Source organism: Hesperophylax consimilis, chromosome 28 (genome assembly GCF_061612785.1).
Source record: "Hesperophylax consimilis isolate HC1 chromosome 28, BYU_Hcon_1.0, whole genome shotgun sequence".
Taxonomy (NCBI): Eukaryota; Metazoa; Arthropoda; class Insecta; order Trichoptera; family Limnephilidae; genus Hesperophylax; species Hesperophylax consimilis.
Genome location: NC_142863.1, coordinates 8242275 through 8314363, shown reverse-complemented (window position 1 = coordinate 8314363; position 72089 = coordinate 8242275).

Below are 72089 nucleotides of genomic sequence, written 5' to 3'. Positions count from 1 at the left end.
TGTGAAATTTTTGTAGGTAACGATTTGTTTTTTTTTAAGAGGATTTGGTTCCCGCTTTAAGGTTATGATTACCTGAGTTATCTGTCTTTGACAAGTTTATGAGTTTGCATATTTTGCGCTCTATTTTAACTTTACAATGGGTCATGTTATGATTTAACAACAATTTTATGAGCTTATAGCTTTTTTCCCCTTATACATAATAGCTTATCAGCTTTTAATAGATATATTTCTGTGATAGCTTACCAGCTCATAATAGGTATGTTTTCAGTATGTTGAAGGAAATTTTTTATTTCTAGGAAGATGTTGTTATTATAACGCTCCTTTTGGGAGTTGTTTTGTTGTGTCTGACATAGTGGCTTTTGCTACTTAGCACATGATAGCCTTCATCAGGCTTATAATACAGATATTTTTTGTTGGCAAGTCATTATTGATTTCATAGGGATATGGTGTTTGTTTTGGTTTTGGGTTGTATGTTTTACATATATTAATGTAGTGCATGTTTTAATATTTATTCTTTGGAATTTGATTCCTTCCCTAGTTTTCTTTTCTTGAATAAAGTGTTTTTGTTAATTTTTCAACGGTCTCCCTTGGTCTTATACTTGTTCGCTCTGGTGACGGAGGAATACGCGTGGAAAAAAAAATTAGATTGGTTTAAATATACTTATTCAATATTGATTATCAAGATGATTCAATTATTATTTAATTGCTATGTTACTGCCATTTGTTGTCAGGATGAGCTTACTTCTTACATACCGATTCTCATTTTGGTTTGATTATTGGTTATTTTCAATCGTTGTTTGGAAGTCCTTCTGTCATTCTTGGTGAAGATTAAAGTGTAGTATTTGGTTATTAAAAAGTTCGGGTAAGTTCGGGTTTTACCGAACTTAACCGAACGCGACCTACCGTCACCTGTTATATTGTCGTGTTTGCCAAGAGAGTACCATTCATTCGCTTGACGGCCTTTGGGCAACATCTTACTTGCATTGTTATAGTATTATATTCCAAATAAACCAGCTTCCGTGTACCAAGTACTTACGTGTATTCAGTGTTTATACCTGATTCTTTCCTCATAGAATACTGGATATAAAGGGCCCAGTAATCTACTCGTGAGAAAATATCGTACAATAACGATACGTTACAGTGGCGCAGTCATAAGGAGTATACGGAAACAGTTTTTTCGGATTTCCGGCAAGTCGGTCTAATTCACACCAGTGATCGTGACATGCGGAAATCTCCGGGATTTTATTATCAAGGTGACAAAAAATCGTAAAAGGAGATTCACAAGGCATAATAATGACAATTGGAAGAAGAAATAATTACGTGGCTCCGGGTAACAAAGCCCAGACCAGTAATCCAGTGGAGAAATAAATAATTACATGGCTCTGGGTAACAAAGACCAGACCAGTAACACAGAAGAGAAGACTTGGAATTCCTGGAAGCGTCTGGGCGCTGGACTGCATCGGCGCCAGTTCCTGGAGTCAGGTTTTCTTGTTTCTTGTTTGTTTCTGGTAGGTGTTATTGTTGCCGGGTGTGTTTTTTTTTGTTTTTTGTTCATGGAGACGGGCGGAATTTCCAGGTTCTCTCACGTTAATGGAGATTGGAATCTTTTTCGCTTGAGGTTAGAACAGTTCCTTTTAATTCTCGATGACACGAAAACGACTAAGTTAGATGCTTCACAGAAACGCGCATATTTGCTGAATCTTCTAGAAGCGGAGACATTAACTCTTTTGATTAACTTATGTTTCCCTGCTAAAGTTACATACGTGGCATTCGATCAGTTAATAGAATTTATTGAGAAACATTGTTCCAGACCGCGATCGGTGTTCAAGGAACGAGAAAAATTCTATCAAGCCAAGCAATCGCATGGGGAATCGGTCAGAGATTTCGCAGTACGTTTAAGCGATTTATCTTCTTTTTGCGAATTTGGAACGCGCTTACCAGAAAGCTTAGCTGATGTCTTCGCTATTGGTATTTTGCCAGGCTGGGCTAAGGAGAAAATTTTTCTCGAGGGAACTAAATTATCATTTAACAAGATGGAAGAATTGGCAATAATGGTTTCAGCTTTAGACAATCTGGTTCCGGAAATTGAATATGAATTTTCCGCAGGGAGTTTGGATTTGAACTCCATTTTGAAACGTTCAAATTCGCCGGGAGACATTCGTCGCTTTCGGGAGAAACTCAAGGTTTTTCAAGGTTATCTCGTTCAAAGAGCCCCGAACCGAGGGCATTGTCAGGTAATAAAAAATGTAAGATTTGCGGTGAATGTTATTTAGAAAAATATTGTAAATTTAAGAACGCAAAATGTTTTAGTTGTCACAAGGTTTTGAATAAATTACGTGTATTCAGTATTTATACCAGATCCTTTCCTCATAGAATACTGGAGATAAAGGGCCCAGTATTCTAATCGTAAGAAGATATCGTACAATAACGATGAGTTACAGTGGCTTACGTGTATTCACGTGTATTCAGTGTTTATACCTGATCCTTTCCTCATAGAATACTGGAGATAAACGGCTCAGTACTACTCGTAAGAAGATATCTTACAGTAACGATACATTACATAAATTTTTTAATACTTTAATATTTGAAACTGTTATTTCGTGGTGGAATTACAATGGCAATGGTTCACGCAACTTACCAAAGACAACTTAAAAAACTAACATATTGGACAGAAAAACAAGTCAAATTAACACCTACGGAAAAGACAGTAAATTCACCCACCCTTTTATTTTACGATAAGGTAGTAAATACAACCGATGTAGAATTTAATGATACCGAAATTAAAATGCTTGAAAAAGGTTTAAAATACTGCCCAAACTTACCAATTCACTTAAAAGATCCCGAGAATCTCGCTATAGACACAGATATAGCAACGTCAGATTATGGAAATAAATACCTATGCGCTAAAATAATTAAAAAAGCAACGACTGAGGGTAAATTTTCTAGCGAAGCACACACAGTAAAATCATTAAAAAGTAAAATCAAACAAAACAACTTTATTATCTCAAAAGCAGATAAAGGGAATAGTACAGTAATCTTAAACAAATCAGATTACATAGAAAAAGTCCAAGATGTGCTGGACACTAGTAAAGTTACCCTATTGAAAAAGGACCCCACATCGAAATTCGCATCAGATGTAAACGCAATCCTAAACTCTAGCAAAGTCCTTATTAAGAATAAATTCCATAAAGATAGTCTATCTGTTATGAACCCCCAATGCCCACGCCTTTATGGACAACCTAAATTACATAAAAATAACATGCCAGTAAGACCAGTAGTATCATACAATTCAGCTACTGCCTATAAACAAGCAAAATTTGGAAATAAAATCATCAAAAACACTCTCAATTTTAAATCAAAATACGGCATAATTAATTCCCTACAACTTTGGAAAGCAAAACAAAAAGCTAAAGAAACAAAATTCGAATTTTTGTGGTTTAAAGCCAATAAATTACTTGTTCGTAAGGGTCCGGGGGAAAAAATCATTCAAATCAAACATGAAAGTGACATTAAAAAAATGGTATTGTAGATTTTTAATCCTAGAGAAAACCCTTATTGTAATAGATATTATTAAAAATGGACTGTATTACCAATTATAGGACGTCAAATCCTAAATTCTGTAAAAATGTACTACAAACACACTCATCCTCTCTTCAAATCTTACAGCAAAATATTAGATCAATTTCCAAGAATTTTGACGAATTCTTGCTACAACTTGTTAATATTGGAACCTCTTTTCATATAATTATTCTTACTGAATGCTGGATACCAAAAAATTATGCTCCTAAAATTTTGAAAGGGGATGATCACTACAGCACTTGAATACATACTAAACAAAATGATGGAGTTGTTGTCTATACCAGAACTGACCTGATTGGTTTATCTGTCAAGAAAATCCAAGTCAGCGGTGCAAACTGTTTGCAAATAACTCTCAATAATGACACATGTATCTTAGCAATATACCGTTCTCCATCCTATTATAATATTTCACCATTCCTAAAATCAATCAATAACTGTTTAACTGAATTATTTAATATTAAAAATTGAATTACTGCTGGTGACCTCAACATAAATATTCTGCCCACAAACGAACATTCTCAGTGCCAAGAATACTTAAATACGCTCACATACCATGGATTCCAAAGCACCATAAACACTCCCATTACACTCCCATGCTACATTAGACTCCATTTCATGCATTGACCACATCATAGTCAAATCCAACTGCCCAGTTATATCTTTTGTATGTAAATCTACACTTACCGACCACTACCCCACTATTCTTTCCATACAAACATGCAAAAAAAAAGACAAACATAAAAACACAACAAATAAGAAAAAAATCATTCAAATCAATTATGATTGTGTTCGTCAATCTCTGATGAGTAAATCGTGGTCAGAATTACTTAACATCATAAATCCAGAAGACGCCGGGACGTACTTTATCAATTACTTACAGACTACCACTAACCAACATACAAACATAATTATAAAACATATACCAAATAATATTTTACCAATTAAGCCATGGATTAACCACACTATTATTAAATCTATCCGTAAACGTAACAAACTCCACAAAAACGTTATTAACAATCCTTATGATATACAACTTCGAAATTTTTATGAAAGATATAGAAACATTTGTACCCAAATAATAAGAAAGGCTAAAGAGATATATTACAAACAGAAAATAGAAAACTGTAACAACGATCCTAAAACTTTGGAAAACACTTAAAAAAGCCACCCACTCTCAACCTAATCCTACGAATGACTTAAAACAACTAAAAGTAAATGATAAAATATTTAGTTTTTCTAGTAATCCCGACATTATTGTTAATTATGCAAATAAATACTTACTACGCAAAAAATATCGATGTAAACCATACCAACTCCAGTTCACTAAGCTGTAATTCAAATTTGCCCAACAACTTGCATTTTATTCTAAAACAAATTTCAAATGAAGATACTAGATTGATCATAAACTTATTAAAAAACTCGTCTTCAACTGGCTTGGACGATATATCAAATATTATATTGCCTTATAAAAACTTGTATCAGAAATAACCACTCCCTTAGCAAATCTTATTAACCTAAGCATCCTAAAAGGCCGATTCCCCGACAAACTAAAACACGGAATCATAAACCCAATACATAAAGGAGGCCCTAGAGCGGACATAACTAACAATCGTCCAATTACATTACTAAATTCACTATCTAAGTTTTTGAAAAACTATTAATAATCAACTAATTAAATACCTTGAACAAAATAACATACTATCACTCAACCAGTTTGGATTCAGGAAAAATAAAGGCACCTCCGAAGCCCTGGCAACAGTTACCGATTTTCTAAATGAAAACTTAGACAAGGGATCAAAATGCATATTAAATACTATCTCTCACTCTAAACTTTTACAAAAACTATCTAATATTGGTATAAATGTTGATGAACTTACTATTATTAGCGATTACCTGTCAAACCGAAAGCAAAGTGTGAACATCAATAACTGCAATAGCAATCAATTACCAATTAGCTACGGCGTGCCTCAAGGAAGTGTTTTAGGTCCTACCCTGTTCTTCATATACATAAATGAATTATGTAATCTTCAAATAGATGCCAAAAATTGTAAGTTTCGCTGATGGTACGATTTTCCTCTTCAAATTAAGCAATTGGAATGATGTATACATAAAAGCTAACAGGGGCATAACTGTGGTTAAAAGATGGTTTAACAATAATACACTAATAATGAATGTGACCAAAACTAGATACATTGAATTAAGTATTAATCCTTCCTTAAGAAACCCAGAAAATCAAATTAAAATATGTGCTTGCAACCTGACAAATACGATAATATGTGATTGCCCTTATTTAGAACAGGTAACTAAAATTAAATACTAAGGTATTATTTTTGACAGCAATTTGAAGTGGAAACAACATATAACCACTAAAGCAAACAAACTTAGAAAATTCATTTAATTTTTTTGACAAACTCGCAACTTTCTCAACCTAAGCCAGCTCAAAACAATCTACTATGCACTTTGTCAATCTTTAATAGAGTATGGTATCATAACATGGGGAGGAGCAAACGCTGCCGCCATTGATCCAATATCTAAAGCTTAGAAACTTATAATAAAGATTATCCTCAAACTACCAATCACAAGCAGTTCGGATGAAATCTTTAGGAAAATCTGTGTTATGGACATAAGGCAACTTTATGCCAAAAACATACTAACATACCTCTTCAAACACAAAACTACTTTTGACAATATCCAAACTGCTCGTGATACTAGAACCAAAGGACATAATTTCTTACAAATCCCTTTCGCTAAAACAACTTTTGGCCAGAGAAATTTTAGATATTTTGCAACAAGGCTATATAATGCTCTCCCACTAGCCATTAGACTGAACGAATTTTTTTTGAAATATAAAACAGACATCAAGTCTTGGATCATCAGCCAAGACAGATCCATGATCAAAAATTTTATGAAAATCCCTACATAAGTATGTACTCCAACTAGATGCTGATTAACAAATTTATCATTTATTATTATTATTTATTATATTTTATCTTTTTCACAATGTCATTTAATGTAATGAAATATTTTATGTATCAAAAAATTTGTAAACATTAATTCATGTATCAAATACGTCTGTCTCGACACAGGTTTATCCTAGTAAGACAGACATCGAAAAAAATAAATTAAAAAAAGACCTCATCAAAGACATAAACATACCTAACAATGCCACTCTGGTTTCGTTTGATGTTGTCAGCCTATTCTCTAACATACCGACAAACGAATTAAAGATAATTTTTAACAACTACATGGAAAAACGAAATACTAATTTGATAGAACGGAAAGAAATAGCTGAAATACTAAATACATGTATAGAACAAAACTCTTTTAGATTAAATGATAATTTTTATATTCAATCTAATGGACTAGCCATGGGCAGCCCGATATCACCGGTGCTGGTCGAATTTTTCATGGATCACATGGAAGAACATATACAAAAATTAAAATCATTTAAAAATGTTACCTTCTATCGTAGATACGTAGATGACATTTTAATTATCTGGACGGGAACTCGCAGACAGTTAGATAATTTTCTAAAATAAATTAATAAAATCAACAAAGCCATCCAATTTACAATGGAAATGGAGGGAAGTAAAATTATTTTTTTAGACATAGTTATCGAAATAATTAATAAAAAATTAGAATTTACAATTTACAGAAAACCAACATACAGCGACAACATTATACATAACACATCTAGACAACACATTTCTCACAAGTTAACAGTATTTAACTCACTATCTTACATATACCCCTGAATTGTATAAATTATAATAATGAACTCAATGTTATTAAAACCATAGCAAATAATAATGGATATAGTAGTGAATTTATTGATAGATTATTAAAGAAAAAGGATAAAAAACTCACACTGGCAATCATATCACAAGGTCTTACAATCAACATTGAAAATGATGTCACAAAAAAAAACAATGGGTTAAAATACCTTATATTGGTGATATATCCACAAAAATATCTAGGATAACCAATAAAGACAATTGTAAAACAGCATTCTATAATGTAAATTCATTACGTAAAATTCTAATAAATAATAAAGATAAAAGGGATAAAATGGAAAACTCAGGAGTTTACCAAATCAACTGTGCCAATTGCCCGTCTTACTATATAGGCCAAACAGGTAGATCATTCAAAACCCGCATAAAAGAACATTTTTCAAGCTGGGTTAATGACGAAGGCGAAATGTCGAATGTTGCTGCACACTTACTTGAGAATAAACACTCGTTTGACAAGGATAGAGACCTAAAATTTTTACATACCTGCGACAAAGGTCATAAATTAGATAGGCTAGAGTCATTAGAGATAACCCGCCTAACTAAAAAAGTAAACTCCAACAATGTTATGAACACAAAATTAGAATCAGTTGCTAAATCTCCGCTGCTATATCCATTATAATCAGTATGTCACCTATCCTAAATATGTATTTGAATTATATAAAATCCATTAAAATATTTTTATCTAACCACACAATAGATTCCTAATAGGCATAATTATCATAGTCCTATAGATAAATTCATTTGATTTTAATAGTTAACAATTAGCTGATAACCTTATGTTGGGTAAATCCTTAAATTGATAGTACAATACTTATTTGGGAAATATCATATTTCACAAAAACCCCCTCATAATTCAAACCAAACTATTATGTTAACCCCTCCCCTCAATGTAATTTGCCTATGTATATGAACCCTAGTTTAAGACAAAAATTCTACTAGTCTGAAGATGGCCCTAACAGGCTGAAACCGGTCACGGTCAAATAAAAACAAGTGGAAAAATTTTAAAATTGTTTTCTTTATATATTTTGTCAATATTTTTCCTTTAGAGAAATTCTAAATTCATTCTATCTGTCATTGTCATCATGACGTTTCATTATTATGTGGTTTTGACTTGTTATTTATTTTTACAACATTGTTTACATTGTCAAAGTACAACTGTCAAAACGTATTACAACATGGTTGCTAAAGTTCTTTAAACATGTTTTCAAATTGAATATCATTTAATCATTTAGTAAACAGAACATAGTTTCGTTTGCTTTTAATGTGTGTACATTCTTTTCTTTAAAAATAGGGCCTGCTAATTTTTCTTGTTAAATTTGAGTTTCTATCAATGGTGACCAGCTTGGTTAGGCTTAGGCATCTGCCTACATCAAGAAATTTCTTCTGCTCTCACTAGACTTCCTGCATGCTGCGTTCAACTGAAGTCAATTGGATCGCATTCTTCCTTCTTCATCTTCATGCTGTTACACTGAAGACTACTGAACACTCAAATATCGTCTTCATGTGCTGAACCCTCTCAGTGCTGGGTACAAAGTTTCTATATTAAGATGGACTTCGGGATTACATCTACATCTTGAAGCCTGAGGTGCTGCATCTTACGGACTGCGAAGATTCATGCCTGCTATTCTGAAGCCTCTTGCTATCCACCATTACTCCACTACAAGTTACTGCTGTTGCAGGGATTCCAAGACAATTTGTCATTTGGTCAAGTCTTTTGGCTCAGGGGGCATTGTAGCAGTTCAATTTTGCCCTGCCACTATTTATCAAACATCTGACAAGACCTCTGAGTATCTATGTGACGTTTGCTCTATGGTCCGTTCTAGAAGGGACCTCGGGACATAATTTTGAGAAGCGTGGACTGTAAGTACCAATCGGGCAGCCAGCCGGGGTGACGCGACTTCAGAGAAGATACGAGCGAGCGCTCCAGTCGACAGACTTCGCCCAATTGAACAACGCTTTCCTAAGTGTTATTTGGCGCCCTAATCACGTTTAACAGGTTTGATATTCAATGTCATTACACAATGTCACACTCAAACTTTTGCTACCAATATAAATTCCGTCCGTGCGTTCAAATACTTCGTATTGTCGCTCACCCCTGAGATGTAATCTAATTTTGTTATAAGTAGAGATCTCTTGCTCTATGTGATGTTGAAATAAATGTAATATTAAAATTATTTTCTCTTTTATTTCATAATCGTAGCAAACCCGATGATGGTTCTTTTCCATACATGTTACAACTGCTGGTTGAGATTGTACTTTGTGCGTTATTTTTATTATTATCTAATAGAACCTGTTATACCTGTTATATCAAGTCGGAATGTGTTGGGGCAGCACGGGACCTGCCTCTACCTGGAAAGGTGTGTACGGTTAGCGAAGGTGTCACCGGGTAATAATATCCGGATTTCAAACTGGCGCCTGCTCGCGGCGAGAGACTGCTAAAGCCCAACATGCTGACAAACTGATTCAATAATTATCGAATTCAGTTATCCGCCTGTGCTTAACGCAACAGCTGTTTAAAGCTCTGCGGTACCCGTGGATATTCTGTTATTCAAGAATTAGCGAATATCGTTATCGTCTTTGCATCGCAATAGCTCTGCGGCACACGCGGCCGTTTTTAAAACGGTACGAAATCTTTTTTTAATGAGAGATCAATCACATATAACGTTACGAAGCTCACTTCGGAACATTCGAAGAAAAAGGGTGCCATTCAAGTAACGGGTAAACTTATTTTTTATAACGTTACGAAATCTGTCTTTTTTTAATGAGGGGTCAATCACATATCTATACTCCAGGAACAAGTAAGACTGACCTGAAATTGAGTTCAGAACAATCCAGTGCCATTCGAGCAATAGGTTAACTTAATTCTGTTTAAGGACGGAACGAAATCTGTTTTTTGTTTCAATGAAGGATCAATCACATATCTTTACTCCAGGAAAAAGTGTTGTCTGAACTGAAAATCAGCTTAGAAGAATCCAGCGTCATTCGAGTAATGGGTAAACTTACTATTTTTAATGACGTTACGAAATCTGTTTTTTTTAATGATGGGTCAATCACATATATATATACTCCAGGAACAAGTTTGCCTGGACAGAAGTTCAGTTCAGATATATCCAGTGCCATTCGAGTAAAAGGTAAATATACTTTTTTTTTTTTTGTTATTTGTTTTTGGGGTATTATGCCGTGTTGCGCTAACTCCTTCTTTAGCCAACGTTTCGAGCACCAGGAAAGAGGATTGGTCTAAGCTTTTTGTAAAAGCCTCTAGAACTCCTGCCCTGTACGGTCTCCCAAAAATACATAAAAAGGAAATCCCAATGAGACCGATTGTCAGCGCTATTGGCGCTCCTACATACAAACTTTCCCAATACCTCTCGAGATTACTGCAGATGCAAACTGGTAAAACTGAATCGTGGATTAAGGATTCAACAGATCTGATAAGTAAGCTCAAGAAAGTTAAGACTGAGGAAGGAGATATTCTGGTCAGCTTTGACGTCGTGTCACTTTTCACAAATGTGCCTCTAAAAGACTCCATGACAATGCTCAGGGAGATATATGAGGATGACATTTGCAAACTTTTTGAACACTGCCTCAAAACGGGATATTTTGCGTTTCAGGGTGAACTATTTGAGCAATTGGAGGGAGTTGCGATGGGCAGTCCGTTATCGCCAGTACTAGCCAACTTTTTTATGGAGAAGTTTGAAGAAGTGGCACTCGACACAGCTTCGGCTGTCCCTAAAGTGGCGCTACGTCGACGATGTCTTCGCCATTTGGCCTTATGGAACGGAGAAACTAAACGAATTCCTGGACCATCTTAAAACTCTCCACAGCAAAATTAAATTCACAATGGAACTGGAAAACGAAGATAAAATCCTGCCCTTTCTAGTTGTGGAGGTGATGCGGAAACACGATGGTAGCCTAGGGCATACTGTATATAGGAAACCAACCCATACGAATCGGTACTTACACGCTGATTCGTACCACCACCCAGCGCAGAAGAGAGGACTTATCCATACATTGGTGACCCGAGTGACCAGAATATGCGAAGAACATAAAATCGGAATGGAACTTACGAAGCTGACCGATGCACTGGAGCGTAACGGCTACCCAGCAAGTCAGACAAGGCAAATCAAAAGAGCCAAATCTGCACCAAACGAAGACAGAGTTGAACAAGAGTCGAAAGGTTGTGCCTTCCTGCCTTATGTGCACAATGTGACAGACAAAATTGCCAGGCTTTTGAGAAAGGAAAATATCAAGACTGTCTTCGGAACAACAACAAAGATACAGGACTTACTGAGGTCTGCAAAGACTAAGTTTCCTCTGGAAACAGATGGAGTGTATAAACTCAGCTGTTACGGATGTGACAAGGTCTATGTAGGCCAGACAGAGCGGACTATCTCCAAAAGAATTTCAGAACACTTCAGAGCTTGTAAACTCGGCCGACCTGACAAATTGGCAATTGCCGAGCATTTGATTGACACCGGGCATTACTTTGGATTTGTTCCTGAAATCCTGGGGAGACCGAAAACTTATAGAGCACGGCTGATTACGGAGGCCATTGAAATTCATAAAAATCCCGTAAACATTAATAGAGACGATGGAGCTAAGCTTAATAGTTCTTGGTATCCGGTAATTGACGGATACACCAGAGCTTAACGAAGAAAACCACTTAATAAAAAATGATACGTTAATGTTAGCTCAGAGGGTTGGAACTGGCAACACGGTATCACAACCTCATACATAAGCTCACATTTTGACACAACCTCTAATAACAGAAAAGGACAAAGGAAAAGGACAAAAGATAGAAGATCGTTTTTGTGGTTTGTGACACAACCACACAAGCGTTTTTGTCTGGCTTGTGTACTCAGCCAGGCCCCGCTACTTTTGCCGGCCGGAGGAATCCCGCCGGCCCCCTGAGCAGGCGCTCGCGCCCCCAACTGCCTTTCTTAAGGCAAAGCTTTTTTAGCGCAAGCACTCAATACTACGCAGATTCACGCTGGCTCCCACAAACCGCCCGCAAGCACCCGAGACGTGCTCCCTTTTCAAGAGGAGTCACCGTTCGACACAGATGACCATGTTCCCGACCCGGATGCTCCCCGCTGACCACGAGGACTCCCCGGTCGTGGTACCGCCCGGCGCTCACCAAATTACGCATCGCACCAAGACCGGGACCGTGCGCCTTACGATCCCCGCACCACAGCCCCGCCCCGAGGACCCAAGGACCCGGAGACCATCCACCACCACGGCTTCCACGACGCCCGACGCCACCGAGATGACGGAGCCCGCAGCAGGCCCCTCTTGGGCAACAGGACCCAGTCCTGCCCCCACGCGCCCCCCGATAGGCCCAGCGTCGGCCTACGTAGCGCCCCCGAGACCGCAGCAGCCGATGGAGACGGCTGCCCCCCAGGATGGAGGCTGGACGAGGCCGTCCAACCCCGTGAAGAGGCCCATGTCCCCACGGGGACCACAACCGCTCCAATGTGGCAACCGGTTTGAAGAGTTGCCCGAGGTAAGCGAAGGCGCCGGCGCGCCGCGTATCAAGCGTGCCAACACTAATTTATCTTTCTCTCCCGCAGGTACCGGCAGGAGAGACCGCGTTCCCCCGGTTGTGATGACCCTGGGGAACATGACACACGCGCAGATCACAGCTGCGGTGCAAGGACATCTGGGGGCTGGTAGGCTCTTTACCTTTAAATATAACAGGGGCGGCACGGCTAACATCTTCGTGCGCACGATGGAGGACCACCGCGCCCTTACCAACGGGCTGCGAGCGGAGGCTCTCGGCTTCCACACGTTCACGGCCGAAGCGGAAAAAATGAAAAAGGCCGTCATCAAGGGCCTGCCGCTCGTTGAAGTGGAAGAAATCAAGGCAGATCTGGAATCACAAGGATTCCCAGCAGTGAAGGTGGTCAAGATGACCGCCTCAATTGAGTATCCCCTATACTTAGCACACTTCAATAAGGAAGTCAACATGGGACAGCTGCGTGCGGCCGTCAAATATCTGTGCCACTGCCGCATTCGCCTCCAGAAGCACAGGAGCAACCACTTACAGCACGGCACCCAGTGCTACAGGTGCCAAGACTTCGGGCATGGGTCCCGAAACTGCTCGCACACAGCAAGGTGCGTAAAATGCCCACTGGAGCATGCTTCGGCAGAATGCCCCAAGAAGACAAGAGATGAGCCCGCCGCATGCTGCAACTGCTCAGGCCCGCATCCCGCCAACTACAGAGGCTGCCCCAAGCGGGTAGCGTACGTTGCCTCCATACAGCAGCGACCTGCCAGAAGGGCCTAACGCCCACCGGCAGAACAGAACCCGAGCAGGCCACCTCCTCAGCCGAGGACGGATGGACGCACATGGGCCAACGTAGCCAGAGGCACCGCCCCCGCCCAACAGCAGCGCGAGTCCGTGCCGCCCCCACAGCCCCGCCCCCAGCCCCGCACACAGCAGGAGCACGTGCGCGCGCCCGACTCCTCAGAGGACAACCTGGATTTGATGGCCCTGCTCCAAGGACTCCTGAGGATGCGATCACAGCTCGCCCGCTGCACAACAAGAGCAGACAAGCTCGTCATCCTGATTGAGCTCCTAGACACCCTCGATGCCTAATACCGAGACGGTGAAAGTCCTCGTATGGAACGCATTTAGCGTGCGCAACAAGACAGACGAACTGCTCGCAAGTTCAGTTCTCGCCTCCGTGTGAGAACGCAGCGAAATTTTTGCTCCGCAACAAGTCTCTACAAACCGGTTACGGAACAAAGTTTTCAAACCTCAAATAGTGCCAGTCGGTGCCATTTTTTACGGGCTATCCGCCTGTATTGTTTTTTTGTGTTTAAAAGTGTTAACCCATTCCATTATAAAACAAATTGGTGTTTTTTACGTTTAATTGCCATCTTGGCTGTGCTAAAGAAAAATCCCTGTATCTACTATTGATACAGGGCGTAGTTTGTGGTTCCGCACCCTTAGTGCGAATTTTCAGTTTGATTGACTCTTTCTATGAGCATAAAACTGAGAGTTTAAGTTTTTGCTGTGCGGTGTTACCCGAGGATCGCCCCAATTCTGAGTGATCCATAGTGTTAGTGATAACAAAACCTAGACCACTCGACGCAGAAATTTTTTCTGCGTCTAGTGTCCGTTTTACTTTTTCTGTGGGTGTAATACTTTTCTAGTTATTAGTGTTCAAGTGCTCGCCACGTGCGTAATAATTCTAGAACATTCCACGTCGATTTCTTGTAAAGTGACGAAAGAACTTTTAGGAGGACGTGTCCACTCCTTGAGAACACAGTTATTTTGATACCCTTTTTGGAATTTTTTAAATTCAGTGGTAAATTGACCAACTTTCTTATTATTCACTTTTTTGGACTTTTGATCGAAGTTTAGGTATAAAATTTTCCCCATTTTTTCCCCATTTTTGGGGAAAATCTGGGGTAAATTTTTGCATTTTCCCCACTTTTTCGAAAAAAATGCCGCTCGACTCAGAATTGTCGGGCGAGTCGCGTGGTCCCACTGGCAACCCAGTGGAACCACCAGGGGACGCGGAAAAAATTGTTAAGCAGATCCAAGACCTCTTGAGCCCCACTGCTTCCACCTCTGCACTGTCGCAGACTAAAAAAAGGCTGAAACCAAAGACACAAAGGGAACCACAGTCGGTTGACTCCGACAGCGACTCATCCGCGTGTGAGATGCCCTCGATTGCTCCATCTACCACCCCGAATGCGGAAAACAAAAAACGGGTCCGCTATAGCGACTCGCCGACCAACCAGGAGTGGAAGGCAATTCCAGCCTTGATTAAATGTCAGAAAATCCGGTCTGTTTGTATGGATGGCCTTAACAAACTAAACAAAGCCGATAAAAGCCTGATAAACACCACACTTGATGATCTAATGTCAGACATCACTAGGATGATGTTGGAACTAAACACCCTGTCTACGAGAAGCACGACGATTGACGAGATGCTGTCCGCCCAATCAGCTCTGTCCACCAAACTCGACCAAGCCATCAAAACGCGTCCTGCTTCTTCGAGTACTGCTCCCACCAGAGAGTCTATGTCCTACGCTAATGCGGCGGCAAACCTGCCTGCCTCCAAGAAGATCTTGATTAACGGCTTTGAACGCCCGATCCCCAAGAAGCCTCTGACCGTACTGGTCTACCCAGATGCCCCTGAAGGCAAAACTTCGGAGCAAACACTGAAGGCCCTGGGGAAAATCCTGAATCCCAGGAAGGATGACTTCCAGATCGTCCGATCCAGAAAGATTAAAGGGGCTGGTATGGCTTTCCAAGCCAAGGACGTGAAGGGTTTGGACAACATTAAGAAGGCAGAAGCGAGGCTCGCAGCAGGTGGTTTAAAGATGATCAACCCCTTGGGCCGCCTTCCCAAAATAGTTATATACAATGTGCCAAAGAATGAACAATCCGCTGACCCAGAATTATTTACTGAGATCTATTCAAACAACCTTGCAGGCCAGACAACACTGTCTTTGGAAGATCATCTTCGTACCATGCGGCGAGTCTCCCTTTTTGGCAAGCGCGACATCCCCACCATGAACATGGTGGTGACATGTCATCCTGCCGCTCGCAAAGTCCTTCTAGATAGCGGAATGTGCTTCCTTGGGTGGAACGCCTGCCGCACCCGGGATTATACTGGAGCTACTAGATGCTTCAAGTGTCAACAGTACGGACACATTAGTAAATCCTGCTCTCAGGAAAAGGAAACATGTCGCCACTGCGCCGCTGTGGGTCATTCTCATGAGGATTGCCCCAAGAAGGCACTTCCCGCTGTCTGTGCTACTTGTACCCGTTTCAGGAAGTCAGCTGACCACCCCACTGGGGATAGGGATTGCCCTGCCCAACTGGCCGCTATTAACGCCCAAGTCAGAATGACTGACTATGGCTCCTGTTAATCTTCTCTCCTTAGGTCAGATCAATCTGCAGCGATCCCGGTTGGCCACACTGGATGTGCAGCGGGTCATGTCTGACCTGAATATTGACATAATGCTTATACAGGAGCAATACACCTGGGAAGGTAAAACACCAATTGAATTTCCGGGAGCGGTACTCGAAGTCGGCTCATCGCCGGGGGCGGGTGTTCTGGTCAATACATCATTGATCAGCCCCCTCCTTCTGGCAGGGCTGTCTAATGAGTACCAAACCTGTGTATGTATTAAATTTGCTGATACTGAGATCTATCTGATCTCAGTCTATTTTAAATGGGGGAATCCGGTAGGACCACATATCCTGAGTCTGACGCGCGCCCTAAACGCGCTTAAAGGTCGTAACGTAGTTATCGGAGGGGACTTTAACGCTCGCTCTCCTCTTTGGTTTGACAATAATAAAAACCATTCAGTACGATCACGGACTGACGCCGTTGAAGACCTTATTGCTGCGCAAGGCCTTTGTATCGTTAACGAACAGAGTTCGTTCTTTACCTTTTCAAACACAATGGGAGAGAGCAACATTGATCTAACTCTTTGCTCTGGATCAGTTGCGGCCAGGATATCTAAATGGAGGGTCCATGAATGCGCAATAGTTTCGGATCATAGATTAATCACATTTACAATAGGTGTTAAGAAAACTGAAACTCCGAGATCCTCCTGGAATTTCAACACCTCTAGGGCGAATTGGGATAACTTTGGGGAGGCGCTACGAGATACATTAAGGGATTTTCACCACGTAGCAGCTAGTGATCCGGACAATTTGGGGAACTTTTTCAATTCTGCCGTTGTATCTGCGGCTGACTCCTCTCTGGGCAGATCAAACCCAAAGACGAAAATTAGAACGCCGTGGTGGTCACCTGAGCTGACTTCGCTGAAGGGGGCCTATAAAGGAGCCTACAGGGCCTTGGGACTGCCCAGGAGGGGATGCTGTACGGAGGAGGAGACAGCTACCCTTCAGGCAGCTCTCAGGAGGTCCAGGGCAACTTTCAAACAGGCGGTTCTCCTTGCGAAACGAGCTGCTTGGCATGACTGGGTTAATAATGTGGGAAACGCCAACCCGTGGGAAATCCACAGCGCAATTGAAAAATCCGGAAAAGGATCGGATCGGTTTTTGTCTAGTCTCATTGGGATCACAGAAGGTAGGAACGCTGAGACGATAGATGTGGCCTCTACTCTCAATACACTTTTGGGCAAGTTAGTTCCTGTAGAATCAGTAATTGGGGAAAGTGACCACCATAAACAGGTTAGACTCCTGGCACGGCTTCCACCTAGAGACCTCGCCCAAGAGGATAGAGTCATTTCAGTCACTAGAGCAGAAATCGACCTAATAATTAAGGGTTTGGGTCCTAAGAAGGCACCAGGGCATGACAGACTTAATGGCGTGATAGCGAAGCAAGTCTGGATCCACGCTAGGGAGGAGCTCTTCCAAGTGATGGAAACGTGTTTGAGAAGAGGAATTTTCCCTTCTGAATGGAAGAGAGGCGTGCTCAGGGTCATACCAAAGGGGAACGGTAAGCCACTAACTGATGTCAAGGCCTATCGGCCCATCACCTTACTTCCAGTGCTTGGCAAGATCCTGGAAAAACTTATCCGGCATAGGCTAGAACAATCACTCTCCCCGTCTAGTGATCTCCAATTTGGCTTCGTCTCCGGTAGATCCACCGTGCACGCCATTTCGTTTGCGCTTAACTGGGTGAAGGTTTGTACAAAGAAGTATGTAGTTGCAATCTTCCTCGATATAACTGGTGCCTTCGACTTCGCATGGTGGGACATGATACGTATCAAGGTTAAAAATAGGAACTGCCCAAAAACCCTATTTAAGTCAGTAGACAACTATTTATCGGGCCGAACTGTTATCATTTCTCATGGTGACACTGTTATTGAACGCGAAACCGATATGGGGTGTCCTCAAGGCTCCGCACTAGGTCCTAAATTTTGGAACATAACCTTCGATGACTCCTCTAGGTTACCCTTACCTGAAGGATGTATCATGATCGACTATGCGGATGATAAAATGTATCTTGTCTCTGGGGACAGTAGAAGAGAAGTCGAACGTAAGGCTGGTGAAGGTTTGGACACCCTCCTTAAATGGGGGGAGAGGAATAAAATGACCTTCGCTCCCCAGAAGACTATGGGCCTCCTGATGAAGGGTTCTTTCAATAAGACAAGAAACCCTACCATCCGTATGGGAGACACTAATATCAAATTTGTGGATAACGTTAAATATTTAGGTGTCACTCTAGATCGATCGTCCTCCTTTCTGGCTCATGTCAAAGATGTATCCTGCAGGGCTCAGTCGCTGTTTCTGAAGCTTCGAAGAATCTCCACGGCAGAGTGGGGACTTCGCAGACCGGCTTTGCACGCTCTCTACAAGGGGGTATATGTTGCGCAAGTCGCATATGCCGCCTCTGTTTGGGAGCATCGCCTGGATAACTGCTTAATACTTCTTGCTCTCACTGGGGGTCAGCGCACTCCCCTGCTGGCACTATCTGGGGCATATCGAACCGTTGCTTCGGACGCTTTGCCAATTTTGGCTGGTATATTACCAATCGATCTAGAAATTAGGGAGGTGTTAGCGAAGCAGCGATTAATCCGTGGATCCCCGGCCAACCACCTTGGTGTCGTCCTGACACCGGGTGGACCAGGAACTCTCCCAGAACTGCTCCGAACGATGAGGGACCTGTCGCTCAAAGAGTGGCAGGTCCGTTGGGATAGGTCGAGCAAGGGAAGATGGACCTTCTCCTTCTTCCCTTCAGTTAAACTCAGAATGGAAGGGGCCTTCCTCAAACTGGACCATCACGTTACGCAGCTCCTTTCAGGACATGGGGAATTCAGGGGAAGGCTTCACAGCTTTGCCCTGTCCACCCACCCCAATTGCGCTTGTGGCAATAATTACCAGTCGGCCGAGCACATTCTGTGGCACTGTGAGATTTTGAAGGATGCCAGAGACGAAATGATAGAAGGTCTGAATGTCCCCATTAGACCGGTGTGGAACACCGATCTTGTTTCTAACAGTGTGAATTTCGAATGTTTGAGGAAGTTTACTAGGATCTGGGTTGAGAGATGGCCTGTGCTTAGAGTCGTTGACTAGTGTAATAATTGGGAACTCCCGGTGTACTGCTCCTGCGCCATGACTTATTCTTTTGCAACTCTTTCATTATTGTATATGCTATTCTGTTTTTCTTATTTTATTATTCTTATCTTATTTCTTTTTCTTACTGTACCAGCTGTTGCAGATGATTTCCATTCGTTTATATTTTGTTTTTTTAATTAACTTGTCTTGTACTTTTTAATTCTTATTTTCTGTTTTCTCTTCATATGTTTATTTTTCCCTGTCAAGGTTAACACACTGTTTTTCTTTTTACAGACACTGTAAGCACTCTTATATATTTGTGTTTACTAATTATCTCTCTTACTTTACTTTGTTATCTTATTCAATACTTACTGTCCTCTTTACAGACCATGCAGATCTTATTTTTACACTTTTACTTTTGTTTTTACTTATTTACCGTTGCCCTTATGTGGCACTTTTTGGATTGATTATTGTTTTTCATTTTTCCTCTTATTTTCTCTTCTTTTTACATGTATTTTTTCCGGTTTTCTTTTCTTTTTTTTTTAGTAACAGCAACGAGTTTACAGGCGAGAACTGAACTCCGTTGTCTGTTTTGTTTTGTTTATTTTTCCCATTAGGGGTTGGATAACGGGCCTCGTCCCCGCATGCACGACTGGAGCTTCTTATTATTCTTTCTTACCGGGGGACTCCGCCAATCACCTGCGCCACCCCTGATGAGCGTTGGTGGTCAGAGGGGTGACTGTGCGGGCTGGGGTAACCTCCACCCTACCTCCGACCTCCTGACGCTTCTTTTCCCTAGGTTCTTTAGGGTTTTATCCCTCTTTTTCCAATACTTATCTTCAGGGCACCACCGGGTGGTCGGCTAAGGGGTGTGGAAGTCCTGACCTGCACCAGTCGCCCCAACCACCACCAATTTCTCAACAGGACTGCCAGTCGTGGTTCGGCGAAACTCCCCCGTCACTCTATTGTTTACTTTACTTTTATGTGTTTACAGGTACTGGAGTGTGGGTCCCCTCCACCAACTATCTGCCTGACACTTGAACTTGATTGTTTTGTTGTTTATTTTTCTGTGTTGTCCTTAGTTTAGTACTTGTAAGCGCTTGCATACCGCTTCATAACACCGTATGCGGGGACTTTGAAGGCCTAGCTTCATTTATATAAATTGTAGAGCTAAAATTAGATTCATGCGAGAGCTCCGAAGGGGTGACCATAAGTCACCTATACCGGGGTGGGACAGGGTGGGTGTACCTTCAAAAATGCTCGCTTTGGCAAACGAATTACACACCGACATTATTCTCCTATCAGAATCTCACTTGAATCCAAGCGTACCGCTGAGAGTGCAAGGTTTCGAGATTTATCGTGACGACCGACAAGGAAGATCAGGCGGAGGAACCGCAATATTCGTTCGGCAATCTATGACGTCCACAAGAATACCTACTCCGAAGTTGAAGCACGCTGAAGCCACGATTATCGAAGTCACCATAGAGGGTAGAGCGCATACCATCATCTCCGTATACTGCACCCAAAGTAACCTAGTGAGAGAAGATCTCAATAAATTGCTCAATCTGGGACCAATTGTTGTGATGGGAGGCGATTTGAACGCCAAACACAACTACTGGAATAACTACAGAGGTAATGCGAACGGAAATACGCTCTTTACACACATGCAGACAAATACCTATTCGATAATGGCGCCCGACAGACCTACGTACTACTCGCGACTATCTAGATATCCGAGTACATTGGATATAGTACTCGAGAAAAATGTTAAGACAATATCTCCACTGCGCACATTAGACGAACTGTCTTCGGACCACCTGCCCGTGAGCTTTACTATAGGCGGCACAACTTCAAGGACCCCCAGAAAACAGCGCAATTACAAGGATGCGAACTGGGAAGGATTCAAAAAAGAAGTCAACGAACGAATTCATCTCACTTCGGGAACTCTGCGCTCGCCACAAGAGATCGACGCAGCTACAAGCACTCTCACAGAGATTCTTCAAACAGCACAAGATACACACATTCCTCTAAAAGAAATACACCCATACACGATCAAGCTTCCCGAGTACGTTCTATCGCTCATCAAGGAGAAAAATCGCCTGCGACGCATGTTTCACCGCACACGCGACGAATATTTCAAGACAGCGTATAACTGCCTGCAGAGGGAAATCAAGACCGAAATCGCAGAACTCAAGCGCGAACTTTGGGACAAAAAAGTCGCATCACTCACGCCGAAGGATAATTCCCTATGGAAAATGGCCAGCGCGCTTAAACATAAAGATTTCACAATCCCCCCGCTACAGAAATTGAACGGCCCCGGGACGGCGCTTTCGCTACAAGAAAAAGCTGAAACACTCGCCGACGGGTTCGAGAGAGCCTACGCCGCTACAGACGGCCTTTCCGACCCGGCTACGGACCGGATCGTAGCTGACTCTCTACGAGACTTGAGGGAAGCAGAGCAGACAAACGCTGAAGATATTCACTTTGCTACGCCAAGCGAGATTGCTGTCACAATCAGGCGATTGAGAACAAACAAGGCGCCGGGAAGCGATCAAATTCACAACATTTTACTCAAACATCTCCCTCAAAAAGCCATCATCTACACAACAAAATTGTTCAATGCCTGCCTCATGACCGGGCATTTCCCCCAGATTTGGAAATCGGCGACCGTGCTGCCTTTCGCAAAGCCGAATAAAGATAGAACGCAGCCGATAAGTTACCGGCCGATTAGCCTATTATCTACGCTGAGCAAGGTATTTGAACAAATTATACTCAACAGGCTTGTACCACACCACGACGACAACAAAACGTTGCCAGACGAGCAGTTCGGCTTCAGAAAGAGGCACTCCACGACCCATCAGCTCACCAGAGTAGCGGAATACATCGCAAGAAAATTTAACGAACATCGCTTCACCGCCGCTGCGCTCATCGACCTAGAGAAGGCATTCGACACCGTATGGATAGACGGGCTCGTGCATAAACTGCACCGCACTAACACGCCCATATACCTAACGAGACTGATACAGGAATACCTAAAGAATAGATCGTTCAGAGTGTTCATAAGGAACGTGCTATCTTCAATGCGTGAGATTCCAAAAGGCGTGCCGCAAGGAAGTTTACTGGGACCATTTCTCTTCATTCTGTTTACCTACGACATCCCCCGAGACGAGAGATGCAATCTGTCTATCTACGCAGATGACGTCAAACTATACGTTTCTTCGCTGAAAGCGAACATGGCCGCGATTTACCTACAGAGGGCGCTCGACGCGCTCGTAGAGTATTACAAGAAATGGCGCCTGAAACTGAACGAGGTGAAAACTGAAGCCATCATGTTCACGAGAAAACGTGTAAATAGAACTCCTGACTTTAACATCGAAATGGGAGGACACAGCATTGAATGGAAAGATGAAGTGACATATCTCGGCCTGACCATGGACTCCCGCCTCAACTGGAAATCTCACCAAGCGAAGATACACACGCGCACGCGAAAAGCGATCGGCATGATGAAGCCAATTTTCAATAGACGGAGTCCGCTTCTTCCCAAAACCAAACTCCTCGTCTACTACTCGCTCATTCGTCCAGTACTCTCTTATGCGATTCCCGTATGGAGCAGCATCTCACACACAGACCACAAGAATCTACAGACACTTCAAAATCTCTGCATTAAAATCACATACAACACGAGACTCAGAACAAACTTGAAGAGATTACACGAACGAGAAAAAATTCCAACTCTATACGAATTCACACACAGACTGACTGAACGCTTTTACAAATCACTCACACTTAGTAAAAATCAACTAATACGAGACATAGGACAATACAATGCTCCGAGCGACCTGACATTCAGATACACACATAGACTACCTAAACACATCCTCATGGACCATGACCACATATGGCACATACCAGAATTAGACGCGGATGAATAGCGAGCAGTAGGTATTTCCTAAACTCCCGACCCTCTTCCCAAATATATAATGTTTATATATCTATTTATATATTTATATAATATTTTATAATTTGTATGTATATGTATGTTTACTTTCTATCTTCCCATAAGTATATATTAACATAAAAACAGACACACACACACACACATCTCAAAAATGCAGGACATCATATACCGATGTTACTGAAGGCCGTAAACGTTTCAAGTTGACGTTCGGCCGCTCCTTCCTGGGTAAGGTTTTCTGCGATTTTCCTTACTCCCAACGGCAAATGCGGAAGGACTCCAACAAAAGGGCGCAGCCGAAAATTCCTCCCCCCATTCCCAACACAACACAAACAGACACGTATGTAGTATATGGCCGCTGTAGGTCGCCGCTGGTGCTGATGCTGGATGATGATATATGCAATTTTAGTAGGGTTTTTAGGTAACAAATTTTTTCCCTACCGAGAAAATACAAGGCCTCTAAGTCTATAAAAGCCAGGTAATATTTGAATAAACCCATATGAGGTAAAAATTGTGAGGCGAATATGACGCCGTTCTATTTGTATAAAGAACATTAACTTTAAATTCAGTAAATTTAAATGATTCACCACTTCATGGAATATAAGAATCTAGAAAAAAAAAAAAAAATAAAAAAAAAATAACCTCTAATAACACATCTGCCCTGATGATGGACACTGCAATGCTGTCCGAAACGTTGGCTAAAGAAAGAGTTAGCGCAACACGGCATAATACCCCAAAAACAAATAACAAAAATACTTTTGGCCGTGAAAATCTTAAATCATATTTGAGGTAAACATACTTTTTTAATGACGGAACAAAATCTTTTTTTTTCAATGAAGGATCAATCACACATCTATACTCCAGGAAAAAGTTTGACTGAACTGAAAATCAGTTCAGAACAATCCAGTGCCATTCGAGTAATAGGTTAACTTAATTTTGTTTAATGACGGAACGAAATCTGTTTTTTGTTTCAATGAAGGATCAATCACATATCTATACTCCTGGAAAAAGTGTTGTCTGAACTGAAGTTCAGTTGAGAAGAATCCAGCGTCATTCGAGTAATAGGTAAACTTACTATTTTTAATGACGTTACGAAATCTGTTTCTTTTTAATGATGGATCAATCACATATTCCAGGAACAAGTTTGCCTGGACAGAAGTTCAATTCAGAAATATCCAGTGCCATTCGAGTAATAGGTAAACATACTTTTTTTAATGACGGAACAAAATCTTTTTTTTTTCAATGAAGGATCAATCACATATCTATACTCTAGGAAAAAGTTTTATTGAACAGAAGCTCACTTCGGAACATTCTAAGAATAAGGGTGCTATTCAAGTAACAGGTAAACTTATATATTATAACGGTACGAAATCTGTCTGTTTTTAATGAGGGGTCAATCACATATCTATCCTCCAGGATCATGTTTGACTGAACTGAAGTTCAGTTCAGAACAATCCAGTGCCATTCGAGTAATAGGTAAACATACTTTTTTTAATGACGGAACAAAAAATTTTTTTTGCACTGAAGGATCAATCACATATCTTTACTCTAGGAAAAAGTTTGATTGAACAGAAACTGACTTCGTAACATTCGAAGAATAAGGGTGCCATTCAAATAACAGGAAAACTTATTTTTTATAATGTTTCGATATCAGTATTTTTTTAATGAGGGGTCAATCACATATCTATACTCCAGGAAAAAGTTTGACTGAACTGAAGTTCAGTTCAGAACAATCCAGTGCCATTCGAGTAATAGGTAAACATACTTTTTTTAATGACGGAAAGAAATCTGTTTTTTTTTTCAATGAAGGATCAATCACAAATCTATACTCTAGGAAAAAGTGTGATTGAATAGAAGCTCACTTCGGAACATTCGAAGAATAAGGGTCCCATTCAAGTAACAGGTAAACTTAAATATTATGACGGTACAAAATCTGTTTTTAATGAGAGGTTAATCACATATCTATACTCCAGGAAAAAGTTTAAGTGTTTAAAAGTTTACTCCAGAAGTTCAGTTCAGAACAATCCAGTGCCATTTGAGTAATAGGTTAACTTAATTTTGTAATCACATATCTACACTCCAGAAACAAGTTAGACTGACCTGAAATTCAGTTCAGAACAATCCAGTGCCATTCGAGTAATAGGTTAACTTAATTTTGTTTAATGACGGAACGAAATCTGTTTTTTGTTTCAATGAAGGATCAATCATATATCTATACTTCAGGAAAAAGTGTTGTCTGAACTGAAGTTCAGTTTAGAAGAATCCAGTGTCATTCGAGTAATAGGTCAACTTACTATTTTTAATGACGTTACGAAATCTGTTTTTTTTTAATGATGGATCAATCACATATATATACTCCAGGAACAAGTTTGCCTGGACTGAAGTTCAGTTCAAAACAATCCAGTGCCATTCGAGTAATAGGTAAACATACAAACATTTTTTTAATGACTGTACAATATCTGCTCTTTACATAGGGAAAACAATCAGGAATGTAAAGGTAATAGAAAAAGAACATCTCCGATGTTTAAATAGTAATGCATTTTCAGAATTCGCGAACCATTTAATAGAAACTAATCACTCGTTTGATAAAAATTCTGGAGCTAAAATATTACATAAAAATGGAATCAGAATTAGGTTAGACAATTTAGAGCCCCTCGAAATTAAAAAAAAAACGTTAATAATAATTCAAAGATAATTATTAATCAAATAAATTTAACGAATAGTCCCATTTTGAACTTATTCCGTTAACCTCCGCTGAAACTGTTTGCTCTCACCCCCTACCTAGCCTTCCTATTATATTTTGTCTCCCTCTATTCCATCCTCTCTAATATTCTTGTTTCTCTATATTCTATTTCTATGTCTTTCTGTAACTAATAATGTGCCTTCTTTTCTATTTGTATCTCTTTCACTCATTATTTTATTTTTTTACTCGTATATATATATATGTCTCTGTATGTAATTATCTTAACTTAATATAATAAGCCCTGACGAAGCTTGAGATATGCGAAACCCGGTTGACAGTCATTATTAATTCTAATAAATAGTGTTGTATTAAAAAGTTTGTTTTTTCATTTAATATTGTAGCAGTTCTTACTCCTGGGCGGCGAGTACCTACCCGTTTGGAAATAATCAGTTGGTTAATTTTCTCCTGTTGGCGCTCCTGTTTTCGAGATCACGGTGCCGAGCGTATTTCGTCTGGTTTAGTTGGTGGCTGGACTCGTGAGCTTGCGCTGTGTTTTCGTGCGACGTTGAACATGAGGGACTTTCTTGCAATTCACGAAAGGTCTTTTCTTTTAACTTATATTTTAAAATATTTAATTTAACTTTCCGATAGGGATTACTGTATTAACTTCTTGCATAGTTAATAAATACTATGCTGGCGCCCACTCAAACATTTATTTACAAGATTCTTAGAGTTTTTAAATATCATGTTATCGGCTTATCAGTCATATTTTATCAAGATGGCGTTTATCGTACGTGCATTCTTGACACGCCCGGAGATAAAATTTATTAGAGTCTCATGTTTGTTTTATTGATCAAATATATAACAATTGTTGTTTCAATAAATTAGCTTTTTGTAATAATTAAACCTTCTTTTATTTAGAACTTCCTTCACAGATTACATTTGCTACCCACATACATTTATTGTCAGTGCGCGTGGTTGAGATGACTTGATTAGTGTAATGGTATTATCAAATTAATGTCACAATCTTAGGATTCATCATTAATTATTCATAATAATCATTTCATCACCCATCATTTGGCAAAGAATGTTACAACCATTAAAATATCATACAATTACCGAAATTTCCATGAAACCATAATTATAATTGTAAAAGTAATATATACCTACTTGACAACTGTAAATACTTCAAATAAGGTAATCCCCAAACAAATATTAATTTGCCAAGCAAAAAAATCAAGGTACTTTATAAATTTATTGAATATGTAGTAATAATACAGTACGAGTAAGACTTGTTAAATTATGCTCAAAACGTTAAGAAATTTAATAAATAATTTCAAATCAGTATTCACAAACAAACACACTAGATGAAGTGCAATGGTAATGAATCCAAGGGCTCATGCACTTATAAGATAATTTTCTTCTTTCTTCCTCGTCTTTTATAAATGCCCCAACGACAATACTCGCCAAAAAACGAGATCACCTCTTCAAACAATATACTAAATTCTCTCCATAACATAGCGTCAAAAATTCTCTGGAAGTTAACTTACGTTTACAGATGACCATTAATTCTTTGCACCCATGGTCATATAAATTAACCGCTTATCACTCAATGATACATAGACTTACTAACATCCCGCTTGACAATAAACATTCGAAAAAGTACAATTTTATCCATTGCAAAAAATAACGGCTTCAAGGATAAAGATAGAGACCGACATCAAATAAAGTTGCTAAAGTTCTCAAAAATTGTGGCTTAGACATAAAAAACAATTTCATCTTACCGACATTTCAACAGCCTGCACGAAAAAAATCGCTCCACAAAACCCATTTTAATCCACAGTTAATTTACATTATAATCGATCAATCCTTCGGTTGGTGCTTACCTGTCGATCAGTGAAGTGAATTTATTAAATCCAAGCAAATATAAACGGCCTTATAATAAATTTATGTGATTAAATATCTGTGAACTGACAGCGATTGTTACCACCTATTCTAACTATTTATTACAATACGTAAAATCGTAGATTTGCCAGACAATTAATATTACAATTATTTTGCAGTGTGTCACAGGTGACCCGTAGTATAGTGGTGACAACGTCCGCCAAATGGCGCGCCGTAGATATTCGGAGCAACCGAGTTCGAAACCCACCTTAATCTAAAACTTTATTTTTTTCCACATAATTTTAAACAAATACACAAACTAAAAGTGCTTAGACTATTAATATAATAACTATTTCACGGAAGAACAGAAGCGGCTTTTCGCCTTGTGGTGAACGCGCCCATTTTATCTACACCACGGTTCTAAGAACCTCAGTTCAAACCCGGCTCAACTCGAAAAAAAAAAGTGTTTTACTTTTATTTATTTATTTTTCTAAATATAAAAGTGAATACGGTTAATTTCTTCAACCTTCATTACTATGTAATGCACCAATTTCACCAAAGTAGCACTAAATCAGGTACTATGTATTTATATTCATAGTTTATGTTTCATAGTTTATATTTCTATCTATATATATAGTTATTGTTTTTACATTTTAGCAGTAGTTCAAGAAATGAGCGCGGTATATATTCGTATTGCCGTATAATATAATTTGTTCTGAATTCATGTTTTAATTCAGTGAAAACAATCATGCACATAATTTATTACACATTCTAGTTACAACGCTTACCTCATACTCTGTAAATTTTAATATTTTATGTTACCAGGTTAATTCGGTAAATCCGATTATAATATATGCTACCAGATTAATTTTTTCTACTTCTCACAAAACAATGTATGTGTACTTATATTTATTATATACATTTTCTTTATTACACAACTTAGTTTCAGAGAAAAATGAAACTTTTTTTTGGTTTTTGTTATGTAATTATGTACATTTCAGTAATAATATGAACTAAACATGTCAATTTGTCTGTCCTAGAACGGGAAACTTTCCTAGTTGGACAGGCAAAGCATCCAATATGTAATATGTACTTTCTTTTGATAAATAAATAAATAAATAAAATAAATAAATAAATAAATATTCTACTATACGTTCCCAATATACATTAAATTGGCCACTAATCGCCAAACAAGATCAAACCCTTCCGCGGGAGACTCATCCAGCTCCGTAATGGAACAACTTATGAAGATCAGCAACCAGCTGGCCGCGTTCTCCTATTTGCCGGCCGCCGTCAAAGAACTGTGGGATGAGGTCAGCGAGGTAAAACTCTCCATCGACTTCAGTGGAAAAGTAGTTGAGGACATCAGCAAAAAGTGAACAAGATGAAGCTGGTCGACCTACTGAAAAGTGAAGTTGATTTCTTGAAGGTCTGTATCGCCAATATTCAAGATGACATGGAACAGCGCGACCAGTGGGCGCGCCACTCCAATATTGAACTGGTCGGCATTCCGGAAAAAAGGGTGAGAATTTAATTTCGATTTTATCTAATCTAGCCAAAAAAAACAGGTTTCGATATCGATCAGAAAAAAGATATAGATTTTGTCACTCGAGTGGCACCAAAGGAAACCAAGAAAGGGCAATGTAAACCTATAATCATTAAGATGCAAGCACGATATAGAAAAGATTATTTCTTGGAATCAATACGAGGAAAACGGGATTTAATCAGCAGCGACATCGGTTGCGGCGGAGAATCCCGCATTTACGCCAACGACAACCTGACGAGCGCTTCTAAACGGCTGCTGCACCAGACGAAGGAAGCGGCAAAGCTAAACCACTATCGATTCGTCTGTGTCCGAAACTGCAGAATCCTTGTTAGGAAATCAGAGGGTTCACAAATCAAAGCAATCCTCAAAACAGAAGATTTAAAAAAAATTATATAAAACTTCCACTTAAATGCGCCACCAAAATATTACCATTTCTATCGTTTACATTTTATCGTCTCATGTATGTAATTTTACTGTATAATTGCTTCTTAATTCCAAATGCAAGGTACGGGTATTATAAAAACTTCATATCACTCACTCAACAACAGTAAACTAAACCAGTCACTAATTATTTCTGTCCAAAAAATATTTAAAATAAAACTTGACACACTATTCCTGTGCCATTGTGTGCCAGTGTAAAAGTTGTGAATCTGTTTATTTCTTTGGTCCTCAACAATAAAATAAAAGCCCGAGGTTTTAATAACAAATAATAAAAACTTTACTTAAATTCAATATTTAATATTATTGCTACGCCAAAGGCAGGTAACCTGCATTTCCGCACGCCTTGTGACCGTAGTAGGTACTGATACCTACTCATTACTACTTGTAAGTGAACTTGATTCCAGACAGTAATCAGGGGAGTTCAACCTACTTTTATTTTTTAAATTTTTATTAACCTAAATCCGAACTCATCATGGATGCGCAGACATACATATCCCTTGCACAAGATGCCATCAATGCACTAACAAATATTGTGATGGATCCCAATAACAAATTTACCGAGAGGCATATTGCCAAAATAATGCCCAAAACTAATAATATCCTAGGGTCCATAGGCCAAATGGCTGCAAAAATGGCTACCCTAGAAGGCGAATTATCAGTGTACAAAAATATTCCTTCTGCTGTTACCACTACTAATTTGCAAACAAATAACATCTGCGATATTATTGCTGAGATGAATGATCAAAATTTAAGGGAAAAAAAATATAATATGTAACTTCCCCGAAAGCAAAGCAATAACCCCGACTGATATTTGAAAGACGACACTACCAGCATAAAAATAATCATTTTCGACCTGTACAACTCTACCAATTCTCTTGACCTGAAAGTTTACAGAATCAGGAAAAGGGATACTAATAAACCGAGGGGTGTAAAAGTCGAGTTCCCTGAGTCTAAATGGCCGAAAATCTTACTCGGCAAAAAAAACTCGCTGAAGAATAACATCCGCATGTACCCTGATCAATCAGTTGCTCATAGGAACTATCTAAATAATTTGCGAATCGAACTAAAAAATAGGCAATCATCGGGTGAGCAAGACATTACAATCAAGTACATTAATAATCACCCAACAATTGTAAAATTAAATCCAAAAAACTGACCCACAAACTAATAATATATTATCAAAATGTAAGAGGACTGAGAACGAAACTTCAAGAACTAAAATGTACAATACCAACGATGAATTACGAAATTTATGTTCTTACTGAAACATGGCTAAATGCTGGCATAAACGATCAAGAACTGGGGTTTTGAGATCATTTCATTTACAGAAACGACAGATGTCAAAGTTCCAACAATAAAACAAGAGGTGGCGGCGTACTATTGTCAGTATCAACCAAACTGAATTCGAAGAAACTGAAATGCCTTCACAAACATCTTGAACAAGTGTTTGTTATTGTTTCCTTAAAAAATGAAACACTTATAATCGTTTGCTCATATATACCACCATCCTCCAGCCTGCAAACATATAAGGAGCACCACCTTGAAGTTAAAACTATGCGAAGAAAATTTCCTGAAGCTAAATTTATTCTGATGGGTGACTACAACCTCCCAAATATTGTATGGGACATTGAGAACATCGCGTCCTCGAGTCCGGACAACATCAATCATGGCTCCCATGAAATTAGAGAAATGTCGAACTTTTTAAATCTGCATCAGAAAAACTATGTGAACAACATCAATTCTCGTCTTCTCGATCTTGTCTTTACAAATTCTTCTAATGTTAATGTGTATGCCTCTGATGAAATGATTCTTCCATTCGATAAATACCACCCCCCTCTAATAATCAATTACCTCAATACTTATGTTAAGGTAATTGACCCCACGATTGTCAAGCGTAATTTTGAAAAAGCAGATTACCCAAAGATTATAAAATTTTTATCTACTTATAATTGGGCTTATGATCTCACTTGTAAAAGCTCAAGTTTAAATGAGGCCTTAGAATACTTTTACAATGTTATTTATCAAGCAATCGATAGATTTGTACCCCTACAAAAATATTACACTTCTAAATTCCCTAAATGGTTCGATTCTGAACTAATTAATCTAACGTACGATAAAAAAATTGCCCACAAACGTTATAAAATAAATAGAACGCTAGATAATTATATCGCATTCTCCATTCTGCGTAAAGATTGTACTAGGAAATCGAAAGTATGTTTCAAAAAATACACCAACAATGTTGAAAATTCTATTTTAACAAATATTAATAAATTTTGGAATTACGCTAACTCCTTTCGTAAAAATAACTCTAACTTTCCCCGTACAATGTTTTATGGGAAAAAAGTGGGTCATGACAAAAACGATATTGTAAATTTATTTGCAGATTTCTTCAAGAGTGTATATGTTGAAGACAATGACAACATATTATCTGATAAACCTCAATTTACCGAAAGCTCACTCAACTTGCATAACATCAATGTGGTAGTAGATGATGTTGTGACTTTTATCAAACAGTTGGATACCAGGTCGAATTCGGGGCCAGATATGATTCCCTCAATATTACTTAAAAACTGTATTCATGTTCTAGCTATTCCTATTACTATAATTTTAAATTTATCCTTATCTACAGGTTGTTTTCCTGAAATTTGGAAAAGTAGCTATATAACACCTATTTTTAAAAAAGGAGATAAATGTCAAATTGAAAATTATAGACCCATATGTATTATGTCATCACTACCTAAACTTTTAGAAAAGATTATATTAAGTAAAATCATGCATCAAATTAAACCAATTATATCAACATTTCAACATGGTTTTATGCCAGACAAATCTACGTCATCTAACTTATTGCTTTACGAAAATTTTATTTCTAATGCACTATCCAAGGGTTTTCAAGTTGATACAGTTTATACTGACTTTAGCAAAGCCTTTGATACTGTTTCTCATCGCATTTTAATGGAAAAATTAGAACACTTGGGAATAAGCGGCAACTTTCTCGAATGGCTTAGAAGTTACTTATCATACAGAAAATTATTTGTAAAAATTACCTCCACAACTTCTTACACTTTTTTTGCCTTAAGTGGGGTCCCCCAAGGTTTCCACCTAGGACCAATTCTTTTCCTACTATTTATTAATGACGTTTCACTAATTTTCGATAATATTCACATTCTTCTATTCGCCGATGATCTAAAGATGTTTAATAAAATAAAATACTTTTTTGTTTTAAAACCACGATATTTATTAATTTAAGAACCGACCGGTTTCGCTTTACTTAAGAATCATCAGGGTACAAATTAATACTAGTATTAATTTGTATTAATTTGTACCCTGATGATGCTTAAGTAAAGCGAAACCGGTCGGTTCTTAAATTAATAAATATCGTGGTTTTAAAACAAAAAAGTATTTTATTTTATTAAATATTTCAAACCACAAAGTGATTGCTTTCTACAATAATATTAAAGATGTTTAAATCGATCGGTAATTCTTCTGATTGTTTAACTCTACAAATGAACTTAAATAAACTTTATGAATGGTGCATCGTAAACATTTTACATCTTAATATCAAACGATCAGTTTCCATAGATCTAAAACCCATTTATTATTCGACTACTCAATTAACAATGCCAATCTAAAAAGAGTTTTTGAATTCAATGACCTTGGAGTTATCTTTGACTCCAAATTACGCTTCTTGAATCACATTAATAGCATTACCAGTAAGGGATTACAAATGCTTGGATTTATTCTCAGAATCGCTAAAGACTTTAATTACATAAAAACTATAAAATTACTGTACACGTCTCTGGTAAGAAGTCAGCTTGAATACAATGCAACCACTTGGTGTCCTCATTTCAACTCTCATTGTTTACAAATTGAAAAAATTCAAAATAAATTTTTACGTTTTATTAATTTCAAAATTGGTATTCCTATTCTTGAAATCAATTATGTCAATTTACGCAGTAAACTTAACTTATTGAAATTATTTGAAAAGCGAAAAATATTTGATCTTCTATTATTATATAAAATTGTTCATTCAAGGTTAGACTGCCCTGACACTATAAACTTGCTATCTTTACATATACCTCCAAAATATACTAGACGGAATATTTTATTCTACAACAATAACGCTACGAATTCTGTGTTAGAAAGAATATATAGGTTGGGCAATGAACTAAGTGATGTCGCTGACATATTCAATTTAAACTTCAATAAATTTAAAGCCAAATTAGTCCACCACTTTTTAAATGTAAATAATGTTTAAGAAATCATTATATTTTATTTTGATTTTCTATTGTTTGTTTTATACTGTTGCTAAAAATGAAATTGTAATTTTTATGTACCTCAAAGCCCAATAGGGCGTCAATAAATAAATAAATTATTTTTGTGGATAATTTTGAATCTTATGTTTTTAATTCGTAATTGCTTCACTATTCTAAGTACAAGTTACAGGTATTATAATAACTTCATAATTCTAGGTTCAAGTTACGGGTATTATAACAACAGCATGGTATTAATTATATTGACAATTTTTTGTCTTAAGTATGTGCTCTTAATATCTGTATCTATGTTTGACCTATATGTTATATACAAATGCATATTATCGGTGATTTTAATATTTATTATCAAAATGTAAGAGGTCTCCGAACGAAATCCCATGTCTTCCTTTCCGGTATTTTGAATGCCAATTATGACGTGATATGCCTGACTGAGACTTGGCTCTTGCCAAGTATATTTGACTCAGAATTATTTGATGAAAGATATGTAGTGTACCGTTGTGATCGTGACTATGAGCTGTTGGACCAGGCATTCGGCAGCGGTTCACTTATAGCAGTGCGCCGCGAACTACCAGTGTGCCCCTCACCCTCCCTCCCATCCATTAAGCATGCAGAGACAGTCACAGCTACTCTTGCACTAGGTTCTGGAGAACGTGCTTCTAAAATATATTCTGCTCATATTTCGTTCAAGGCACGGAGCAGATTAAATCATTAGGTGACTTTTTTGAATTTATATCTACGTTGCATACCATATTCCCCAATGATGAATTCCTTCTATTATGAGATTTCAACATACGACATGCCCCGTGGCTTTTTCGCTTGAACGCGTACGGTTCCCTGGTACTTAATCGATCCTCAATTGACGCACTGACTTCAACACTTTCTGATTTTTTAGACTATACCGGCTTCCGTCAATTCAACAACCAGTTTAATGTAAACGAGCGTGTGCTGGACCTGGTTATATCGAGCTGCACGTGCACTGTAATTGAGTGTGACATACCACATACCAGTACCGGAGGATGCACACCACCGCTCGCTGGAAGTGTCGGTGCGCATTTCCTATGAACCGTCCCTCCAAACGCCACGTTTGCGCACGGTCCACTCCTACTATAGCGCTGACTACGGGCAGATTAATAGCGCCTTAGAAAACGACTCTAAATAGCAGCAATGTAGACTCAATTACGGCGCGTTTCTATTCAGAGTTAAACAAGGTAATTGTCACGCATGTACCGTCTAAATCAATTAAAATAGACTCCAGGTATCCCCCATGCCCCGCATCAAAAAAAGTAATTAAAGAAAAACTTAAATTTCACAAAAACTACAAAATTTATAACTGTAACTATGACTATCCAACTTTCTCTCTTCTCCGAGAACGACAAAAGTGTATGGAGAAAGTGTGCTATGACAATTTCATTAATTTGCCTGAAATTAATATTAATACCAATCCCAAACACTTTTGGACCTTCGTTAAATCTAAGCAAAAAAACTATGAAATTCCTAACAATATGTTTCTTAGTTCTCAGCATGTATTTCTATTCTCAGCATCAACGTGCATTTCCAATCTTCCTTCGAATCCCCCGCCCCGTGCACCTTGTCAACAACTCGAACATATAATCCAAACTCCTCCGTTCTCAACCTTAATAATGTTAATATAGACGCTGAAGTAGTTTGTAAATATCTTAAATCATTAGACCCTACCAAAGGCAGTGGGCCTGATGGTACACCCTATGCTTTTAAAGAATTGCGCTAGTGTTCTATGTTATCCACTAAGTCAAATATTCAAAACTTCATTATCTTCTGGCATTTTCCCACAGGAATGGAAAAGTTTATATATTTTGCCTATATTTAAAAATGGAGACAAGCACAATATTGAAAATTACAGACCAATCTCTGTTAAATGTAATAGTTAAACTTTGTGAAAAAATAGTTTTTGATATCATTTTTCCTTGTATACGACCACACATAATTTCGAATCAACACGGCTTTGTCACCAAAAAATCAACAGAAACTAATCTATGTGAGTTTGTTAACACAGTCCTTGTTGCTATGGATAACGGATATCAAGTTTATGTAGTCTACACAGACTACTCCAAAGCCTTTGATAAAATTCCACACAGCATCTTTATTGATAAAGTCGAAACAATGGGTTTTCACGGTGACCTGCTACGTTGGTTAGCCTCTTATCTCGACAATCGTACTCAAGCTTTAACGGTACAAGGATTCTGCTCTAGTTTCGTCCCCGTAACCTCAGGAGTTCCCCAAGGTTCACATCTTGGTCCCCTTTTATTTAATATTTTTTATAAATGATGTCAACAAAACTATCCATAACTCTCAGCTGTTTCTATTATATTTCTTATTTGGTAGGCGGGAATGGATACCGCCGCCCTGGGAACCATTTATTGGAAGACCAACACTTCTACCACAGGTCACCCCAAGTGGTTCGCTACGTTTGGTGACTTAGCAGGGGTGCCCGGGTTCATGGGTTAAGGTTTGCCCTAGTCTTGGTGGCGGGTGCGTCGGCCCACCTTCTGCGTGGCGGGCCGGTTGGGAGATGCTGGTTGAGGGAGACCCTTTACAACCAGTTACCGCTGTCCGGGCCGCTCGATAGTACAGGGGCCAGACCCTCAGGCTCACAAATAAGGGTGGACTACCCCATCAGCGAGTGAAAAAACCCCGCCACTGCTGTTGTGCCGGTTCGTGACCGGAGGGGACCCAGCAGCAGCGTTTGGGGCGCATTGGATGCCCTCTCCAGCCGGAATCTCTCAGCCTATCGCCTAGCACTGCAGTGGGTGGGCTGGAACCAAACGCCCATCACTCCTGGACAGCCTGAACCCCAGATTCCAACCCACCCCTCATACCTTTCCTTTCCAGACCTTCCTTTCACCTCATACCCTTACAAAAAAAAAACTTAAAATCATGAACACACAACAAAACAAATTAAATATCGTTACAGCGGCGAGTAGCAGGCGTCCCCGGTGCGGGCCAAAACTGTTGGTAAATTTTGCCAACATTCGCGGTCTGCACACAAATTTAAATTCCGTTCATCACCATCTTTGGGCTTTACCCTTGCAAGCAAGTTCCGACTTAAAGGAGGAGTCTGCCTCTATAGTCGAGCTGACGTCAACTGTGTACGACTATTGAGTCTGAAAAACTCCAGATTCGACGTAATGTGGGTGCGCGTTAATCTTGCCAGTACGGCAAGATTCTACGCATGTCTATACCGCTCACCAAACCATAGCGAATCAGACACTTCCGAACTCTTCAATCATTTGAGGGATACTATTGATGATCTCTTGCCCCGCTACCCTTTGGCCGAGTTTATTGTTCTGGGGGACTTCAATGTTCATAACGAATCATGGTTGAAGTTCTCAGGCCCAACGGACTCGGCTGGCCGACAGGCGGAATCCTTTGCCATTTGCTACGGATTAGAGCAACTGGTTCAGGAGCCTACAAGGGTTCCTGATGTCCAGACTCACCGCTCCAATCTGTTAGACCTATTCTTAACTACTGTGCCACACGGCTATAAGATTGACGTCACAGCGCCTCTGGGATCATCCGACCACTACTTAGTGATGACATCAATCCCCGTTAGCCTCAGACCAACCAATGAGAGGCTGTACCTACTTGACAGAAAACTAATCCCACAATCATGAGTTTAAGATCTCTGCTCTGCCGTATTAATCCCTCTACTTGATCATGAATATCTCACCATTACTTCGGAGTATAACCTTTACATTGGCGCACAACGTGTAAAATAAATCATTTTCGGTTCCGTATTTTTCTGTCATGTCAGGTTGGATTTTCAGTAATATTAGAGTTGATAATTAGAGTTAAATCGGTGTGTGTATGTGTGTACTTACATTTGGATATATATCTATTTTGTTGATAAAATACATTAATATCCTAATATCTATCTATTATTGATTGCTTTGCTCGATAATATTTAAATTGTAACATTAAAACCTTCCTTTATGTTTCATAACCTACTACTATCTTACTGTGTTCATGTATTCTCAAACATTACCTATAATCATTATCGTTATTTGCATTTTCAAAATGTCACTGTTTTTACATGGAAATTTTCATTATTTTGAGCACAGACAATTTATTACTGTTCAAGATAGAAGTTTACGAAAGTTAAATAGTAAATAAATTATTATTTTTTTAAATATAATATCGATTGTCTATGACTATATTTATTGATCTATGAACAACATTGGTTTTCAAAATTTTAAGGTTAAACGTCAAGTCATGTATACTTACTTGTCATACAAATTAAAAACAACAGAATTTAAAAGTGATTATAGAAATAACATTATTAAGCAACTGTATTTAAATGAAATACCAATATTATCTTTATATTTAAAAAAAGATTGAGTACAAATTAATGGAAATATTTCATTATTATTTGCTACAAAATGTAGTTCTCATATTAAAATAAACGGTAATATTATACATACTACTTACATATTATGTAGTGTTTGTTTACCTAGAAACGTTAACACAATTTAAATTTCTTTTTAATAGTTTCGAAATACTTTGTAATAAGTCAAAGGTAAATAAATCATAATTATTGGAAGTAATGTCAAAATAGTTGTTATGAAAATAGTTAATTTAAATATAACAATTGTAATCAGGTACTGATTATCACTTCAATTATTGTCTATGGGTTTTTTTTTGACGGCCACATATCAGCGCAACATAGGAGGAAAGGAATTATTCTTGCGGGTTTTGGCACTTACCCACAGGGCCCAGTTGGGCTCGGACTCTGTGGGAATGTCAAAGTGCCAAGTTGATAACGATTGTGAATTTTAAAAGTCGAGCGGAGCAAATGCTCGAATAATTTGATCCAGGCATCCGATCTTGAAACGCGGATTATTGCGTTCATGTGCAACATCGCGAGTAAATACGATTAATGCGCGATTTAAATCTGAACCCGGGACAGTGAAACGCGGTCAATGGACACCGGGGTGCGAGATTCCGTTTCGAGAGTAATCCTCAAAAAAGGGCGGCAATCCTCACTCGCTTCGCGCGTAATACCTGACAGGAGCAGGCAGCAATTGACAATTTATCGGATGGGTATCATATTTGAGAGCGGAATCGCCTATTTCCCGCCTTACCACACACGCCTTGCGGTCTTCACGAATACTCGGACGGATGATAACCGGAGGCCATTGCAGAAGAACTGATAGTCCCTGGGCTGGGACTGAACAAGAGAAACTATTCTTAACTACTGTGCCACACGGTTATAAGATTGACGTCACAGCGCCTCTGGGATCATCTGACCACTGCCTAGTGACGACATCAATCCCCGTTAGCCTCAGACCAACCAATGAGAGGCTGAGGAGAAAAGTGTGGCACTATAGGTCAGCAGATTGGTTCGGTATGCGGGCCCATTTCAATGCTTTTCCGTGGTCAGCTGTTTGTTTTCGGACTTCGGACCCTTCAAGATGTGCCCAGGAGATTAGTGAAGTCATCAATTCGGCGATGGATGGCTTCATACAATCGACTACTAAAGAAACTGGTGTGGGCTCAAAGCCGTGGTTCAGTCGACAATGCTCCGAAGCAGTTCGACGAAAAAACGCGGCTTACCGAGCCTACAACACATCTCGAACGCCCGAAAGCAGATCAGCATACAACAAATCGGCAAAGGAATGCAAGAGAATCATCAATAGGTCAAAATTCGAACACGACCTGCAGATCAGCAAAAAGCTGGCTGCCTGCCCGCATGGCAGCAGAGCATTCTGGTCGCTTGCGGGCTCAATAGGTCGAAATTTTTGCAAACCCAGTTTGCCACCTCTTACCAGACCTGACGGCTCACTAGCAAACACCGCCACCGAAAAGGCAAACCTTTTAGGGAAAATGTTTGCGGAAAACTCGACCCTCGACGACGGGGGTGCTGTTCCGCCGTCGGTTCCTCACTGCGGCTTCTATATGAAAAAGCTGAGGATCCGGCATCGGGATGTACTCCACGTCATACGGGGGCTCGATGTTAACAAAGCTAGTGGACCTGATGGAATACCTGCCCTGGTATTGCAGAGGTGTGCTGCGGAAATAGTTCCAGTTTTGACAAAGCTCTTCAAAATGTCCCTGAAGTGTGGCACTGTGCCCTCTGGTTGGAAAAAAGCGGTAATTCACCCTATTCCCAAGAAAGGTGACCGCTCCAACCCGGCCAACTACCGCCCCATAGCGATCACATCAGTGCTGTCCAAAGTGATGGAACGTGTGATCAACGACAAACTGCTCACATACCTCGAGAAGAACAAAATTATCAACGACCGTCAATACGGATTCCGGCAGAACCGCTCGTGCGGTGATCTTCTCGCGTATGTGACGCATGTTTGGGGGCGGTGCCTGGAACGTCACGGTGAGACCCAAACGGTCGCACTAGACATATCCAAGGCCTTTGACCGGGTCTGGCACCGAGGACTTGTCAACAAATTGCATTCTTACGGACTTCCCGCATCCCTGTGTACGTGGATTGCTGACTTTTTAAGGGATAGGTCGATTCAGGCGGTTGCTGACGGTTTCACCTCTTCCTCGCACTCTATAAATGCTGGCGTCCCACAGGGATCGGTTCTGTCTCCGACTTTGTTTTTGTTGCACATCAATGACCTTTTGACATGTGCACCGATTCATTGTTACGCGGATGACAGTACAGTTCATGATAGCTTTTTGTTTGACAAGCCCCCAAAGGGCACACAAACTCCAACGGCTCGGAGGGCTTTGAAGCAGAGAATGGACGGTTATCTCGAGAGTATTTCCTCCTGGGGTAAAAATAATCTCGTCGAATTTAATGTTTCAAAGACCCAATCCTGTCTGATTACGTCTAAAAGGGATCCAAATGATAATCTAGTCTCCTTCAACGGAAGCAATCTTCCGAACAGGCCTTCCATTGATATGCTTGGTGTAACTATAAGTGACCAGCTCAGGTACGGGGGCTCCATCGAAGCTAGAGTAAAGTTGGCCTCTCAGAAGCTGGGCGTACTGTACAGGGCCCGCAGATACTTTAATAGTACACAACTGCTCACCCTGTACAAATCGCAAGTGCGCCCTACTGTCGAATTTGGCAGCCATCTCTGGTCTGGAGCCCCAAAATACCTGAAAAAAACCCTTGACTCTGTGCAGAAACGGGCGGTCCGTTTGATAGATTCCCCAATCTTAACAAACGGACTGTCAAACGGTATGCTGTCCTTGTTCTATCGGTATTACAATGGAAGATGCTCTGAGGAACTAGCGTCATTGATCCCTTCGGCACCGGTGCGTAGTCGGGATACACGCCAAACGCGCGCCCAACATTTGTACACAGTTGACACTTGTCACATGAGAACGGGTCGCTTCTATGATTCGTTCTTAAGTTCAACAGCTCGGCTGTGGAACGAACTGCCGGCCTCTGTATTTCCTCCCTCCTACAACATGGGACTCTTCAAGACCCATGTTCACTCCTTCCTCTCCACAAAAAGACCCTCCACACAGCATCCCCAAAGATGACATAGGCCCTGAGGGAAATTATTTTCTTCAGGGCCTCCTGTGTGGAGTAAATATAAAAAAAAAAAAAAAAAAAAAAAAGAGACGGAGCAGGCGGGCTGGTCGCCCGCGCTGAAGCAGTCGCGGACCCTTGAAGGAAGGCGTCTCCATCCATCTACAGCATAGCTAGTTAGATAGGGTTTTGGTATACGGTCTGTGATGGGGGGTAAGTTTTATATAATATCTTTTCTGTAAAAACCACTTATGAATGAAATAGAGGTTATTGGTCCTATTTAAGAAATTGGCTTTCATTAATACTCATCAGATCTGCTTGCGAATAAGCACCCTATGCCCATTCCTGAGGGAGGGTTTCATGTGTCTACCACAGCGCTCGGCATACTTTGTCACTCAAAGTTTGGCGTCCTAAGTTTCCTACGGAAACAAAGCTGACCACTGTGTTGGTTGTAAATCACTATGTAAGTACCCACGTATCAGATGGCGCACCAATGGTTTGGTCTCGTAATAACTTATTCACAGGTAGATCTGCTTGTTACAAAATATTATGTTAAAATTCCATGTGCTAGCACCCATCAACTTCATAATACTACAAGTGTCACCATCACTTTGCTGTTGTGATGTCCATAACCTCAATTTATTGTTGACATTATAAATAATGCTCAGAAAATACATAACAGTCGTAGACAGTGTATTAGGTACTGATTTATTTGAAACTAATCAACAGCGATTACTGTTTAGCTAGCAAATTATCTATGATAATTATCTCGTTCAAGTTTATCTTTGATAAAATTCAAGTGTTGTGTCTTAACTGTCAAATATTTTACACATGATAATTATGTGCTTAAAATACCTACACAAGGTTAATAATAATTTAATTTCTTTATAATTTGAACATCATCAAAACAAACAATTTGTTTCTGGTTCAAATAAGTATCTACAACATTGCCTTAACCGCTTGTCAAACTGTACGTTTTTATCTGACGTGTTGAAATCAATTCATGCAAGTAAACTTGATTATTAAGTGATTACAAATGACTGTTTGTATTAAATGATCATTCTTATGATGCATTATCATTTCGTACTTTTAAATACTTACGTGACACGAAATGTATTTAAATAACAGCTGACAGCTGTCACAAACATTTATTATGTACTACGTACATATTATTGGAAGTAATGTCAATATAGTGTCAACTATAATATTATGTACTACGTACATCTGTCAAAAATGTTCAAGAAATTTAATTTCTCTTTTTAAACAAATATTGTATTAAAGTATAATTATCTAGAAAGATCGATCATTCAAAACTGTTACGAGACTTTTCATGGTTAATTTTCAATGACAGCGCAAATCTGTCAATATTCAATATGTTGTTGTTGTTGATGTCATCTGAAATTAGATACTATTAAATACTACATTGTTTACAAACAAATAAATTATGACAACTGTCAATGTCTTCACAAGACATCGTTAATATTTTTTGCTGTATATTTAAACGAAAATAACAACGTGTTATTTCTAATCAAGGGCATCATCATCATCTTCATCAATTATTATAACAATTCGGACAATTGTTTTTGATTAAAGTACAATAAAGTAAATGTCAAGGGTGACACAAAGAATAATTCGATATTTATTATCAATTTTTGCATGTCAAAGGACAATTTACACGCAACGTGTAAGACTTGGAGAATTTATAAAAAAAATCTTTTTTTTATGTATGGACGATGACGCAATGTTATCATTGGATGGAGTTGATGGAGGTATATTCGGTTTAATCAACTGGGTCCTGGTATCAACTCGCCATCCCTTAGGTTCATGGGTTCCGAATGGTGAGGATGGGTTTGTACCCCAACCGCAACGTATCGATCCGGAGTCGATCACGTTCACCAGACATGACAGACAGAGGGTCAGAGAAGCTTGCTGTCTGATCATTATACTTGGGCTGCTGGTTCAAGTATGGAACACTGTATGGCATCATCAGTTGGAAGGCGGGGGATTCGTTGCCTGTGGACGGTTTTTCCTGCAGGAGGCGAAAGGCCTGTTGTCCTCTGATCTATGTACGTACGTTAGTATTTCGTAGTGAGTTATGTGTTGAGTGGTTCGGGTTGTTCTTGGAGGTTGATGATCAACCCTAACACAACACTTAACACATTAAAATTCATAAACTCTATTTGAAATCGAGTTGTATGTTCTCTTTCACACGATACTATTTGTAGTGATTTATGGAAAATAACGCTATTATTCTCAAATATAACAAGTCTCAATTATAAACATGCACGCCTTTATATTGTCGTACGTTATGCTCTAGAAAAGAGCCACTCATAAACAAAGTCAAGTCCATTCATTATATAAAAAAAACTCATGTATTAAAAACCGTGAATCAAAATCAGAACGAGTCATGTACTTAAAGTTCAATTTTTATGTGTCAAACAAAAATTAATATCAAGTCTCTATACAATCAAATTTTGTAACTAAACAATTGTAACTATTCAAAGTTCATTATATGTTCTGGTCTCATGATTTGGAGTTTGGTACCTCCAAATCTTGTGCTCAGTACGGACACTTAAATCTAGTTTATTGCCGATAAACTGTTTATTTACCCTCGGTAAACTGTAACGTGATCCTTGTGGTCACTGGCGCCCAAATTATGTTAGTTAAGTCTTTCTTTCCTTCGTTACTATGTTTTTCGTGTTAATAATAATATACACTAGTTTCGAGATTTTGGTATTATTAAATGTATGAATATTTTGGTATTAATATACTTATTCACATACGTACACACACATTGATTTATTACTTTGTTCCGTCTGTATAACGGATTATGTTGAAATGCTATTATTTTTTAAGTTTATGCCTTCTTTCTTGAGTCCACTGGAGGCCCTTTTATTAGCCCATGGAACCTCCAGGGAACTTGGGAATGAATATCTTGGAATTTTGTGTTTCAGAAACTTGAGCTACTTTCTGATGCACAAAAGTTCTGTTAGTTCTATTATTGATAATTTATATTTCATAAGTTTAAGTATGGTATAGCTTTCCTAAAAGTTCTTTATTTAAATTTAGTTCATAAGAAAGTTGTTTTGTCTCTAACAAAGGAAGTACTGCTTTGGCGTGGTTTACTAGTAATTAATTCCTTTGGAATTATCACTTTGCCTCTAATACAGGAAAGTGTGTATCTGTATAGTTTTTTAATTCTAAATGTTATAAACATCATCCCTACTGATGCTATCTGGGACAAGAACGTTTCTTTTTGTGACATTGTATTCTTTCCCATCGCTATGGAGTTTTAAAAATTGACACCAGATCGTTTATGAAAACACAATAGATAGGTCGACACTTTCAAAATGCATTTGAAATGAAGGCACCAGTGATAAAAAGGAATAAAAAATATCCTCGGCCGCCATGTCGTGTGTTGGTTGTTTTAACAACAATGCCGCCGCGGTTTGTCGAAACTTAATTATTGGACGATTTAAAAATGTCACTACGTCTTTTAAAAAAATTAATTGTTGTTAAAATTAAGTAAAAATCCAAACCAGAAGTTGAACCCGAGTTTGGTTGTGGTTCAGATAATTTGGAATTTTAAGGACAGATTTCAGGTTGTCGTTTTTCTCCCTTCAACAGGCTCAGATAAATAAAACGCCTTGTAACGCCATTGTCATTCTCTTCTGCATTTTCACTTCACAATAAACAACATCTCAGTCCGTTGAGAAGAAACTAATATAAAATATACAATTGAAATCGATCACTTTTAAATAATGTTCTTAATTGGAAAAGATACTGTAACGTGTGGGTTACTAACCTATTATCACATAACTACACATCCCTACTGATGCTATCTGGGACAAGAACGTTTCTTTTTGTGACATTGTATTCTTTCCCATTGCTATGCAGTTTTAAAAATTATCGCCCGATCGTTTATTAAAACACAATAGATAGGTCGGAACTTTCAAAATGCATTGGAAGTGAAAGCACCAGTGATAAAAAGGAAGAAAAAATATTCTCGGCCGCCGTGTCGTGTGTTGGTTGTTTTAACAACAATGCTGCCGCGGTTTGTCGAATGTCACAGCGTCTTTTACTAGGTAAGAAAAGTCACAGTGATAATGGAGACTTTTGACACATACCCAAAAGCGGACATTTATTTTAATACATTTTATCATCATAATCTTGTTATTTATTAAAACTTTAGTGAATTGTATTAATTTCAGTAATAACATTTTAAATCAATCAGAGAATCCCTGAAGAATTATTGTGTTTTTGTAAGTTTTCCACTTTTGAACTTTGGAGTGAAAAACCATACTAAAACGGTATACTAAAACTGTCTAATGTATATCACTGATTTAAATTCATTAAAACATTTTGTAAAATCGCTACTCTCCAAGAGTTAGGAATTTTAACCTACAAACACACATTTTACACCGTTTAATTAATTAAAAGACAAAGGAGATAATGATAACGAAAAAGAATTAGTTTTTTTTATTAATTAACATTTTGGAAAATAAATTGAATTAGCGGATAGTAGAATACAATTTAAGAATCAGCCAATTACTTCCGATTGTGTTAACATTATTTGTAATAAGAGCCAATCAGTGAATCGTAGAGAAACGAGAGATTTCCGTAACAATAAGAGAAATAACAAAATAATAATTAAGCGAGTTTCTTTAATAAATGGGATACAATCTCACCACCAGGAATAATCAAAATACCGATAATGTGAATTTCTGGTCGCAAGTGAAGTGCTTTCGTTGTGGCCGTTCAGGGGTAAAGGCTTCCAACTAGGTTGACTTTTTCAAAATGCATCGGGAAGATAAATTTCCTCGGTATCCATAAATGTCTCAAGATTCATCCAACTACGAGTAGAACTTTGAGACCGGATGTCATGATAGTGCTCCTAAGTACGTGATGGGCTTAAACCTTTAGACCAAATGGCATGATAGTGTACCTAAGTACGTGATGGGCTTGAAGGCTAGTGAAATGTCTCATGATTCATCCAACTACGCGTTGAACCTTGATACGGGATGGGCTGGTAGTTTACCCACGTGTATCATATTTCAAAAGCTACTCTCCAAGAGTTAGGAATTTCAACCTACAAACACACTTTTTACACCGTTTAATTAATTGAAAGACAAAGGAGATAAGGACAACGAAAAATAATTAGAGTAAAATAACACGTCATGTGTCTAACAAGTACTTGTTTTTCAGAATTTGCCGAGTGTTCAATTGATACTAACCATACGTTTAGTAAAAATACAGGAGTCCAAATGATACGTAATATAAAAAAAATAATACGCCCCAATAACTTAGAAGCATTAGAGATATCAAAACCAAATAAACATAATTGCGAAACTTTAAGCAAACTGTTAAAATTCATCGACAGTCTGATTTTTACATCGTTCCCTTTCTTTGCCTCATAATTCTCCTCTGTACTGTTTTTTAGTTCAAATATTTATTGTCCTGGGGAAGGTTCAAATCAACTGAAACTGGTCGTTGTGTAAAAAATCAAAGTGGTGATTTTGACCAAGTACTTTTTCATAAGTGTAAACACTCTTTTCTTTCAATTCCTTCTACAACTTTTACAAAAATTCTGCATAACACTATAAACACCAGGGTATTGTTGTTCAGTGAAATCATTTTTATTATTGCCATTGATTTTAAGCACTTTCCTTTTTAGGCCTAGCGAACATAATAGAGATGACAGAAAAAGTAAATCAAGTGAAATGTATAAACACCAATGTATTGATAAGTAAAATCTTTTTTAGTATTCATATTGATTTCAAGATTTTATTTTTGATGATTGAGCTGAACACAACTTTTTTCAATGAAGGATCAATCACTTATCTATACTCTAGGAAAAAGTTTACTCAATTATTATAACGTTACGATATCAGTCTTTTTTTAATGGGGGCTAAATCACATATCTATACTCCAGAATAAAGTTTGACTGAACTGAAATTTAGTTCAGAACAATCCAGTGCCATTCGAGTAATAGGTTAACTTAATTTTGTTTAATGACGGAACGAAATCTGTTTTTTGTTTCAATGAAGGATCAATCACATATCTATACTCCAGGAAAAAGTGTTGTCTGAACTGAAGTTCAGTTTAGAAGAATCGTGTGTCATTCGAGTAATAGGTAAACATACTTTTTTTAATGACGGAACGAAATCTTTTTTTTCAATGAAGGATCAATCACATATCTATACTCTAGGAAAAAGTTTGATTGAACAGAAGCTCACTTCGGAACATTCGAAGAATAAGGGTGCCATTCAAGTAACAGGTAAACTTATATATTATAACGGTACGAAATCTGTCTGTTTTAATGAAGTGTCAATCACATATCTATACTCCAGGAAAAAAGTTTTACTGAACTGAAGTTCAGTTCAGGACAATCCAGTGGCATTCGAGTAATAGGTAAACATACTTTTTTTAATGACGGAACGAATTCTGTTTTTTTTTTCAATGAAGGATCAATCACATATCTATACTCTAGGAAAAAGTTTACTCAATTATTATAACGTTACGATATCAGTCTTTTTTTAATGGGGGCTAAATCACATATCTATACTCCAGAATAAAGTTTGACTGAACTGAAATTCAGTTCAGAACAATCCAGTGCCATTCGAGTAATAGGTTAACTTAGTTTTGTTTAATGACGGAACGAAATCTGTTTTTTGTTTCAATGAAGGATCAATCACATATCTATACTCCAGGAAAAAGTGTTGTCTGAACTGAAGTTCAGTTTAGAAGAATCGAGTGTCATTCGAGTAATAGGTAAATTTACTTTTTTTAATGACCTTACGAAATCTGTTTTTTTTAATGATGGATCAATCACATATATATATATATACTCCAGGAACAAGTTTGCCTGGACAGAAGTTCAGTTCAGAACAATCCAGTGCTATTCGAGTAATATGTAGGTAAACATACAAACATTTTTTTAATGACTGTACAATATCTGCTCTTTACATAGGGAAAACAATCAGGAATGTAAAGGTAAGAGTAAAAGAACATCTCCGATGTTTAAATAGTAATGCATTTTCAGAATTCGCGAACCATTTAATAGAAACTAATCACTCGTTTGATAAAAATTCTGTAGCTAAAATATTACATAAAAATGGAATCGGAATCAGGTTAAACAATTTAGAAGCCCTCGAAATTTAAAAAAAGCCGTTAATAATAATTCAAAGATAATTAATAATCAAATAAATTTAACTAATACATAGTCCCATTTTGAACTTATTCCGTTAACCTCCGTTGAAACTGTTTGCTCTCACCCCCTACCTACCCTTCCTATTATATATTGTCTCCCTCTATTCCATCCTCTTTAATATTTTTGTCTCTCTATATTCTATTTCTATGTCTTTCTGTAACCAATAAGGTGCCTTCTTTTCTATTTGTATCTCTTTAACTCATTATTTTATTTTCTTACTCGTATATATACGTCTCTGTATGTAATTATCTTTACTTAATATAATAAGCCCTGACGAAGCTTGAGATATGCGAAACCCGGTTGGCTGTCATTGTTAATTCTAATAAATAGTGTTGTATTAAAAAGTTTTTTTTTTTCATTTAATATCAAATGTAATACTAGGCTCCGATTAAACACAAAACACAATTGGCAGATGTTAAAGGTATAGAAAATGTACAAAATTTATCTCCATAACAGCGGAGGAGTTTGCAAAATGTCATTAGTGATTATGATTCGATCACTAAAACATTACAGAATAGATACAGGGGATTGTTTACCTATCAAACAACGTTATTACTGAATCTCTTCTCATTTACTGCCAGAAGTTCACAAACAATTGTATAGAATGCTAGATTTAGGCGTAGTTGAACTAAGCAACGGTGCATGGTGCCTGGTCTTAATTGTCCCAAAGAATAATGGGAAATATAGATTGTGTTTAGATAGTAAAAAATTAAACGCGGTCTCAAAAGGGGACGCTTTTCCTATGCCTTATATATAAGATATTCTGAATAGTCTTGAAGGGGCGCGTTTTCTCTACACATAAGATTCGAACGACGCACGCTTACTGGCAGATACCATAAGAGAGTAATTCTAAAGAAAAAACTGCATTCACAATTACAGAGGTTTATTCCGTTATGTCACCATGCCTTTTGCGACGTGAGTTCGCGAATGATGAAGCTGATAGATAAAGTGTTTGGCCCAGAATTCGGAGGCAAAGTTTTTTATTACTTAGACATAATTATCAAGTGCTCCTCATTTGTTTATGTCATAAAGGTTCAAACTTAGCTCCTCCAGGTTTGATGGGAGATCCCAAACTAGTGCAACGTCCTTGGCAGATGATCACGACGGATCTTCTCGGGGCGTTCCCTAGTTCTTATAAAAAAGGTTACACATACCTTATGGTTATTTCAGATTTTTTCACAAGTATACAAAGCGTTTTCCTTTAAGGAAGGCTACGGGGAAAAATGTGAATGCAATTCTTGAAGATGAGATTTTCTTAAAACTTGGAGTACCGGACACCATTGTCTTAGATAATTGCCCGCAGTATATTTCCCGTGATATGAAGGCTTTGTCTAAAAAGTACCATGTACGGCGCCTCTTTTACAATTGTAGATATCACCCACAAAATAATCCAGTCGAGCGAGTCAACAAGGTTTTGATAACTGTCATAAGCTCTTATGTTGAATCTGACCACAGAACTTGCCAGAAATAGAACTCGCTAAAAATTCGGCGATACATGAGATTACTGGACATACCTCATTTAAAAAAAAATGTTGGTAGAGAAGTCGTAATATCGGGTAATCACTACAACTACTTTCGCCAATAGGGATACTTGGAATCAGATTTATCAGAATTAAATGATATTTTCAGTTAAGTAAGAACATGCCTGAGACAGTCGTACGAAAAGAAAAAGATTTATTATAACCTTCGCAGAAGGAATATCCAATATAAAATTGGAAAATACGTTGAACATAAGATTTGATATGGAGAAGATCTTTTGTTCTATTGGACGCAAGTAAACACTTCTCGGCTAAATTGCCAGCAAAGTCTATTCGTAGTAAGGACATTGAAAAGTTCTCTCCGGTAGTTTATAAATTAGCAGATTTAAATGGGAAATCTTTAGGAACTTTTCATATCAAACACCTCATCAGAGTAGAATTTTAAGTCTGAGGTCGTTTCATTATACTTGCAAAATTGCATCTACTAAGCAATCTTAAACTAGGTTAGGTTAGAGAGAAACTTGACAGCAGTTGTTTCTGCCACAATTTTTCGCTGAAATTTTCTCTAATTGCAATGATTGTGCAAGCATTACGTCTTTTATGTTTTCACATTGAATTCCTGTTGTGATTGTTACTAGAATGTTCGTTTAAAATGCATTGGAAGTAAAGACACTAGTTACAATAAGGAATAAAAAATATCCTCGGCCGCCGTGTCGTGTGTTGGTTGTTTTAACAACAATGCCGCCGCGGTTTATCGAAACTCAATTATTGGACGATTTAAAAATGACACTTCGTCTTTTAAAAAAAATTTATTGTAAATGATCACTTTTAAAAAAGTTCTTGATTGGAAAAGATACTGTAACGTGTGCGTTACTAACCTATCATCACATAACTGCACATCCTTACTGATGCCATCTGGGACAAGAACGTTTCCTTTTTTGACATTGTATTTTTTCCTATCGCTATGGAATTTTAAAAATTGTCGCTAGATTGTTTATGAAAACACAATAGATAGGTCGGCACTTTCAAAATGCATTGAAAGTGAAGGCACCAGTGATATAAAGGAATAAAAAATATCCTCGGCCACCGTGTCGTGTGTTGGTTGTTTTAACAACAATACTGCTGCGGTTTGTCGAATGTCACAGCGTCTTTTACTAGGTAGGAAAAGTCACAGTGATAATGGAGTCTTTGGACACATACCCAAAAGTGGACATTTATTTTACTACATTTTACTATCATCATCTTGTTACTTATTAAAACTTGAGTGAATTGTATTAATTTCAGTAATAACATGTTAATCAATCAGAGAATCCATGAAGAATTATTGTGTTTTTGTAAGTTTTCCACTTTTAAACTTTGGAGTGAAAAACTGTAATAAAACGGAATACCAAAACTATGTTTAATGTATATCACTGATTTAAATTCATTAAAACATTTTGGATAATTAATTGAACTAGCGGATAGTAGAATACAATTTAGGAATCAGCCGATTACTTCCGATTCTGGTAAATATATTTTAAATAAGAGCCGTTAAGTGAATCGTAGAGACACGAGAGATTTCCGTAATAATAACAGAAATAACAATATAATAATTAAGGGAGTTTCTTTAATGGGTTGGGATACAAACTCACCACCAGCAATAATCAAAATACCGATAATGTGAATTTCTGGTCGCAAGTGAAGTGCTTTCGTTGTGGCCGTTCAGGGGTAAAGGCTTCCAACTAGGTTGACTTTTTCAAAATGCATCGGGAAGATAAATTTCCTCGGTATCCATAAATGTCTCAAGATTCATCTAACTACGCGTAGAACCTTTAGACCGGATGGCATGATAGTGCTCCTAAGTACGTGATGGGCTTGAAGGCTAGTGAAATGTCTCATGATTCATCCAACTACGCGTTGAACCTTTAGACCAAATGGCATGATAGTGTACCTAAGTACGTGATGGGCTTGAAGGCTAGTGAAATGTCTCATGATTCATCCAACTACGCGTTGAACCTTGATACGGGATGGGCTGGTAGTTTACCCACGTGTATCATATTTCAAAAGCTACTCTCCAAGAGTTAGGAATTTTAACCTACAAACACACTTTTTACATAGTTTAATTAATTGAAAGACAAAGGAGATAAGGACAACGAAAAATAATTAGAGTAAAATAACACGTCATGTGTCTAACAAGTACTTGTTTTTCAGAATTTGCCGAGTGTTCAATTGATACTAACCATACGTTTAGTAAAAATACAGGAGTCCAAATGATACGTAATATAAAAAAAATAATACGCCCCAATAACTTCGAAGCATTAGAAATATCCAAACCAAATAAACATAATTGCGAAACTTTAAACAAACTGTTAAAATTCATCGACAGTCTCATTTTTACATTGTTCCCTTTCTTTGTCTAATAATCTTCCTATGTACTGTTTTTTAGTTCAAATATTTATTGTCCTGGGGAAGGTTCAAATCAACCGAAACTGGTCGTTGTGTAAATCAAAGTGGTGATTTTGACCAAGTACTTTTTCATTAGTGTAAACACTCTTTTCAATTCCTTCTACAACTTTTACAAAAATTCTGCATAACACTATAAACACCAGGGTATTGTTGTTCAGTGAAATTGTTTTTATTATTGCCATTGATTTTAAGCACTTTCCTTTTTAGGCCTAGCGAACAAAATAGAGATGACAGAAAAAGTAATCAAGTGAAATGTATAAACACCAGTGTATTGTTAAGGAAAATCTTTTTTCCTATTCATATTGATTTCAAGATTTTATTTTTGATGATTGAGCTGAACACAAAATTATCTAAAAATCTACCTCAAATGAAGACAGACTTGCCAAAGTCAAAAGAGTGTCTTTTCTTATGTCCACATCGTTACTAATAGAATTGCCAGGATTATTAAGAAAGAAAGCATTAATACTGTCTTCGGAATAATGACTAAAATCCAAGACCTTCTGAGGCCCGCAAAAACCAAGTTTTATCATGATACACATGGAGTTTGTAAATTCAATTGTTTCGGATGTGACGGTGGTATACACAACCCATACAGATCCCATACAGGACCATCTCCAAAATGAATTCAGAACACTTTAGTACGTGCAAACTCGGCCATGCTGACAAATTGGCGGTTGCCGAGGATATAATCAAATGTCCCAATTATAAACAAAACATCTCTCGGACAATAGTTCTCATTATTAGGTCCAAAATTATGTTAAACTTTACCTGTTACTTGGAAAACAAAAAGGCCAGACATTATTTTTTAATTGTTTAGGGATCGGCATCAATAATTAGAGAGAAATGAGAGCAAAAAAATAATTTACAACTGCACTACACACTATGATCAAATTATTCATTAAGGTATCACTGCACACAATACGATCCAAATATTCAACAAGGTATCAATGCACATTGCACACACTATGATCAAAATATTAAAGCACACACTACGATCAAAATTCTTAAAAATTCACAAACAGTTTGATCTATTTTTAAAAATTACCTACTACAAATCTAAAAATTTGATTATTCAGTTCTGCAACTATTTTAGTTTTTTATTATTATGAAAGCTGTTTCGACGTTCAAGACCATTTTGACACAAACTGTGGCTAGGCCACGTTGAGACGACTTATTTATATTAACCTTACCCAATCTCCATTCCTACCCAAATCCACTCAAAATCAACATTTATACTTCAGACATGGGAATTTGATACCCTTGATTTTGATTCCCGTGAACGTATTAGCGGAATTTTTATTGAAAAATTTAAACACAACAAAATAAAGTTAAATATCTTATTGATACCAAAAAGAAATCTGCGAAAATAATCGAGTTTCCCACAATCAAAAATATTGAATTTATTTAAAAACAACTGTGAATTTGTCAAACACAACATTTGAAATGGAAGAAAATAATTTATTAGATAAATTCTTTAAACTTAAAATTCCTAGCGAAGTAACACTAATAAACTAATAGCAAACTAATATAACCATTAGCTTTTGACACCGAAGTATCTCTACTCAAAGTGGAAAATCTTTGTGATTATGCTTTTTTATAAATGATCTTGGCTCAAAATTAAACTGTGATTATGCTTTTTTCGCTGATGATCTTAAATTTTTTCTTAAGATTAAGTCTGTTACCGATCACCTACTGCTTCAAAAGGTTCTCAATACACTAAATAACTGGTGTACTATCTATACTGTATATGCACTTAAATCTTCTATAAGAGATCTAGGAATTACTTTGGATTATTTTCATATTGGACTTACACATTAATGCCATTAAATCCAGACCACTTAAAATCATGGAATTTATTCACAGAAAAAGTAAAACTCTCAAAGATCCTCTATCAATTTAAACCCTTTACTATCCCTTCATTAGAAGCAAACTTGAATATGGAAGCAATATTTGGAATCCACACTATTGCAAGTATGAAAACATTATAAAATCGGTTTAAAAAAGCTTAGACTTATATCTTTCAAATGTGGACTACATGACCATCTTAGATCATACGACGCACGTCGTGAATACTTTAAGATTAATATACTTAAAATAAGAAGGCAATTGACAGACCTAATATGTTTGCATAAAATTATCCACGGCCATCTTGACATCTCATTATGTTTTAGCAATATTGAAATAAATGTCCCCAATTCCCATTGTTTAAGACACCTTAGCATTTTTCACCTGAATGCATTAAAAAATAATATCGCCTATTAAAATAATTCTCAATCTTATTATAGAGGGTTAAAACCCTCTATAATAAGATTGAGAATGCTGAAGTAGATATTTTCGTCGATAATTATCGAAATCTATACAGATTCAAAAAATGTTCTGCTGCTGCTAAATAATATGTTTAGAAAATTATATTATGTATCACTGTAACTCTCGTGTCTCTTGTCTCTCCTAGTATTATTTGTCATTTTACTGAGCTTATTTATAATTATTACCTATTATTATTATTTGTTTGGTTTTTTAATTGTACGTAACCTGTATTTAATTGCATTTTTACCTGTATGTATGTAATTTTTAGATTTTTGCCTGTAACTTAACTGAGTTTTTGTAACTGGATAGTTCTCACGTAAGTGAGAACATCTGTAAAAACCCAGTATAAATAAATAGTATCTTAACAAAACACGTCACGGCAGTTATTTTAGAGAAAACACTAAAAATAAATATGCTATCATTACAGAACATTAATTAAATGAAATTAGAAATAACATTAATTCTTACTGCTCAGCTGTAGTTTAACGGCATAATACTTTAAAGAACAATAAAATAAATAAAAACTTTAACAAAAGCCGAAAAAGGTATTCTTACTGCTCAGCTGTAGTTTAACGGGATAATACTTTAAAGAACAATAAAATAAATAAAAACGTTAACAAAAGCCGAAAAAGGTATCGATGGTAATACTTGATAGAATAGATTACATCAATAAGATGGAAGACTTCTTGTTAACTGAATGTTTGAACATTTTAACGAAAGATCCAACCACTAAAATCGGTAATAACGTTAACATCCTTATAAACAGTTGTAACGCCATATTTCCCACCGAATGGTCCAAGAAAGGCGTCAGGGTTATGAACCCAAGAGCCCCTGCTCTGTATGGCCAACCCAAAATTCATAAAGAAAAAATATTCCAATAAGACCCGTTGTATCATACTATAAATGCTCCAACAAAAAACTTGGCGAAAAACATTAATTTAATCTTTAAAAAATACCACGTTAGTGTCAAAAACCCAATAGAACTTAATAAAATTTAAAAATTTGATCTTTCGCATTGCTGTCAATTAATTTCTTAAGACATAAAATCCTTGTTTAGTAACATCCCCATTAAAGAATGCCTTATAGTAATTGATAATATCCTATAACAATACACTCAAAATACTTGCTGCTGACACGGACGGATCAGGCCCTTTTCAAATGCCCAGAATCCATTAAACATAAATCTTCTGGAATCATCCAAAAACACCATAAAAAATAATTATTTTCAAAAAAATACTGAAAGCATACATTAAACAGAATAAAAAACCATAAAATAAAATAAACTCATTCTAACCAAAGCTGTCAAAGGAAACACTGTTATGAAGCAGCAAGATGGCAATTGGCTGATAAGATCCAACTAATAAAATTGTCAATAATGTTAACATCCTTATAAACGCCAAATTTCCCACCGTCCAAGAAAAATGTGAGGGTTATCAACTCAAGAGCCCCAGCTTTATTTGGCCAACCAAATAAAGCTGGGGCTTTATCCATAAAGAATATATTCCCAATATTGTAACTTTAATTAATTTTATTACAACAAACTTGGCGAAAAGTCTCATCTTCATAAAATAATTATAAATGTGGTTAATAAATCTCTTAAGCTACTTGGTTTCACCAATAGAATCACATCTGACTCCAATGATATTACTACCCTAAAAACTCTTTACTGTTCGTTGGTTCACCCTTATCTAGAATATGCCTGCGTTATTTGATCCCCACTCTATGATGTTCACATTAATAATATTGAATCCGTACAGAATCGCTTCTTAAAGAGAATTGCTTGAAGTTTAAGGCTGGAAAGAGGCGATTACTCATACCATGAACTCAAAGTAAAATGAAATCGTTCTTCTTTAGAAAAACGTAGGAAGGACTTCGATCTCATCTGTATTTTCAAAAGTATTAACAGTATGATTTACTCTCCTACTTTGTTGCAACTAATCCCTTTCAATATCCCTTCCCGTAGACTCAGAAATAATTATTTGTTTTTCCTCAATCAACACTCCACAAACTATGGATACCATCACCAATGTCTAGAAATACACGTTAATATAAAACATGTTAGTGTAAAAGCTGACATAATTAAAAAGCAAAAAAAAATTATAAGCCCTCCTTTTAATATTTTCCCACTTAACTGGTCTTTCCCGTCTAACAATATTGTAATTCTCAATTCTGATCACTCTTACCCCTCCTCCCTCCTTCTACTTCTTCTTTCCAATTGTAATATATATTTAATTTTTTTACTTCAGTGTATACTTACTCCTGAAACATATATAGGTTGTGTATAATAAATTTATGTAAACAAGTGATTTGCGTTCAATTTCATTTATTTGTTCAAATTGTTAACCCTTTCAGAACGTGCGTATATTTGAAAATTCATAGATTTGTGAATTGCTAGTATATTTGGCTTTGCCCAATTTTTTTCCAGGAACAAGTTTGTCTGGACAGAAGCTTACTTCAGAATAATGCAAGTATAAGGGTGCCATTTAAATAATAGGTTAATTTTTTTTTAATGACGGTATGAAATATGATATTTTCGATGGGGATCAATCACATATCTATACTATACATAAGTACAAGTTTGCCTAAACCGAAGGTCACTTCAGAACAATCCAGTTCCATGCAAGTAACAGGTAAACTTAATTGTTTTGATGACGGTACGAAATCTGTTATTTTTCAATGAAGGATCGATCACATATCTATACTCCAGGAACAAGTTTGCCTGAACAGATTGTAGCAGTTATATCTAGCCCGCTACAGAGCTATAACAGCAATCAGTTCCCATCACTGATTTACGGCTGTTTGCCGTAGGGCAACTTCGGGACAACGGGAAACTGGATCGCAAACTCACCAACGCGGCTGAATTCAGTATTCAACAGGCTGCGGTTCCAGGACGTTGTGACGGAGAGGAAGACTCGAACCACCACATGGGTCGACATATTTTACGAGCTACGATGACGCCGCAGTAAGTTAATTTTACCTTGGTCATCCAACGCTCTACTCTTTAAATTTTAGCAATGCTGAATTGCACTACTTGGCGCCCTTTTACGTTTATCAGGTCAGTTAACTTTTAATGTCATCAACCTAATTGTCAACCTCTCAATGTAAATTATAAAATTGCCACCGTGCATATCTATCCTTCGGATGATGCACACCCCTGAGATATTAACTAATGATTTAAAGAGTTCTGATGTTATCTAAAGTTGTAGGAATATTGTTATCTTGGAATCGTTTTCCGCTTTCTTTTATTTCTAAACTTGTTAACCTCAAAATATGGTTCATTAGCGACAAAGTGCCTTGTACCTAATATTCCCGTTATAAGATGTTCATATCCGAACATTCCAGTGCCACTTAAGTAACAGGTAAAATTAAATTTATTAGGCGGTAGGAAATCTGTTTTTTAATGAGGGATCAATCACGTATCTATTCGATACTCCAGGAACAAGTTTGCCTGAACAGAAGCTCACTTCAGAACAATCGCAGAATAATGGTGACATTCGAGTAATAGGTGCACATAAGGCTTCAAGTATAAAATAATATCGGAAATAACAAAAAAAAAATAATATTTGACAATTGAAAGAGAAATTTCTCTGCCTAAAGTAAGAAATAACGTTTTTTGATACTCATAATTTGTGGTGTAATTCGATTATAATAATATACTAAAGGGTTTCTAATTTTTTTCCATTGTATTTTATTTTTGATCGTAACCGGTTTTACCATTGTTTTACGATTGGGTAATAAATACCTCTAATGTAGAATTAAGTGATACCGAAATAAATAAAAAATATGCTAAAAAAAGGACTAAATATACTGCACATACTCGTACTTACCACTTCCCTTAAAAGATTTCTAAAACCTCGAGATAGATACAGATATTGCAAAGTCAGATTATGGAAAAATATACCAAGTAATAACCAAATGATATGTGCTAAAATTATAAAAAAACAACCACAGGTAATGTTTCAAGCAAAGCATATGTGCAAACAATACAACTTGATTACCTCGAAAGCCGACAAAGGAAATATAGATAATACAGTGATCTTAAACAAATCCAATTATATAGAAAAGTCCAAAATGTGCTGGACACCAGTAAAGTAACATTATTTCAAAAAGATCCCACTCCTAAATTCACAGCAGATGTAAACGCAATCCCAAACCCTTGCCAAACCCTTGTTAAAAACAAATACCACAAAGATAGTCTGTCTGTCATGAATCCCCAATATCCACGGCTACATGGATAACCAAAAGTACATAAAAATAACATACTGGTAAGACCCGTAGTGTCATATAATTCAGCTCTTGCATACAATCTAGAAAATATTGAAAAACACACACTTCATTTTAAAACGTTAATAAGAAAATGAGATTTTTCAATCTCCAGAAAACCAACATATTGTGATAACATCATACACAATACATCTAGACACCACATTATAGACAAATTATCGGCATTCCACTCACTCATTCCCGACTTTTACACGTTACCTTGAATTATATTAATTATAAAAATTAATTAAATGTCATTAAAATCACAGCAAAGAACAACGTATATAGTAGCGTAATTATCTACAGTATATTAAAGAAAAAAAGATTTTTAAAAATTAGCAATAGCAATTATCTCACAAGGCCTGTTAATAAAAATTAAATAGAGGTAAAATAAACAATGAACTACATAAAATCCCTTGTTTTTGCGAAATATCTACCAAAATATCTAGAATAACCAATAACGACAAGTGTTGGACAGCATTCTACAATGTAAAGTCTTTTGATAAAATCCTAAAATAAGGAAAGATAAGAAAGGAAAGTTACCAAGTTAAGTTTACCAAGTTAATTATGCCAATTGTACATCATATTACATAGGACCAACTGGGAGATCATTCAAAACACGCATTAAAGAACATTTCCCAAGTTAGATGAATAAAAGAGAATTGTCGAACGTTGCATCACACCTACTAGACAATAAACATTATTTTTATAGAGAGATTTTAAAAGTTCTCCATACTTGTAGCAAAGGACACGCAACTAGATAGACTAGAATTACTAGAAATAACTCGCCTAGCTGAAAAAATATAGCCAAACTTTACCATAAATAAAACATTAGAAGCATATGCTAAATCTCCGCTCATATATTCGTTGAAAATTTTACCTTTATATCGAGACCATGTAGCAGTGCTTACTCCTGGGCGGCGAGTACCTACCCGTTTGGAAAAAATAAGTTGGTTAATTTTCTCCGGTTGGCGCTCCTGTTTTCGAGATCACGGTGCCGAGCGTATTTCGACTGGTTTAGTTGGTGGCTGGACTCGGGAGCTTGCGCTGTGTTTTCGTGCGACGCTGAACATGAGGGACTTTCTTGCAATTCACGAAAGGTCCTTTCTTTCAACTTATATTTTAAAATATTTAATTTAACTTTCCGATAGGGATTACTGTACTAACTTCTTGAATAGTTAATAAATACTATGCTGGCGCCCACTCAAACATTTCTTTAAAAGATACTTAGAGTTTTTAATATCATGTTATCGGCTTATCAGTCATATTTTATCAAGATGGCGTTTATCGTACGTACATTATTTAAGAGGAAGATTCTAAAGAGAAAACCGCATTCACTATCCCTAAACGAGGCCTCTTCCACTTTGTGACAATGCCTTTTGGTCTTCATGGTGCGAGTTCTCGGATGATGAGGCTAATGGACAAGGTTTTGGGTCCGGAGTTCGATGGGAAGGTTTTTTGTTATCTAGATGACATAATTATCATTATTTCTACCTTTGAAAAACACATTGATCTTTTAAGACGGGTTAAACAAAAGTTACAAGCTGCGGGGTTTGACAATTAACGTAAATAAGTCAGTCTTTTGTCGTGATTCCCTTAAATACCTAGGTTTCGTGATTGATAAGGATGGTTTGAGAACTGATCCGGAAAAAGTAAAAGCAATCGTTGACTTCCCTATACCAACGTCGCAAAAGAGCTTGCGAAGGTTTATCGGTATACTTTCTTGGTACAAAAGATTCATTTTAATTTTTTCTTTAATTGCAGATATCACCCGCAGAACAATCCTGTTGAGCGTGTAAACAAGGTGTTGGTAGCAGCCCTGGGTTCTTTTGTGGGATCTGATCACAGATCCAGGGCCTGCCATCTACCGGAAATTGAACTGGCTATAAACACGGCTGTTCTTGAAATTACAGGCTATACACCGTTCTTCCTTAATTTTGGTAGAGAGATTGTAATTTCTGGAAATGACTACAAAGGTGTAGACTTCAACGCGGAAGACATTAGATTCTCAAAACGTGATTCGTGGGCATCTGATTTACAGGAATTAAATGACATTTTCTCCCAAGTTTGCACGTTTTTAAGACAATCATACGAACGTAATAAGGTTCAATATAATCTGCGTCGTAGGGACGTTCAATATGAGGTTGGGGACATAGTCTGGAGAAGGTCCTTTGCTTTGTCTGACGCTGGTAGATACTTTTCAGCAAAATTAGCCCCCAAATTTATACGTAGTAAAATAATTTGCAAAATATCGCCGGTTGCTTATCAATTAGCGGATATGACAGGGAAACCCGTGGGAACTTTTCATGTTAAGGATATAATCGCTAACTGATCTCGGGTTGTTTAACTGATGAACTATTTTTCTTCTGTTGTAATCGTTATATTTTTTGTTTGAGAATTAATCCCTTTTCTCTTGTTATAATTTTGGTAATTGCTTGCCTTGCCCTCAGGTTTGCAATTTTTCTTTGTGTTCTCTCATTGTGAGGACATGACTAGTATTTTGTGTCTTCACATTGAGTGTATTTTTGTATAAGTTTTGTTTTGTCTTTGTGTACATGTGTAGTATGTGTTTTGGGGAGTAAATTGTCCATTCCGATTCAACGCGGGGGATTGACGGTTTTTTTAATCTCACGCATTGAATCCATTTTTTTTTAGTATTCAAGTGCTATCATATGGTATTGACTATTTTGTAATCTCACGATTTGAATCCATTGTATCAGTTTTATGCGTTATCCTATGGCAGTGAAGTTCTCAATCTCAGTTGGCCACTGTGTTTGTGCTATTTTTCTGTTCGAGGGATCTTTTAATAAGCTGATTATACCTTATGAGATTATACTATTTGTTCTTCAATGAACTAAGTCCGTGGTAGCGACTTGTTTTGGAGGTACGGTTTGTCCTTTCTAGAGGGACATACTGTATTTCAATTATGGCATAAACGGAGCTGTATTTCGGTTTAACAGTTCTGTACCGAGTTTGGTCCTCGTGACATTTTAATTGTGTGCATGGTTGTTCTTTAACATAAATAGTACCTTGGTTTACCTTGGTGTTGGTTTACTATTTTGAATTCAATAATTGAGAAAACACTTCATGCAGTTTTTCCGCCATAGCCTCAGATGCTCATAACGTTCTATTTTTCACTGGTTTTAGGAAACCATTGGCATGGTGTTTTCGTTTATTTAATCATTGATTAATACACATTACTAATAATTTTTAAAAATGTTATGTCATAATAATTAATTTAATATTTATTTTGGAATTTTGTGAGTTTTCACTCGCACACGTTAATTGAGATTTACATAAACATATTATTAATATTTAAAATTTGCATCCTTTCATGGAGGTTTTTACTCTTATATTTACTCTTTTATACGCTCATGATTTCCTTGGCTTGAATTATTATTCAAATGATTAAGGACGGGTTGTTTCGGAGAATTTGAACAATTCATCAAATTTCAACTTTCATTTTCAAGTTCTGCGAAAGATTTTTTCAAGTTCTGTTTTTATTTCAGTTTTGTCAAGCAACTAGCCTATAATGATATAATAACAGAACTTGAATAGGACTTTCACAGAACCCGTAAATGAACGTTGAAATTTGATGAATTGTTCAAATTCTCCGAAACAACCCGTCCTAATTGTTCATATTATTAAGAATATAAATGATTTATTTTATTACACTTTTTAACAAATACTATGCGGTTTCACATGCTATTGGTGTGGCTTCTCTCTGAGCTCTAGACAAGTCTCATCAATTTCATTTGGATTTAGCTGATTTTGTCCATTTGTGTCATCAATATATGGTTCTGTTTGAGCCGGTCACTTTTATTTCATTATGAAATTGGGTTTGTTTCTGGGATAATTTTAATAATTTTTCATTTCTGCTCGCAGAGGGCAGTAACTTCGGATTGGGTATAGACTTTATTATTTTCATTTTAAAGTGTTTTTTTTGAGCTTCAAATTTAATTTATGTTGGGCGCTCAGCTTTCACTTTTGACTTAGTCTTTTAGCTAGACTTGTTTAACAATTTTTTTTTTCAAATTTTGTTAGTCTTTATTACAGTTTATCATTTCAATTGTTATTTTTATTCAAGTTTTTTTACAGTTCAGTAGTTGATAAATTCCTTGCTCAGCAATCCATTCTGACAAGCATAGCATACCTTTCTTATCACTTGCCTCAAGAAAGTCAGTCGCCTTCATCACTCTTCGGTTCTTCACGTCAAGATAACTCAAGCTATTACATTTAAAAAAAAAAAATTTAAAATCAGAAGAAAATTAATATACAAAATTTCAAGATTTACAAACTTTTATCAATTCTTCGAGGAAGCAATTTTGTTCAAGATCAAGTCTTCAGGGAAGCAACATTCTTCTACGGGAAGAGTTTATAAGGATACTACCTGGCCGTTCACTGCTATCAGAAAGAGGGTGCAGCTTCTCAAGATTGCCTTTGGTGTCAACATTGTATAATGGAGATACAATTTTCAGGGGCTCATTATAATCGCCATGCAAAGTCAATCTTCTTCACTGCTGTCAGAAAAGGGTCATTCAGATATTCCATCAGCGAGAGTTCTTCCTCCTACTTCCTTGGTGTTGGCGCTTCAATCCTTGCTCAGCGAGCACATCACGGACTTCTACAGAACGTGCTGGATTTCATTTTCTGAGGCATGATCTGCATTTTGGGCTCTTTACCACTTGTTGGTCTTAGAGTTGGAGGCATAAGGAGAAAATCAAAAAAAAAAAATTTGTCCATTGGAATTTTTTTTTTCCTTTGGAAGGGGGGTAATGTAGCAGTTCTTACTCCTGGGCGGCGAGTACCAACCCGTTTGGAAATAATCAGTTTGTTAATTTTCTCCTGTTGGCGCTCCTGTTTTCGAGATCACGGTGCCGAGCGTATTTCGACTGGTTTAGTTGGTGGCTGGACTCGGGAGCTTGCGCTGTGTTTTCGTGCGACGCTGAACGTGAGGGACTTTCTTGCAATTCACGAAAGGTCCTTTCTTTTAACTTATATTTTAAAATATTTAATTTAACTTTCCGATAAGGATTACTGTACTAACTTCTTGAATAGTTAATAAATACTATGCTGGCGCCCACTCAAACATTTCTTTACAAGATACTTAGAGTTTTTAATATCATGTTATCGGCTTATCAGTCATATTTTATCAAGATGGCGTTTATCGTACGTGCATTCTTGACACGCCCGGAGATAAAATTTATTTGAGTCTCATGTTCGTTTTATTGATCAAATATGTATCAATTGTTGTTTCAATAAATTAGCTTCTTGTAATAATTAAACCTTCTTTTATTTAGAACTTCCTTCACAGATTACATTTGCTACCCACATACATTTATTGTCAGTGCGCGTGGTTGAGATGACTTGATTATTGTAATGGTATTATCAGATTAATGTCACAATCTTAGGATCCATCATTAATTATTCATAATAATCATTTCATCACCCATCATTTGGCAAAGAAATGTTACAACCATTAAAATACGATACAATAACCGAAATTTCCATGAAACCATAATTTTTTTTTTTATTACTTTATTTATTTTCATTTCTTTACACATATTATACATATTAATAGATAGTATATAATAACACAATATATAATACCAAATAATATACACAAGAAATGAAAACCCACTAAGGCACTGCCTGAGTGTGGGTAATATAAAACGATTACTATTTTTCAAGTACCTAAAGTATAATATACATTAGTAGAAAAGTTTTTATTTTATTTATAGTTATTATAAAAAGTAAAGAGAAAACATTATTCTCTCATTTAGCCACAATTTTACCTCTTTAATACATTCTATCTTTTTATTTATCATTTGAGTTTGTAGTGGTAGAAGGTGTGACTGCATTAATTTAGTATTGGTTTGGGGGGTGTAAAATATATTATTTGTTCTTTTGCTCATTCTGTTTTCATTTATTTTGAAATTATTTTTGTTTTTAAACAAATATTTCATAGTTTGTAATATAAATAATTTACGAATGTTAAATAATTTAGATTCCTTGTATAATAGATCGGTCGAGAATGTTTTATTTTTGTTATATATGACTTTAATTATGTGTTTTTGAATTATTTGTAGAGGCTTAATGAATGTATCAGGTGCACCACCCCATCCTATTATGCCATAAGTGATTGCAGATTGCACCAGAGAGAAGTAGATCATTTTCAATTTTTCCGCAATTATAATTGTAAAAGTAATATATACCTACTTGACAACTGTAAATACTTCAAATAAGGTAATCCCCAAACAAACATTAATTTGCAAAGCAAACAAATCAAGGTAATTTATAAATTGATTGAATATGTAGTAATAATACAGTACGAGAAAGACTTGTTAAATTATTCTCAAAACGTTAAGAAATTTAATAAATAATTTCAAATCAGTATTCACAAACAAACACACTGAATGAAGTGCAATGGTAATGAATCCAAGGGCTCATGCACTATATGGACAACCCAATATTCATAAAGATAATTTTCTTCTTTCTTCCTCGTCTTTTATAAATGCCCCAACGACAATACTCGCCAAAAAACTAGATCACCTCTTCAAACAATATACTGAATTCTCTCCATAACATAGCGTCAAAAATTCTCTGGAAGTTAACTTACGTTTACAGATGAACATTAATTCTTTGCACCCATGGTCATATAAATTATCCGCTTATCACTCAATGATACATAGACTTACTAACATCCCGCTTGACAATAAACATTCGAAAAGGAAAAAGTACAATTTTATCCATTGCAAAAAATAACGGCTTCAAGGATAAAGATAGAGACCGACATCAAATAAAGTTGCTAAAGTTCTCAAAAATTGTGGCTTAGACATAAAAAACAGTTTCATTTTACCGACATTTCAACAGCCTGCACGAAAAAAATCGCTCCACAAAACCCATTTTAATCCACAGTTAATTTACATTATAATCGATCAATCCTTCGGTTGGTGCTTACCTGTCGATCAGTGAAGTGAATTTATTAAATCCAAGCAAATATAAACGGCCTTATAATAAATTTATGTGATTAAATATCTGTGAACTGACAGCGATTGTTACCACCTATTCTAACTATTTATTACAATACGTAAAATCGTAGATTTGCCAGATAATTAATATTACAATTATTTCGCAGTGTGTCACAGGTGACCCATAGTCTAGTGGTGACAACGTCCGCCAAACGGCGCGCCGTTGATATTCGGAGCAACCGAGTTCGAAACCCACCTTTATCTAAAACTTTATTTTTTTTCCACATAATTTTAAACAAATACACAAACTAAAAGTGCTTAGACTATTAATATAATAACTATTTCATGGAAGAACAGAAGCGGCTTTTCGCCTTGTGGTGAACGCGCCCATTTTATCTACACCACGGTTCTAAGAACCTCAGTTCAAACCCGGCTCAACTCGAAAAAAAAAAGTGTTTTACTTTTATTTATTTATTTTTCTAAATATAAAAGTGAATACGGTTAATTTCTTCAACCTTCATTACTATTCTACTATACGTTCCCAATATATATTAAAATGGCCACTAATCGCCAAACAAGATCGAACCCTTCCGCGGGAGACTCATCCAGCTCCGTAATGGAGCAACTTATAAAGATCAGCAACCAGCTGGCCGCGTTCTCCTATTTGCCGGCCGTGTCAAAGAACTGTGGGATGAGGTCAGCGAGGTAAAACTCTCCATCGACTTCAGTGGAAAAGTAGTTGAGGACATCAGCAAAAAGTGAACAAGATGAAGCTGGTCGATCTACTGAAAAGTGAAGTTGATTCCTTGAAGGTCTGTATCGCCAATATTCAAGATGACATGGAACAGCGCGACCAGTGGGTGCGCCGCTCCAATATTGAACTGGTCGGCATTCCGGAAAAAAAGGGTGAGAATTTAATTTCGATTGTATCTAATCTAGCCAAAAAAAACAGGTTTCGATATCGATCAGAAAAAAGATATAGATTTTGTCACTCGAGTGGCACCAAAGGAAACCAAGAAAGGGCAATGTAAACCTATAATCATTAAGATGCAAGCACGATATAGAAAAGATGATTTCTTGGAATCAATACGAAGAAAACGGGATTTAATCAGCAGCGACATCGGTTGCGGCGGAGAATCCCGCGTTTACGCCAACGACCACCTGACGAGCGCTTCTAAACGGCTGCTGCACCAGACAAAGGAAGCGGCAAAGCTAAACCACTATCGATTCGTCTGTGTCCGAAACTGCAGAATCCTTGTTAGGAAATCAGAGGGTTCACAAATCAAAGCAATCCTCAAAACAGAAGATTTAAAAAAAATTATATAAAACTTCCACTTAAATGCGCCACCAAAATATTACCATTTCTATCGTTTACATTTTATCGTCTCATTTATGTAATTTTACTGTATAATTGCTTCTTAATTCCAAATGCAAGGTACGGGTATTATAAAAACTTCATATCACTCACTCAACAACAGTAAACTAAACCAGTCACGAATTATTTCTGTCCACAAAATATTTAAAATAAAACTTGACACACTATTCCTGTGCCATTGTGTTCCAGTGTAAAAGTTGTGAATCTGTTTATTTCTTTGGTCCTCAACAATAAAATAAAAGCCCGAGGTTTTAATAACAAATAATAATAACTTTACTTAAATTCAATATTTAATATTATTGTTACGCCAAAGGCAGGTAACCTGCATTTCCGCACGCCTTGTGACCGTAGTAGGTACTGATACCTACTCATTACTACTTGTAAGTGAACTTGATTCCAGACAGTAATCAGGGGAGTTCAACCTACTATTATTTTTTTAATTTTTATTAACCTAAATCCGAACTCATCATGGATGCGCAGACATACATATCCCTTGCACAAGATGCCATCAATGCACTAACAAATATTGTGATGGATCCCAATAACAAATTTACCGAGGAGCATATTGCCAAAATAATGCCCAAAACTAATAATATCCTAGGGTCCATAGGCCAAATGGCTGCAAGATGGCTATCCTAGAAGGCGAATTATCAGCGTAAAAAAATATTCCTTCTGCTGTTACCACTACTAATTTGCAAATAAATAACATCTGCGATATTATTGCTGAGATGAATGATCAAAATTTAAGGGAAAAAAATATTATAATATGTAACTTCCCCGAAAGCAAAGCAATAACCCCGACTGATATTTGAAAGACGACACTACCAGCATAAAAATAATCATTTTCGACCTGTACAACTCTACCAATTCTCTTGACCTGAAAGTTTACAGAATCAGGAAAAGGGATACTAATAAACCGAGGGATGTAAAAGTCGAGTTCCCTGAGTCTAAATGGCCGAAAATCTTACTCGGCAAAAATCACTCGCTGAAGAATAACATCCGCATGTACCCTGATCTATCAGTTGCTCAAAGGAACTATCTAAATAATTTGCGAATCGAACTAAAAAATAGGCAATCATCGGGTGAGCAAGACATTACAATCAAGTACATTAATAATCACCCAACAATTGTAAAATTAAATCCAAAAAACTGACCCACAAACTAATAATATATTATCCAAATGTAAGAGGACTGAGAACGAAACTTCAAGAACTAAAATGTACAATACCAACGATGAATTACGAAATTTATGTTCTTACTGAAACATGGCTAAATGCTGGCATACACGATCAAGAACTGGGGTTTTTAGATCATTTAATTTACAGAAACGACAGATGTCAAAGTTCCAACAATAAAACAAGAGGTGGCGGCGTACTATTGTCAGTATCAACCAAACTGAATTCGAAGAAACTGAAATGCCTTCACAAACATCTTGAACAAGTGTTTGTAATTGTTTCCTTAAAAAATGAAAAACTTATAATCGGTTGCACATATATACCACCATCCTCCAGCCGGCAAACATATAAGGAGCACCACCTTGAAGTTAAAACTATGCGAAGAAAATTTCCTGATGCTACATTTATTCTGATGGGTGACTACAACCTCCCAAATATTGTATGGGACATTGAGAACATCGCGTTCTCGAGTCCGGACAACATCAATCATGGCTCCCGTGAAATTAAAGAAATGTCGAACTTTTTAAATCTGCATCAGAAAAACCATGTGTACAACATCAATTCTCGTCTTCTCGATCTTGTCTTTACAAATTCTTCTAATGTTAATGTGTATGCCTCTGATGAAATGATTCTTCCATTCGATAAATACTACCCCCCTCTAATAATCAATTACCTCAATACTTATGTTAAGGTAATTGACCCCACGATTGTCAAGCGTAATTTTGAAAAAGCAGATTACACAAAGATTATAAAATTTTTATCTACTTATAATTGGGCTTATGATCTCACTTGTAAAAGCTCAAGTTTAAATGAGGCCTTAGAATACTTTTACAATGTTATTTATCAAGCAATCGATAGATTTGTACCCCTACAAAAATATTACACTTCTAAATTCCCTAAATGGTTCGATTCTGAACTAATTAATCTAACGTACGATAAAAAAATTGCCCACAAACGTTATAAAATAAATAGAACGCTAGATAATTATATCGCATTCTCCATTCTGCGTAAAGATTGTACTAGGAAATCGAAAGTATGTTTCAAGAAATACACCAACAATGTTGAAAATTCTATTTTAACAAATACTAATAAATTTTGGAATTACGCTAACTCCTTACGGAAAAATAACTCTAACTTTCCCGGTACAATGTTTTATGGGAAAAAAGTGGGTCATGACAAAAACGATATTGTAAATTTATTTGCAGATTTCTTCAAGAGTGTATATGTTGAAGACAATGACAACATATTATCTGATAAACCCCAATTTACCGAAAGCTCACTCAACTTGCATAACATCCATGTGGTAGTAGATGATGTTGCGACTTTTATCAAACAGCTGGATACCAGCTCGAATTCGGGGCCAGATATGATTCCCTCAATATTACTTAAAAACTGTATTCATGTTCTAGCTCTTCCTATTACTATAATTTTAAATTTATCCTTATCTACAGGTTGTTTTCCTGAAATTTGGAAAAGTAGCTTTATAACACCTATTTTTAAAAAAGGAGATAAATGTCAAATTGAAAATTATAGACCCATATGTATTATGTCATCACTACCTAAACTTTTAGAAAAGATTATATTAAGTAAAATCATGCATCAAATTAAACCAATTATATCAACATTTCAACATGGTTTTATGCCAGACAAATCTACGTCATCTAACTTATTGCTTTACGAAAATTTTATTTCTAATGCACTATCCAAGGGTTTTCAAGTTGATACAATTTATATTGACTTTAGCAAAGCCTTTGATACTGTTTCTCATCGCATTTTAATGGAAAAATTAGAACACTTGGGAATAAGCGGCAACTTTCTCGAATGGCTTAGAAGTTACTTATCATACAGAAAATTATTTGTAAAAATTACCTCCGCAACTTCTTACACTTTTTTGCCTTAAGTGGGGTCCCCCAAGGTTCCCACCTAGGACCAATTCTTTTCCTACTATTTATTAATGACGTTTCACTAATTTCCGATAATATTCACTTTCTTCTATTCGCCGATGATCTAAAGATGTTTAAATTGATCGGTAATTCTTCTGATTGTTTAACTCTACAAATGAACTTAAATAAACTTTATGAATGGTGCATCGTAAACATTTTACATCTTAATATCAAACGATCAGTTTCCATAGATCTAAAACCCATTTATTATTCGACTACTCAATTAACAATGCCAATCTAAAAAGAGTTTTTGAATTCAATGACCTTGGAGTTATCTTTGACTCCAAATTACGCTTCTTGAATCACATTAATAGCATTACCAGTAAGGGATTACAAATGCTTGGATTTATTCTCAGAATCGCTAAAGACTTTAATTACATAAAAACTATAAAATTACTGTACACGTCTCTGGTAAGAAGTCAGCTTGAATACAATGCAACCACTTGGTGTCCTCATTTCAACTCTCATTGTTTACAAATTGAAAAAATTCAAAATAAATTTTTACGTTTTATTAATTTCAAAATTGGTATTCCTATTCTTGAAATCAATTATGTCAATTTACGCAGTAAACTTAACTTATTGAAATTATTTGAAAAGCGAAAAATATTTGATCTTCTATTATTATATAAAATTGTTCATTCAAGGTTAGACTGCCCTGACACTATAAACTTGCTATCTTTACATATACCTCCAAAATATACTAGACGGAATATTTTATTCTACAACAATAACGCTACGAATTCTGTGTTAGAAAGAATATATAGGTTGGGCAATGAACTAAGTGATGTCGCTGACATATTCAATTTAAACTTCAATAAATTTAAAGCCAAATTAGTCCACCACTTTTTAAATGTAAATAATGTTTAAGAAATCATTATATTTTATTTCGATTTTCTATTGTTTGTTTTATACTGTTGCTAAAAATGAAATTGTAATTTTTATGTACCTCAAAGCCCAATAGGGCGTCAATAAATAAATAAATTATTTTTGTGGATAATTTTGAATCTTATGTTTTTAATTCGTAATTGCTTCACTATTCTAAGTACAAGTTACAGGTATTATAATAACTTCATAATTCTAGGTTCAAGTTACGGGTATTATAACAACAGCATGGTATTAATTATATTGACAATTTTTTGTCTTAAGTATGTGCTCTTAATATCTGTATCTATGTTTGACCTATATGTTATATACAAATGCATATTATCGGTGATTTTAATATTTATTATCAAAATGTAAGAGGTCTCCGAACGAAATCCCATGTCTTCCTTTCCGGTATTTTGAATGCCAATTATGA